The sequence below is a fragment of the Felis catus genome, chromosome X (assembly GCF_018350175.1).
Source record: "Felis catus isolate Fca126 chromosome X, F.catus_Fca126_mat1.0, whole genome shotgun sequence".
Taxonomy (NCBI): domain Eukaryota; kingdom Metazoa; phylum Chordata; class Mammalia; order Carnivora; family Felidae; genus Felis; species Felis catus.
This window is the reverse complement of record NC_058386.1, coordinates 37,570,197-37,642,285: the sequence shown is the minus strand read 5'-3', so window position 1 is coordinate 37,642,285 and position 72,089 is coordinate 37,570,197. Positions and strand designations below refer to the sequence as shown.

At 40.7% G+C, this 72,089-nt stretch overlaps 1 long non-coding RNA gene, 1 other non-coding gene and 1 pseudogene across 2 annotated transcripts in view; 1 reads left to right on the top strand and 2 right to left on the bottom strand.

Moving 5' to 3' along the window:
- Positions 1-28,011: 28,011 nt before the first annotated feature.
- On the bottom strand, positions 28,012-54,223 carry LOC101086291 (annotated as a pseudogene).
- A 6,613-nt stretch (positions 54,224-60,836) lies between these two features.
- On the bottom strand, positions 60,837-60,941 carry LOC111558818. Its single transcript, XR_002739955.1, has one exon. It is a non-coding gene; the product is annotated as a U6 spliceosomal RNA (small nuclear RNA).
- Positions 60,942-68,971: 8,030 nt separating this feature from the next.
- LOC109496500 overlaps positions 68,972-72,089 on the top strand; it is a 19,928-nt gene continuing 16,810 nt past the window's right edge. The window contains exon 1 of the long non-coding RNA XR_002739771.2: positions 68,972-69,658. This is a non-coding gene — a long non-coding RNA (uncharacterized LOC109496500). The remainder of the gene's footprint in view (positions 69,659-72,089) is intronic.

Genomic DNA, 72,089 nt, shown 5'->3' with positions numbered 1-72,089 from the left:
CGGATCCTCTGTACCCCTCTGTCTCTGCCCCCTCCTCTCAAAATAATGAAATAAAAACCTTAAAAACTAAAAAAAAAAAAAAAAAAAGAAGCAAATCCTTCCTCATTTGAGTCTCAGATGAGGCTCCACCCCCAGCTAGTAGTCAGGCCTCGTGAGTGACCCTGATGTATAGGGCCCATCTAAGCTGCAATGGATTTCTGACCTATAGAAACTGAGAGAATAAGTAGAAATGCATTGTTTAAAGCTGCTAAGTTTGTGGTAGTATTGTTACACAGCAATAGATAACTACTATGGCATCCAAGAGGAGGCATGGCTAAGAGGATTGGTTAAGGCACAAGACAAGCCTCTGGTGAGAGTTAGGAAATACTAGCATAAAATAAAAAGGCTCTGCGGAATGGAACAGGCTGGAGATCAGGTGCAGACATGGCGATCCTTTTGGGCAACAGGAAAGGTCTTGGCATCCTACTGCCAAGTTCAAAGATATTTTTAGGAGGTTGCAATTGGAAATGCTCAATGACAAGAACGTTCAGTGCAAATGTGTGATTTGTGTGTCAGAACGAGAGCCCGTTAGACAATGAAGAAGAAACATACTTCCGCAAAGCTTTGTGCATAGTAAGACTTCCTCAGATGGTTTTCAGGGGCCCAAGTCTTTTTGCTTTACATAATTTTATGGTTTTGATAATGGGTAGCTGGGGTGGGGGTTAAGTGAGGCAGACAAAAGATTTCTCAAAGCCCACGTGTTCTATGAAACACTGAGGAAAGGGAAATGCAGTAGTAAAAGTAAACTCTGTGTTTGCTAACTGTCCCAGGGGATGGAAGATTCCCACTGGACACATGCGATCCAACATCACAGCCCAGAAAGAAGACAGTATGATGTTTACAATGATCTTTACCTCCATCGGATGCAGTAGTAAGATAACGCATACATTAAAAGGTGAATCATCGGTCTCAGAAAAATGTGGTCTGGTGGTCAGGATCACGGGGGACTATTGCTTTATTCTGGCTTTCTTTAGACACAGAATCCAGTAGCAGGAGGTATTTTGTGTGTTCAGAAGGAGAAAGAGAGAAAGGGGAGTTTGCCCATCGGTAATCCATACTTCCTACATATAGGCTGAAGCATTGTCTTTTCTCTTTTCTCTGCCATTTTGTGATCACTAGATTTACTGCACGCAGTTCCGAAGCTTAAGCTGCAAATTAGTTGTTGTTTCGTGGCTAAAAGAGGGATTTAAGAATTACTGCATGTATGGGACGCCTGGGTGGCTCAGTCGGTTCAGCGTCCAACTTCGGCTCAGGTCATGATCTCACCATTCATGAGTTGGAGCCCCACGTCAGGCTCTGTGCTGACAGCTGGGAGCCTTGAGTCTGCTTCCGATTCTGTGTCTCCCTCTGTCTCTGCCCTTTCCCCACTCACATTCTGTGTGTGTGTGTCTCGTCTCTCTCTCTCTCTCTCTCAAAAAAAATACACATTAAAAAAATTAAAGAATTACTGCGTGTGGTATCCATGGTTGATGTGGGGCTAGGGAGTGGGCTGAGGTGGAACATTCTAATGTTTGTTTATTTTTGAGAGACAGAGAGAGACGGAACACGAGCAGGTGAGGGGCAGAGAGAGAGAAAGGGAGACACCGAATCCAAAGTAGGCTCTAGGCTCTGAGCTGTCAGCACAGAGCCCAACACGGGGCTCAAACTCAGGAGCCGCGAGATCATGACCTGAGCTGAAGTTGGACGCTTAACCGACTGAGCCATGAGATGGAGCATTCGAAACCCCAGAATATAGTGTTTTATTCCTGCTTCTAAGACTGAAGCTGGAAGAGCCTGTTTATAAAATATTTTCAAAATTATGGAGCTCCTTCTATATTTGAAAATACTGTCCTGGGCCTTCTCGAACAATCAAAGAAATCGCTCAAAAAAAAAAAAAAAAAAAAAAGCTTAGCAAGCATCTGAAACACTGAGCTAACACCATCAAAACACTTTGGGATAGAACAATTGGTGGGGAAATCTTCCCCAGAACAATTGATTTTTCAGTGCATTCAACAACTGCCTAATAGTTACACCCATCAGCTTAAGGGGGAAAATATATACTACCATATAAACCTCTGAATGTGCTTTACAATAGCTACAGTTTCGGAGAAATGAGACCTTATTTTAAAGACGGATTCTTAAAGCTGTTGCAATTTTTGAGTAACACTAATGGGCAAGGCAGGAGCTGGCTTCAGTAACAGTGTTTTATTTTTCCTTGTAAAAACTACTACTTAACAACCCACATCCTATTTCTTGTTCCACGTGATTCTTGCTACCCAAGGCAAGGTGCAAGGGGAGAAGGGGAATATGAAAAATCCAACACAAGGATTGAGTCACAGAATGCCCCAGAAAATAGGATCCCTCCTGACACTCTCATTAGCCAGCTCTCTTCTTATCCAATATTATCTTTTGTGATTTAAAATATTTTTAAACTTTTATTTAGTTTTGAGAGAGACAGAGACAGAATGTGAGTAGAGTAGGGGCAGAGAGAGAGAGAGAGAGACACAGAATCCAAAGCAGGATCCAGGCTCTGTGCTGTCAGCACAGTGCTCCATGTGGGGCTCGAACTCATGAACTGTGAGATCATGACCTGAGCCGAAGTCGGATGTTTAACCGACTGAGCCACCCAGGCGCCCCTCCAATATTATTTTTAAGTGTGAACAGTATAAAAATGTCTAAAAAGGAAAGAAAAACCCCAAAGACTTCAAATGGCAGCTTTACTATTTCTTATTATGTTATTTAAATATGTAGGGACATAATGCTAGGTATAATAAGCCACTCGTGTGTATTGCTATTGTACAAATATAAATCAAAGATAGGCTTACAAATGAAATATGAACAAAACTACAAAGTGACAAAATATAAATTAACAACATTAATGTGATAAATAAGGTGGATGTGACAAAGCCAAGCTGGTATTCAGAGTGTAAATATTCATTCATTTATGCGTTTATTCATTCAGTACACATTAATCGAGTGCTTCTTATTTCCAGTGGCACTCTTCTAGGGGCTGTAGATACGTCAGAGAACAAAACTAAATTCCCTGCCTTCATGGAGCTCACATTCTACTGGGATACGATAGATAATAAACCAGATACATGAGTGAAATATATAGTGTATCAGATGATAATGAGTGCTAAGGAGAAGAATCTAGGGAAAGAGAGGGAAAGAATTTGAGGAAAAGGGAATTGCCACTTGTGATACAGGAAGGCCTCATGGAGAAGGTGACATTTGTTATAAAAACTTGAGTGATTATAGCAGCACTTTCAACAATAGCCAAAGTATGCAAAGAGCCTAATGTCCATCAACTGACGAATGGATAAAGAAGATGTGGTTTATATATACAATGGAATACTACTTGGCATTGAGGAAGAATGAAATCTGGCCATTTGTAGCAACATGGATGCAACTGGAGAGTGTTCTACTCAGTGAAATAAGTCAGGCAGAGAAAGACAGATACCATATGTTTTCCACTCACATGTGGATCCTGAGAAACTTAACAGAAAACCATGGGGGAGGGGAAGCGGGGGGAAAGTTACAGAGAGGGAAGGAGGCAAACCATAAGAGACTCCTAAATACTGAGAACAAGCTGAGGGTTGATGGGGGGTGAGGGGAAAGGGGAAAGTGGGTGATGGGCATTGAGGAGGGCACCTGTTGGGATGAGCACTGGGTGTTGTATGGAAACCAATTTGACAATGAATTATACAAAAAAAAAAAAAAAACTTGAGTGAGTATTTGGGTATTATTGGGGGTGGGGCATGGTGAGTGTTCCAGTCTGAGAGAATAGTGAGTGCAAAGGCTCTGGGGCAGGGGTGAGCCTGTTTGTAAGTGGTTCTGCTATAGGGCAGGTTCTTTTGAGTTCAACAGACTTTTACTACCATGTGCCCTAAGACGACTCGATTTTTCCATCACTTTCCCCTTTTTCAAATTATTGTGAAACTTTTGCTCTTCCTGTCTTGGCTGTTAGGTCATTTGTCTTTTACCGGAGACTAAAGACATCTTTTATATATTATATCTACTTCATTTTGTTTAAGTTACATAATATGATGGTTAATTCCATGTGTCAACCTGACTGGCATAAACGATGCCCAGATAAAACATTATTTTTGGGTGCATCTGTGAGGGTGTCTCTGGAAAAAATTAGCATTTGATTCAAGAGACTGAGACATTCACTGTCTCCAGTGTGGGTGGGCATGATCCAATCCGCTGGGGCCTGAATGGAATAAAAACTCAAAGGAAGGGGAAATTTTCTCTTCTTGAGCTTAAAATACCCATCTTCTCCTGTCCTCAGACATCAAAGTTCCTGGTTCTCTGATCATTGGACTTGGGACTTACACCGGTGGCCCTTAGGGTCTCAGGTTTTTGGAAGCTGACTGAATTATACCACTGGCTTTCCTGATTCTCCAGCTTGTGGATGGCAGATTGTGGGACTTCTCAAACCTCATAATCTCACAGGAACCAATTTCCATAATATCTATCTATCTATCTTCATCATCCTCATCATCTATTTACCTACCTATATCCTATTGTTTCTGGTTTTTTGGAGAACCCTAATACAGGTAATGACAATCAAGTGATATATTATTTAACACCAATGTGATAGCAAACCTAACCACACATGCAGACCCTGAAATACAGTGATGGAACTCAGGGTTAATTGGTCAACAGGATCATATGGATTATGTTTAATTTAATATTTTAAAATTATTATCAAAATCTAAAGACTGAACTAGTAAAGTTTCATAGAACACTCACAGGCTTCTGACAATATGTTCATGGATCTCGTGTGGTCTGAGGAATCCCACTTTAAGAAACCAGGAGGGAATGCTTTGAAGCTGGCCTTCGTCCTGGCTGGCTTATGGCCATATGTTCCGCTAGCAAGATTTCTCCACTTCAGCTCCGGTGATGTGGCTGAATGATTCAACACATGGTTGGGGAATCTGCAGGGTGTCTGGCTAGAAAGTAAATCCAAAACAACAACCTTCAGTCTTTTGTTGTCATACCCACCTGTGAGAAGCTTCTGCGATTGAAACTATGTACCGCCTAGATCTTCTACCCACAATTATCTGGGCAGGAAACGACTTTGTCAGTTTTGCAGTAGAGAGAGGAGATTAGAATCTAGGCAAGAAGCATCTGCACCTTTTCTGTTGTGCCTGAAATCCACAGCCAAGGCAGAAGGAAGGCCTGAGAGCAAATTTTATGATGCTGGCCCATCAGTCATAAGGCAAGACTGGGTCTTAAGGTTGAAGGGAAAATAGCATGTAAGGCAATGAAGCTCAGGCAAAATGGCTTTTTGCCCAGGTCTTAGGAGCCTGCACTGTTCTAGGTGACAGTTCTGAGAAAGTTCTTTTCCAAAAAGCATAACGCAAGAGAGGTAAATAGGGCCCTACCATTAGAAATGGATGTAGAAGGCAATATCTGTTACAATAACTGGTGCGTATCTGTGACATTTAAGATAAAATTGGAAGAACTCCAAGATATTTTGTAAAGGAATTGAGCATAGTAAGAAAAAAAAATTCTTACTGTGGTCTGGAAAAATGGTTATATATTCTTGACCAAAATTTTTTAGTTAATCTCACATGGAAAAATAGATCACTTTGGTAGGATCTTCTAACTAATCTGAACTGGATGCAACTGCTTTAAGTTTCCATCCTTAATTTTTTTTTTTTTTATCAGGAGTAACTTTAGACCACCAGCCTAACTTCTAGTGTAGACCTCCATGAGATTCTAGGACACAATCTTGGCAGAATAATATGATTATTTCCTCTTAGAATAAGAACATAAATTTCATATGTACAAAGATCTTTTCTTTTTTATTCACACTCTCTGCTTTACCCCCTTATCACCTTCGGCAGCACTTTCCTTTCAACACACACGCATGTGCGTGCACACACACATACATACCATAGACACATTTAAGAGGCAGAACTGGGATCGCATGGGACTAATAAATTGTTTAAATAGCTCCAAGACGTGAGAAATGGGTGTTTCACATCTAAGATCTCACATCATCTTTCATGTGGGGTATCAGAAGACACATGGCATCAGCATCTGATATCACAAGGGAGCATAGCATAGCACTGGGACAAGGAACAGCGACTCTAGAAGTTAGACTTTCTGGGTTGGAATCTTGTCTCTACTACTGACTGGCTGTGTGATTTACTTAACCTTTGTGCCTCCATTTGCTCACTTGTAAAATGTGTGTAATAATTTTACCTAACCCGTCGTGTCATTTTGAGGATTAAATGAGTTAATATTTGTGAAGCATGTGGAAGCATGGAAAAAATAGACAAAGAAATAAGTGAGGCTTGTTTTAGAAAAAAAAATAGCAGAGGGATTCTTATGAATTGTGAAGGCATGACAATGAGGTAGTCAGAAAGTGTTAGAATCCTGAAATAATAGCAGATCTTCATTTTCCAATTTGTGTGGGATTTTGGTTATGCAGATGACATTGTTTTTGAGTACAAAGCAACCAATGCCTCAAGAACTATCTGGCACTTTCTCCCCCTAAGGTGAAGCATGGGTTGTAAGAAAAAGTAATACATGTTCACGAAAATGCACTGATAGGTTAAGAAATGAATAACTGCTTGATATTCCTGAAATACCTTTTTCAGTATTATCACGAAGGGGCTCAGGAATGAGTGCCGTTTGTAGAATAAAAACTCAGTAGACGTTAATAACTAGAAAGACGCAAATGTCTTTAATTGTTGCAAGAGTGCTTGCTTTATACAGTATAAATACTGTAGTGGATGCTGTGATGTGCAGCTCAGATGCTACCTGCAGATTGAAGCTCTCATTTCTTCAGGTTATGAGAGTGTTGGTAGCTGCAAGCCTTTATCTGTTAGCCCTCTCTAGAAATTGTCCTCTGCTGAAGAGTGCTGCATCACCCAAGGTCATACCCCCTTCCCACGTTGAACCCATAGCCAATGACGGCTCAATCTGGGTACATAAAGAGCTGCCCCATTTGACCCAATGTGAGACCATTCTTCAGGGCCAGTCCACATGATTGGTTGAGGCTTTTCTAGTAATTGCTTCTCAATTCAACTTCTTCCTCTATCCATCTTGCTTCTTCCGCTCCCCCATAGTTATTAATCCAAAAAACACTTCGCAATAAACCTCCTACATGCAAATCTCTGTGTCAGAGTCTAGTTCTTGGAAACTTAACCTGCAAAAGGTACACAGTGAGTAGAGTGTATGCCAGTTACAGTGATATGAAACCACGGGCATTCTGATATCTCATTCCCTTTTTCACAGGGATATCTTTATGTATTGCAGTCTTCTTTAAGGGCTTCCTTAATTTCTTCAACAAGGTCATCATCTATTGGTCCCTGGATCACATTTCATCAAAGCACCTGGCTACAGTCAGAATCCAAGAATGCACGCTCTCCATAGAATAATGGTCAAGTCCAGGGTGAATAGAATTTTCCAACCAAAAGTCCTATACTCCAACTGATCTTTGATGAATGAGAGTTTAAGTGATTCCAATTATAATTGTTAAATAACAGGTGAAATAATATTGGGTGAGGTCAAATCATGTAATATCTCCCTTCGGAAAGAAAACCAAGGAGCTTATGGAACAGAGTGTAAGTTCTGTTTAAATGCCTTGTTCTTCAAAGTGTTCACGTGATTATATAATCACCGTAAGCAAGAAAGCTTGGACAATCTGTTTTGTTCAAAAATGCCTTGTCTGATTAGATGTGAAAGATCTTCTTTATTTCTCATCTTAAGCTTAGAGGAACAGGTACGTTTTTATCCTTAATGTGAGGTGGGTCAAGATCTGGATCCAGCTTAACTGGATTTGTTTAACTTTGTGAGTTCCTAAATTCTCACACAGTGTCTTGAGAATGCTATTACAAAATTCCTGAAGATACGTAATTCTAATAGTACCACCGGCTTGAATACTGACACCCAGTATGATAAACCAGCCAGGTCCCAAGTTTTCTTGCTGTGCTCTTTGTAACAACACACAGTAGCAAACCGTACGGGGATATTGGATAATACTTACTGAAACATAAAAGAATAGGGATGGTAGCAGTTACTTATGCAAATTCAGTGTAGATTATAGCAGCATGCTACATTCATAGAAAAGTTACCATTGTTATTTTGATGAATACTTGGTAATTCTAACAACACTGGCAAATGGCATTTAAAAAAAAAAAAAAAAGATCGGAAATGTTGTTACCAGTCATGGATTCCACGCAACAGAGACACCTCCATTTTGAATTCAGAGCCATACTGCACATTATTGGAAATGCCATACAGTGCAAAAACATGTTGGTACTGAAGCCAGGTGGTGTGATCTGCTCTCATAGCTCCTGAATGGAGTTTAACAGCCTTTAATTGCCATACTCTTTCAAAGGCAGTCTGACTTCATGCACAGTGTGCATTTAACATCCTTGAGTGAGCACACCTCCACGTACTGGGATGGTTGACGTGTGTCCAGGATGATCAATAGACTTTCCTGAGTTGTGCCAGTCCAGATGACAAAAGGTCTATGTCTGTGGCTTATGTACAATGCTCATTCCACAAAACAAACGGTGTCTCATCTATGACCCCTGCCCTCAATGGATTTTGCATTATATTGGGAGTTATTTCAAATCTAGGTGAAGAATGGGTCTCTCTTGACGGATACTTTTCTTGGGCATCAAAAATTATGAAATTTTATTCCATCAAGAAACACCGTTGGATTGCTTTGTTGTAGGCTTAATGCATAAGACATGCCTTCATATATTATGTAAGGACACTCTCTTAAATTACAGTGCTAAAATAAATGACACAGCGCTGTGAGGTAAACAGCAATTCCTTTACCAGATTGATTCTGTTTGTGACATTTAAGTCTCCAAACCATGACTGATCATGCTGGGAAGGAGGGTGTGGCAGATTATATTTTTCAAAAATGGCCCACCCCACATGCTGTTCTGCAATGTGACCTTGCTACCACCCCAGCGAGAGGTGGAGTCTGTTTCTCTACCTTTTAAATCTGGGTAGGGCCCTGTTGAGTGCTTTGACCTTTAGAATACGGTAAAAGTGATGCAGTGCCTATTCCAAGCATAACCTTCATTCGGCTTGGCAAATACTTATTTCTGCATCTTAGAAGCCAGCTGCCGGGTTAGAAATGTAACCCCCCCGGAACTACCATACTGTGAGAAGCCCAGGCCACACAGAGATGGGATCCCATATGAACAGAGACATAGAGGGAGGGAGGGAGAGACATAGAGACAGAGGGAGAGAGAGAGAAAGAACAAAGCACCAAGCATGCATGTGAATTAGTCATCTTGGAAGTAGCTCACCCCAACCGATGCCATGTGGATCCAAGAAGGGCCCAGCTGAGCCCATCCTGAATTCTGGATCATGAATGAAATAAAGTGATTTCTTCAATCCTCTATGTTTTGTAGTAGTTTGTTATGTAGCAATAGATAACTGAAACAAAGGGATTTGCAAATAACCTGATTCATTAATCAAATATGCTGGCAAGTATGCGAGCTTAGATGCATTTTTGAGACTGTGGTGTCGTACTGCCTGCCTTTAGATTCTGGATCTGCCACTTAAAAGCTCTATGATGTTGAGCAACGCATGCCTCAGCCTCAGTTCTCTCATTTGTAAAATGGAGATAATAGCCACCTCCCAGGGTTGTTCTGGGGACTGAATACTGAAAACTTACAACAGTGCCTGGAAATTTAGGAAGCCCTTATATAGATTTTAGCTATTCTTATTTTTATTTATTTTTATTTTTATTTTATTTTTTTAATTTACATCCAAGTTAGTTAGCATATAGCGCAACAATGATTCCAGAAGTAGATTCCTTAATGCTCCTTACCCATTGAGCCCATCCCCCCCCACAACCACTCTAGTAATCTGTTTATTCTCTGTATTTAAGAGTCTCTTATGTTTTGTCCCCCTCCTTGTTTTTACATTATTTTTGCTTCCCTTCCCTTGTGTTCATCTGTTCTGTGTCTTAAAAGTCCTCATATGAGTGAAGTCTTATTTGTCTTCCTCTGACTGACTAATTTCGCTTAGCATAATATCCTCTAGTTTCATCCACGTAGTTGCAAATGGCAAGATTTCATTCTTTTTGATTGCCGAGTAATACTCCATTGTGTGTATGTGTGTATCTATATAAATATATATATATAGGGGCACCTGGGTGGCACAGTCGGTTAAGCGTCCGACTTCAGCCAGGTCACGATCTCGCGGTCCGTGAGTTCGAGCCCCGCGTCAGGCTCTGGGCTGATGGCTCAGAGCCTGGAGCCTGTTTCTGATTCTGTGTCTCCCTCTCTCTCTGCCCCTCCCCTGTTCGTGCTCTGTCTCTCTCTGTCCCAAAAATAAATAAATGTTGAAAAAAATTTATAAATATATATATATATATATATTTATATATATACCACATCTTCTCTATCCATTCATCCATCTATGGACATTTGGACTCTTTCCATACTTTGGCTATTGTTGATAGTGCATCTATAAACATGGGTGTGCACGTGCCCCTTCAAAACAGCATCCCAGTACCCCTTGGATAAATCCCTAGTAGTGCCATTGCTGGGTCGTAGGGTAGTTCTATTTTTAATTTTTTGAGGAACCTCCATACTGTTTTCCAGAGTGACTGCACCAGTTTGCATTCCCACCAGCAGTGCAAAAGAGATCCTGTTTCTCCACATTCTCGCCCTGAGTTGTTAACGTTAGCCTAGATTTTAGCTGTTATTATTGCGACGTAGAGCTGGGCCTCAACATTGTTGACCAGTACAGCGCCCTCCTGTTCAACACAGTAGGAGTGAGCTTTTAGAATCAGACAGAGCTGAGACTAAATCCTGGATCAACCATCTATGTGTAATTCTGGAGCCCCCGCTGGGCCTCAAGGTTCCCCTCTGTGGTACGGGGATAGTAGTACTTCTCAAGGTTGTGAGTGTTCGGTGAGCTGACCAAATAAAGCTCTGGGCTCAGAGGCTGGCATGCAATTAGTGTACCGTAATCGTTGATCCCCTTGGCACCACAATGTCCCTTTTGATTCCACATAGGGTGAAACTCTCAACACAAGAAGAAACTGACTGGTTTTCAGTTCTTCAGCAACATTAAACAGAGCGGGTACTCAAGTTTTGGGGTGAAGGCCTAGTTCAGTTGTTTTCAAGGAGTACCTGGAACTATACATATTTACAAGAATAACTTGCTGATATCCAGTTGTTTTCTTTTTCTTTCTTAAGAGGATGCTCTCCTTGTCATACAAAACCATATGGTTTGGGTAACGGTAACTGGCTGAGGATGCACGGCATCAATTATCTATTACAACTCAAAGCTATCAATCAAAACACATGTTATTTCCTATGCCCCAGGCAACCAAAGGCATCAAACTAACAAGAACTCAGAGGAGCAGATAAACATGAATGTTGAGCTACAACGTTCCCAGGAACACACAGAACAACAGCAGTCCCTATTCCTATCAGCTCACTCTGGCCGGTACCAGACAGAGCTGGAAACATAAGAGGTGGTGGTGGAGGGGGGATGGGGCCCCCCGAATCCCAAGATTGGGGCTGATATAAACTGGAAAGAGAATGTAAACACTGACTCTGCTGCAGGGAGTAAACAAAGCCTCGTCAAAATAAAGAAGAGGGGGGGCGCCTGGGTGGCGCAGTCGGTTAAGCGTCCGACTTCAGCCAGGTCACGATCTCGCGGTCCGTGAGTTCGAGCCCCGTGTCGGGCTCTGGGCTGATGGCTCAGAGCCTGGAGCCTGTTTCCGATTCTGTGTCTCCCTCTCTCTCTGCCCCTCCCCCGTTCATGCTCTGTCTCTCTCTGTCTCAAAAATAAATAAACGTTGAAAAAAAATTAAATAAAAAAATAAAAAAAAAATAAAGAAGAGGGGTGCCTGGGCAGCTCAGTCAGTTAAGCGCTCGACTTCAGCTCAGGTCATGATTTCACCGGTTCCAGAGTTCGAGCCCTGCACGGGGATCTCTGCTGTCAGTGCAGAGGCCCCTTTGGGTCCTCTGTCTTCCTCTCTCCATGCCCCTCCCCCACCCCTCTCTCTCTCAAAAATAAATAAACATTAAAAAAAATAATAAAGGCAAGAGGGTCAGTGATTTCTGGAGACTTGCCTCCTGGACAAAAAGCAGTAAGAAAACTTAGAGTGATGTCAGCTCATGAGAAAATAATGGCAAAGTCAGGAAAAATAGAGGAGTAGATCAGAATAAATCACCTTTTAAGTGAGCAGAGTCAGGGACCAGGAAGGACAAAATTCCCAATACCTGTTTTATATCAGCGTGGGAAACTAGCTCATTTTAACCTGCCATTGTATATAAATCACTCTTCAAGCTTGGTGAAGGCAGGAATTCTTCTTCTAATACATCATATTTACCTGCAAATGGGTTGCCATAAAATGATAATGGTGGATTTTGCTAAGGAATATGTCAACACTGTAAGGATTGACCCCACCTCCACCCTGCAAAGAAGATGTGTGGGGAGAGTGTGAAATGTATTATTAAAGGACATTAAAGCACGGTCGAATTCTTGGTATAAAGGGGAAAATAAAAGGGCACCCGGGTGGCTCAGTTGGTTAAGCATCTGACTCTTGATTTCAGCTCAGGTCACGATCTCACGGTTTGTGAGTTTGAGCCCCGAGTCAAGCCCAGTGTCAGGCTCTGCACTGACAGTGCAGAGCCTGCTTGGGATTCTGTGTCTCCCCCTCTCTCTCTCTGCTCCTCCATCCTGATCTCTCTCTCTCTCTCTCTCTCTCTCTCTCTCTCTCTCTCAAAATAAATTTAAAAAATAAAAAAAGGGGGGGAATAAAGGCAAATGTACTGGCATAGTGTAGAGTTCTAATTAACAGGTAGAATGAGCCCTGAATTCCAGATTCCTCAATTAGAAGTGACCTAGTAACCTCTACACTACATCAAGATCCCAATAAATCATATAATAGCATGGTATTTATTGAGTACCGACTATGCGCTAGGCTCTGCTCCTTTTTTCAAATGCATGGCTTTACTTAATCCATATAATAACCCTATGGTGCAGGAACTATTTTTAACCCTCATCATGTAGCTAAATAAATTGAGACAGAGGAATTAACTTACTTGGCCCAAGTCACACCACTACTAAGTGCTGGAGTCAATATTTGAATTTAAAACTCCTCGATTACAGGGTCAAAACTCTCAGGCTCTAAGCTATATTACCTCTATTAACTCTAGATAATATTTACATGCTCCTAAATACTTCCCCAACAGGATTACCCAGAACAGATTATCCCATGTCCTCAAGTAATTTTTACTTTCTATATTCTGTAACTATAGAGTCAATAAAACAAAGAAATAAACATGAGCCCCACGTGTTGGAACAGGAGGAGATAGAGCAAATATTTTATGAAAGATTCAAGCCTACTTTGTACTGTTGGAGCACCTAACTGACTAGTTACCTCCTACATAGAGAAGATACACAAGTATTGTTCATTGACTGACAAACCACTAAACTGACCTTGGGAGAAGCGTTTTTTTGGTTTTCTTTTTTTTGTTGTTTTTTTGCTAGGCTTCTAAACTCAGTGAGTTCAATGCCTGTGGTGGACAGCCTCTAAAAGGGTCCCTGGTGGTTCCTGCCTCCTAGTATTCTTGCCCTTCCTATAATCCCCTCCCCTTGAGTGCAGGCTGGACCTAGTGGCTTGATTCTGATTAGTAGGCTATGGCAAAGATCACAGGTGCCCCCTCTGAGGTTAGGTTACAGAAAGCCCTTTCTCTCTTGATCTCAGAGAGTCCTCACTGTGGGGAAGGCAAACTGTCATGTTGTGAACTTCCCTATGGATATGTCCATGTAACAAGGAATCAAAGGAGACCTCTGGCCAGCAGCCAGTGAGAACCTAAGGCCCTCAGTCCAAGAGTCCCCCCCCCCCCAGATCTGAATGCTGCCAGTAACTAGGTGAGTGATCTTGGAGGCTGAGCTTCCCTGAGATAAGACTTCAACCCCAGCTGGCACCTTGACTGCAGCCCTTTGAGAGACCTGGAGTCTGAGGACACAGTCTAGCTGCTCCCAGATTCCTGACCCACAGAAAAGGGGCCATGATAAATGCTCATGGTTTAAGCCACTAAGTTATGAGGGTAATTTGTTACACAGCCATAGATAACTAATACAGTGCCCCTCCATTCTTGTGACACACAAAGGGTGGACTTTCCATTTGAGAAAGTCCAGTCAGGGGAAAAAAAAAAAATTCACGGGAAATCTTGTTGCCATGGCAACAGATTACTGTTTTCTTATGCCCAGTGTAAACACCGGCTACCAATGCTGATGGTTCTGAGCCCACCAATTTCCTCAATTAAAAGAGGGATTAAATGTTGAGGGAGACATAGGTAGTGGGCCTGTCACATGGCCATTGGTCCCAGAATCACACCACAGTGGCCTTTTTGGGCATGCCAGCAGTGGTTTAGGACTGAGTGCAAGGGACAGTCGGGGGAGTAATTATTTAGTCTTTGGCAAGAAAGGTGGTGGTAAAGGCAGGCCAGCTTAGACACCCCACTTCCAGCCAAATGGAAAGGACATTGCTTGGCTTTCAGATACGTTCAGAAGGAGAAATAGTAACAAACCAAACTGAATACTTAACCTTTGTTTAATGCTCTATTCTTTTCAAGCCTCTGCCATGATGTTATCTCGACTGGCACCTCCCAATGGCCAAATCAGATGGGCAGGGAAGGCATTGAATTACATTCGAAAGAGTAAAAGTGTATTTTTGTGGTTCTTGCCTTGTATTAAAAAAACATACTATGTGAGGGACTGTCAGAGAAGCGACTCTTCTGATATCACAAAACCACTGGGCAGCAGAAGCAGGGTGGGAACCAAGTGGTCATTTCCCCAGTGAGGAGCCCTTTCTGTCCCCTGCCCCTCTCTGCTGGTCAGACATTCTCCCTCGCAAACCCCTCTTTTCTGGGAATAGAGCAGCCCTACGTTGGAGGTTGTGCCCCTGAGCCACTGCTGGCACCATGAAGCTTATATGTCTTTCCCCGGAGTCGTGGGAGGCCATCTGTGCCCGCACATTTTAAAAAATTGAGGTCATTTTTGGGACTTGTTCATATAGCACCGTTTTTGCAAACTTGATATGCACAGACCTGTCTAGGAACTGAGTTAATGTCAGATTCACAGGCCCTGCCTCCCAGAGATTCTGATTAATTAGAACTGGAAAGGGGCCCAAGACTGTATTTTTTCCAAGTACCTTCGTGTGATTCTGATGGAGGTGATATGTGCCCAACTTTTTTTAGAAAGATTTTCTTAATGTTTCTTCATTTTTGAGAGAGAGAGAGAGAGAGAGGTGCAGAGAGAGAGGGAGACACAGAATCTGAAGCAGGCACCAGGCTCCGAGCTGTCAGCACAGAGCCCAACATGGGGCTCGAACTCACGGACCCTGAGATCATGAGCCGAAGTCAGACACTCAACCGACTGAGCCACCCAGGCGCCCCTTGGCCAATTTTAATAAATGCTCCTCCTTATCAGTACTGTGTTGTAACAAAGAGCTAAAAGAGCATACACGTGAATACACCCACAGAAGAATATCTTGTGTTATGTAGTAAGTTGTTTTCTAAAAGGTTGTATGTGTCTCACATTTTATATATCACTTCACATGCGAAAGACTTTACACTCGCATAGTATTTTTCTTCAGGGTAAGGGCTGCATCTTAAAGGTTGTTTACTCCTCAGCACCTAAGCACAATGCCCGGTTTTGGTTGAATTGAATCTTGGTTGAACGAATGACTATTGAGCTTGTTCAAAGAGGGGGTAGGTCTTGAACTTTGATGACTAGTCAAAGACTCATTCAACATACAGCAGTACATCTTAACGTCATTCACTCTCATCTCCATCTAATGATTATAAAGCATGATGATTCTGAAGGGTGAAAGACAAATATAAGATGGAAACTGAAATAGCTCTCTGAATGAGAAGCCTCTAGAAAAGTGGTTACCTTAGTCCCAGGGTCTTTCTTTTCGTCTCTAACCTTAAAAGTTATAGCCTCAGCTTTGCCAGGAGACTTTATGATCTATTACATTTGTAACTCCTAGAGAAGGAGAAGGGATATGATTAATGGGGGCCAACACAAAGCATCCAATTCCCCTTTCCCAAATCACAGGGCAGACGAGCTTTGTTCGTGAATCGACAACTTACAACGTATTATTTAGCACAGTGAATTAGAATCTCTTAAATAGGTGTGAAACAGAGGTACGTATAGTCACTAGAACAGGAGCTGATGAGGGTGTGGCTGGCCCAACTTAAGAGACCAAAATACAGCAGGATGCTGGCTCCAGTATGCCTGGGGAGCGGGCATCTACCCTGAGCTGTCAAATGAAGGTTTTTCAGCTGATTTGTTTATGTGACAGCTTGCCTGTTAACAGAAAAATATTGATTCCTCTGGCTTAGCAACGAGGCTCCTAAAACATTTCATCCCTAAACTCATAAATTGGTAATAAAAAAAATTAAGCTTTCCCGAGGAGTTTGCTTGGCCTCAAATGTTTGATTGGACAAGGCACAGATATTTTTCCTGATACTGCAGTTAAGAGCCAGACTTTCTGCTTTCTCTGATTTGACTTATTGGATAAGCCTTTTGAAAAATGGAACTTGTACTTAGTGTGTTTTATTTGAACCTCAATGATGATATACATCTCAGCAGTAAATTTTTAAATAGCTGCGTTATATATGCTGAATAAATGATGAACCCAATTGTGCTTTCAGTCATCCTCATAGAGCATCTGGAAGGTAATCAGGGTCAAGATTGAGAGACAGAAGGATAGGGACGGAGAAAGATTTAATATATGTCATGTTTCTGACAAGTGAGGAACTGTTGATTGATGCCAAACTAGGCTTAAAAAACCCAAAACCATCATATATGGTAAAATCACTGGGGACACACTCCCCACACACCAAGAAGGGTCTTTTGAAATTGGTGTCTAAGTAAACATCATCAACACATAACAAAGTTGATAAGTTATAGGCACAGATCAGAACAGTGGCTCGTGTTGTAGACTGTTTCCAAAGCCCTTGCTTTGCAGTGTCTCAGTTCAGTATCATCAGAGTCCTTTCCTGTAAGAGTTATGATCCTTTTGCTTTTTAGTTTTCAACAGCTTTGTTGAGGCATAATTGACATACAATAGGCTGCACATATTTTGAAGTATATACTTTTCTGTTTTAAAAATTTAAAAAAAATGTTTATTTATTTTTGACAGAGAGACAGAGTGCGAGCAGAGGAGGGGCAGAGAGAGAGGGAGGAGACACAGAATTGGAAGCAGGCTCCAAGCTCTTAGCTGTCAGCACAGAGCCCAATGTGGGGCTCGTACCCATGAACCATGAGATCATGACCTGAGTCGAAGTCAGACGCTTAACCAACTGGGCCACCCAGGTGCCCCGAAGTGTATACTTTTCTAAGTTTTGCCATATGCATACACCCATGAAACCATTACCACAATCAAGATGGTGAACTTATGCATCACCCTCCAAGGTTTCCTGGTTCCCCTTTATCATCTCTTGCCCACCCCTCTCCCAAGGAACCTAGGGGCAGATTAGTATCTGCTTTCTGTCACCATAGATGAGTTTGCACATTCTCAAATTTTCTCTGAATAGAATCACACACTCTGCACTCATTTTTGTTGCTGTTGGGGTTCTTTCAGTCGGCATGATTATTTTGAGTTTCATCCATATGGCTGCATAAATCAAAGTTCATTCCTTTTAATTGTTGAGTAGCATCCTGTTGTATGGATGTATCACCAGGTTACATTCACCTGCTGAGGACCCTGGGGTTGCTTCCAGTTTGGGGTTATTAGAAATAAAGTTGCTGTGAACATTAATGCACAAGTCTTTATATGAATATGTGCTTTCTTTTCTTTTGGGTAAATGCTTCCACATGAATTGCTTGGATCATATAGTAGGTATATGTTTAATTTCTTGAGAAACTACAAAGCTGTTTTTCAACTTGTTCATATCATTTATATTCTCAGCAGCAGCATAAGAAAGTTTCCGTTCCCTCTATTCACACCAAATCTTGGTATGGTCAGTCTTTATCATTTCAATTTAATTTTAATTTAATGTAATGGATGCATAGCGGCATCTTACCGAGGTTTTAATTTGCATTTCCTTACTGACTAATTATGTTGAACATCTTTTCCTGTGCTTATTTGCCATCAGTATACATTTGGTGAAGTGTCTCTTAAAATCTTTTGCTCATTTTTTTATTGGGTGCTTTGTTTTGTTATTACTGAGTTTTGGGAGTTTTTTTTTTTTTAATATATTCTGAACGCAAGTCCTGCATGAGACATGTGCTTTGCAAATATTTTCTCCCAGTCCTTGGTTTGTCTTTTCATTCTCTTAACAGTGTCTTTTGAAGAACAGATGTTTTTGACTTTGTTGAAGTCCAATTTATCAATTTTTTAAATAGATCATGCTTTTGATATGGTATATAAGAAATCTTTGTATTATCCAAGATCACAAAGATTTTCTCCCGTGTTTTCTTATAGAAGTTTTTAGTTTTAGTTTTTAAATTTAAGTCTAGGATCCATACTGAGTTAAATTTTGTATACGGCGTGAGATATGGACTGAAGCACTTTTTTGAGAGCACACAGATTTTCAATTATTCCAGCACTGTTTGTTGAAAAGATTATCTTTCTCCACTGAATTTACCGTTATACCTTTGTTTAAAATCAGTTTTCCATATATGTGTGAGTCCATTTTTGAACTCTCTGTTATGTTTTATTGACCTATTTGTCTATCTTGGTGTAATCGTATATTGTCTTGATTACTATATATTTAATATTGTCTTGATTACTACAGCTTTAAAATAAGTCTTGAAATCAGGTAGTATCTGTCCTCCAAAATTATTGTTCTTCAAAGTTGTTTTGGCCATCCTAGGTCTTTTGCATTTCCATATGAATTTTAGAATTTGATTTTCATTTCCTACAAAAAAAAATCTTGTTGAGAACTTGATTGGGATTACATTAACTCAATACATCAATTAAGGAGGATTCATACCTTAATTATATCAAATCTTCTGACCCATGAACAAGGTGTACCTCTCCCTTTATTTAGGTCTTGTTCCCTCAGCAGTGTTTTCTAATCTTTGGTGTACAAGTCTTTCTTGTCTTTTGTCGGGTTTATCTCTGAGTATTTCATATATTTGATGCTATTTTATTTTTTTAAGTTTATTTTTTAAAATTTATTTTGAGAGAGTGAGAGACGAACAAGGAGGGACACAGAGAGAGGGAAAGAGAGAGAATCCCAAGCAGGCTCCACACTCTCAGTGCAGACCCCAATGCGGGGCTTGAACTCAGGAACCACAAGATCATGACCTGAGCCAAAATCAAGAGTCCAATGCTTAACTGACTGAGCCACCTGGGTGCCCTTCTTTGATGTGATGCTATTTTAAATGTTACTGCTTCGTTCTGTTTCTGATTGTTGCTGGTATTTAGCCATACACTTGATTTTCACGTATTGATTTTGTGTCCTGCGATTTCGCTAAACTTGTGTTTTAGTTCTAGCACGGCTTTTTGTTTTGTTTTGTTTTGTTTTTTGGTAGATATAATCAGATTTTTTACATAGATGATCATGCTGTCTAAGAATAAAGAGAGTTTCACACCTTCCTTTCTGATCTGAATACCTTTTGTTTGTTTTCCTCATTGGATTGTACCGACTAGAACTCCAATCCAGTGTTGAATAGAAGCAGTGAGAGCAAACATCCTTGTCTTGTTGCTAATCTCACTATCAAGTATCATGTTAGTAGATTTTTTGTACATGCTTATATTCATTTTCTGTTGCTCATAATGCATTACCCCAAAACTTAGCAACTGAGAGCAGCAGTTATTATCTCACAATTTCCGTGGGTCAGGAATCCAGACATGGCATAGCTGGATGCGTCTGCCTTCAGGTTTCTCACAAGACTGTGATCAAGGCATTAGCTGTGACTGTCATGTCATCCAAAGTCTGAGTTCAGGGAAGATCCACTTCCAAGCTTACTCATGTGGTTGTTGGCAGGATTCATTTGACTGTGGGTGTCAGTTCCTCTTTAGCTCTTGACCTGGGGACTCCATCAACCCTTTCCCACATGGGGCTTTCCGTAGGCAGCTCAACTTCTCTCAGAACAAGTCAACGAGAGAGCGTGAGAGGGCCAGCAAGAGGAAAGTCACATTCATTTTGTCAACTAATCTCAGAAGGGCCATCTTATCACTTTTGCAGATTTCCGTTTGTAAAAAAGTGAGTCATCATTAGGTCTGGCCCACACTTAGGGGAAGGGCTTATATAGGGGGCAGGCAGCATCAGAAGGCATCTTATAGTCAGCCTACTACAATGCCCTCTGTCAAGTTGAAGAAGTCACCTTCAGTTCTTAGTTTGCTGGGAGTTTTTATCAAAAACGGATGTTGGATTCTGTCAAGTGAATTGTACTTCGTGTGGTTTCTTAGTTTGTCTCATCTGGTGACTTTTTAAGGCTTGTGTACACTGATTGGATCTTCAGATGTTAAACCAAAACTGAATTCCTGAGATAAACATCACTTGCTCATGATGTATTACCCTTTTTACATATTGTTTGATTCTACTTGACAAAACTTTGTTTATAGTTCTTATACCTATGTTAGTGCAATATAAGAAATACCGGTCTGTAGGTTTTTGTTTGTTTGTTTTCTCATAATGTGTTTGCCTGGCTTTGGTGAGAGGGTGGTAGTGTTGGCCTCATAGAACCAGTTGGAAAGTAGTCCCTCCTCTTTGGTTTTTGGGAAGAGTTTGTGTAATACTGGCATTATTTCTTCTTTATGTATTTGGTAGAATTTATCAGTGAAGCTATTTGGGCCTAGCAATGACTTTGTGGGAAAGTTTTTAACTACAAATTCAATTTTCTAGTAGATATAAGTCTACTCATATTATCTATGTCTTTTTAAGTAAGCTTGGTAGTTTGTGTCTTTCAAGGAGTCTGTCCATTTCATATAAATTGTCAAATTTATTAGCATCAAGTTGTCCGTAACATTTCCTTCTTACCCTTCTAATATATGTGGGATTTGTAATGTCACCTCTCTCATTCCCGATATTGCTAATTTGTGCATTGTCTCTCTTTTTCTGGTGAGACGTTTATCAATTTTGTTGTTTTATTTTGCAAATAAAGAATTATTGGTTTCATTGATTTACTTTTTTGTTTGTTTTCTATTTCGTTGATTTCAGCTTTGACTCCTGTTAACTCCTTTCTTCTGCTTACTGTGCTTTTATTTTGTAATTTCTTTGGGTAGATGTTTAGGTCTTTGATTGAGACTATCTTTTCTAATATAAGCTATTAGTGCTATAAATTTCTTCCTGGGCACTGCTGTCTCAGCAGCCCATGCTTTTTGAATTTCATTTTCGTTTAGTACAAAATACTTTGTAATTTCTCTTTTGACTTCTTCTTCGATCCATGGGTTATTTAAAAGTGTCCTATGTTACTTAGTTTCAAAATACTTGGGGATTTTACAAATATCTCTGTTATTGATTTTTAATTTCATTTAGAGAAATCTAATGAATTTAGAGAATCTAATTTGTTAGAGAATCTAATTTGTATAACTTACATACTTTTAAAATTATTGACACTTGTGTTATGGTCCAGAATATGGTGTATCTTGATAAATGTTTCTTGTGTACTTGAAAGGCAAATGGTTTGATGTTCTTATTGAGTGGGTTGTTCTATTAATGTCAATCAGGTAAAGTTATTTGAGTCTTCTACATCCTTGCTTATTTTCCATCTACTTTTATCAATTATTGAGAGGGTAGCATTAAAATCAACTACAATTGTGTATTTGTCTATTTCTCCTTACAGCTCTATCAGATTTTGCTACATGTATTTTAAAACTGTTTTATTAGGTTAATAAATGATTATGATTGTTATGTCCTTCTGATGCAGTAATCCTGTCTTCATTATGAAATAGCCTTTTCTATCCCTGATAATATCCCTTCCTCCAAAATCTATTTTGTTATTAATATAGCTACCAAAGCTTTCTTTTGACGAATGTTAGTGCGATTATCTTTCATTATTCTTTTACTTTTAACCTATTGGTATTATAATATTTAAATTGTATTTCTTTTGGTAGCATATAAGTGGGTCTTGTTTTCTTTGTCAATCTGATAACCTGCATTTTAACTGGATTGTTAGATCATTTACGTTTAATGAGAGTATTGACATTCTTTGGTTTACATCTATCATCTTGCTATTTGTTTTCTATTTGACCCACCTGTTCTTTCTTCCTATTTTCCCTCTTTTTCTGCCTTCTTTGTATTGAGTGTTCTTAAACTTTGTTTTATATCCTTTGTTGACTTATTAGCTATACCTTTGTTTTATTGTACTAGTAGTTGCTTTAGGGTTTATAATGCATCTTTCACCCCTCGTAGTCTACCTTCAGGTGATGCTGTATCACTTCACACTTAGTATAAAAACCTTACAATAGCATAGTTCTATTTCTCCCCTCCCAGCTTGTATGTTATGGTTGTCATACATTTTATTTATGCATATGTTTAAAACTCTATTATACACTGGGGTTTTAAATTTTGTTGTTGTTGTTGTTTTTTAAGCAATTATCTTTTCAAGACTTAAATCATAAATAACATTCTTTTTTAAAAAAATGTTTATTTATTTTAGAGAGGGGGTGGAGAGCACACGTGTGCACATGAGCAGGAGCAGGGCAGAGAGAGAGAGGGATACAGAGAATCCCAAGCGGGCTCCTTGATGCTCTAACCCATGAACTGTGAGGTCATGACCTAAGCCAAAATCAAGAGCTGAACACTTAACCAACTGTTAAGTTGGCGCTCCTCATAAATTAAATTCTTACAGATTTACCCAGGTAGTTACCATTTCCAGTGCTTTTCAGTCCTTTATATAGATCCACATTTCTTTCTGGTATCATTTTCCTTCTGCTTGAAGACTTCCTTTAGTATTTCTTGTACTGATGGTGTGGTGGTGATTAAATCTTTCAATGTTATGTCTTAAAAAGTTGTTATTTTGCCTTCATTTTTGAAATAGTTCTGACTAAACATAGAATTGTAGGTTGGCAATTGTTGGGATGAGCACTGGGCATTGTATGTAAGTGATGAATCACTGAATTCTACTCCTGATACCAATGTTGTACTGTATATTAACAAAAATTTAAATAAAAATGCTAGGTTGACAGGTTCTTTTTAGTGTTTTAAAGATGCTTTCTCGCTGTCTTTGAGTTTATATTTTTTATGACAAGAAATATGATGTCATCCTTACATTTATTCCTCTGTACATAATATGCTGTATTCTCTCTTTATCATTGACTTTGATCAATTTGATTATAATGCAGTTTGGAATAATTTCCTTGTTGTTTTGTGTGTGGTTGGGGTTCACTGAGATTCTTGGATCTCTGGCTTTAAAGTTTTCACCACATTTGGAAGACTTATACCTATTGTTTCTTCAAGATTTTTTTTCTGTCCTCCCCATCTCCTTCATGGATTCCAATTACATATCCCTTGTGTTGCTTGAAGTTGTCCCATGGCCCATTAATGCTTTTCTTTCCTCCCTTCCTTCCTTTCTTTTTTTTTTCTTCTTCCTTTTTTCTGTCATTCTTTCTTTCCCTTTTTTTTGAGTCTTTTTTCTCTATGTTTTTCATTTTGATAATTTCTACTGCTATGTCCTAATATTCACTGGTCTTTACTCCTGCTATTTCTAACCTCTTATTAATACCATTTAGTATTTTTGTTTGTTTGTTTACTTTTTTTTCCTCTCAGACATGATAGTTTTCATGGTACTTTGAGTGTTTGCTCAGACATGGAAGTTTGATCTTCAAAAATTTTTCATGTTTCTACATATAGAATATAGTAATGATAACTATTTTGGAGTTTTTTCCTGATAATTCTAACATCTATGCCAACTCTGGGTTGTATTTGGTTGATTGATTGAGTGATTGATTATTCTTCTCACTATGCGTCTTATTTTCCAGTTTTTGTTTGTTTGTTTTCTTGCCTTGCAATCTTTGATTTGATGCCAGCCATTGTGAATTTTAACTTGTTGGGTTCTGGATATTTTTATATTCCTATAAATATTCTTGAGTTTTTTTTTCAGGGATGTAGTTACATTATTTGAAAACAGTTCAGTCATTTCAGATAGTGTTTTATAATTTCTTACTTAAATCTAGGGCTAATTATTCCCTACTAGTAAGGCAAGAACTTCCTGTGTACTCTACCTAATGCTGCGTGAATAGTGGCTTTTCCCAGCCTGGCTGGTGACAACATATTATCCTGGCTCAGTGTGAGTGTTAGGCACAGTTTTCTCTGATTCTCCCTGATGGTTCATTCCCCATCTTCAGCTGGTTTATTCACACACATGGTTTGATCAATATCCTCCTAAGTAGTTGAGTGGAACTCTTTACAGATCTTTACATAACCCTTTCTTTGTTCACCTCTCTCCTCTCTGGTACTCTGACCAACTATTACTAGTTGCCTTGGTCCCCCAGACTCTCAGATTTCTCTCCCCAACTCAGGGAGACCATGAAACTCTGCCTAGTATTCCCCTTTCTGCACCACAACCTGGAAACACAAACAGTAAGATGGGGTAATCATAAGTTTCATCTCATATCTTTCATTATATCAGGGATCATTGTTCACTGTCTGATTTTCAGTGACTTGAACACTGTTCTTTCAAATATTTTGTCTGTCTTCTGTGGTTGTTTCAGGCAGGAATATAAATATGGTCCCTCTTGCTCTACCCTGGCTAGAAGTGGAAATATGATCATGCAATTAAAAAAAATTTGGGGGGCACCTGGGTGGCTCAGTTGGTTAAGCATCCGACTTCAGCTCAGGTCATGATCTCCCAGTTCGTGGGTTTGAGCCCCGTGTTGGGCTCTGTGTTGACAGCTCAGAACCTGGACCCTGCTTTGGATTCTGTGTCTCCTTCTCTCTCTGTTCCTTCCCTGTTCATGCTCTGTCACTCTCTCTCTCAAAAATAAATAAAGATGAAAAATATTAAAAACTTTTTTTAAGTTTATTTATTTATTTTGAGAGAGACAGAGAGAGAGAGAGAGAGCATGAGTGGGGTTAGGGGCAGAGAGAGAGGGAGAGAGAATTCCAATCAGGCTCCATGCTGACACAGAGCAGAGCCCAAGGCAGGCCTAGAACTCACAAAGTGTGGGATCATAACCTGAACCAAAGTCAAGATTTGGATGCCTAACTGACTGAGCCACCCAGGTGCTCCAATTATTCCATTTTAAAATGAGCTCAAGAGGGCTTAGTGCTGTGGTAAGTGGTAGAGCTAGAATTTATGCCCCATTCTTTTGACTCCTGCTTCAAAAGCATCATCTTAGAAATATCTGTATAGCTGGAGAAACTGCAGGGCTTTCCCCTTCCCCTCCCCAGCTTATGGCTTTTAATAATTGCTCATTTTATGTTGAATCCTTAGTTTTTGTTGGTTTGTTGTCATTTTTGTATGTTTCTTTGTTTGTCTTTAGGAGTACAGGTGAGCAGCTACTGGGGACTGTTGATCTACTCTCCATCTCTCTTTTCAGGGAGAATAATGTCCTCCCTGCTCTGTAGAGCTCTGTAGAGCTCCATTCTCTAAAGCCTGGTGTTTGTTGTGAATCAGCAGAGAACCTTTCTCTCTGTGTTTGAACCTTGTGTAGATGCTCATTCAGCTTCTGTTCTTATTTCTTAGGCTCACTGATACATCATATCCTTGCCTAGTTCAGAACCTTTGTTTGTTTCTTCCTCTGGTAGAACACTCTTCTGTCATTCTTTCCTTCAAATTCTATCTCTCATTTCAACCCCATCCCAAGTTTTGTTTCTACTAGGAAACCTTCCCCACCTATGCAATTTCTACCTCTATGAAATCATGCTAGGTTTGTTTGGATGAGATGCTCCCAAAGCCCCTTCCAGCTCTGAAACGAATTTTGTGGGGGTTAATATTACTCTCCCCCCATTCTAAATTACACCATTTGGCAAAAGTTGACTCTGAATTATATTCTAAATTTGTTCCGTATATCCTCTGCACTCTGTCTGGCAAGGTGCCAATCAATAAGTTCCAAATAAATGTGGTTGAAAGGAGGGATGAATGGCATTTCTTCCCTGGTCATGCAATGTATGGGTTTTCTTTTTCTTTTTTTAACCAGAAAATACATTTCCTGAGGGCAGAGCTAATGTATTTTGCTTATTTGACATTACCTATAAGACCTACCCTATGCTAGAGGTATTGCTGAGTGTTTGCAAGGATTCTGATTCCAAGAAATCACTGGCAACCTGATTGCCCAGAATCATGGTGCCAGGCTCAGGTGATAATATAGTCCTCAAGTAAATATATGTTGAATGAACAATGAGATGGCTCTGGAATAGAGAGTTTAGCAAAGACCTTCATGCTTACACAGAGAAACAAAGGTGCAGATAGTGCAGACACACTCAAATTTTATTGTTTGTTTGATACATCTGCTGCTTTGAGGCTTATACTTAATGTGAGTCTGTTGAATGATTTACAGGTATCCTCATGCACTGAGATGAAGGGCTTTATTATAAATCTCCCTCCTTGTGCTGTAGGATACTGTGCATTTTTCAATGCTGTAAACATAAATAGAAAAGTGTTTTCTCTGTGACAAGGACAAATGTCACTTGGCAAAGCTCTTAAAGATGCAGACTTTTGAATTTGAGTTCTCATTATTACCGTGTCCTGATTCAAGAAGTAAGTATAAAAGATGCTTTATACTTATAAATTTTATTCCACAAACCTTTGTAATAAGGAAAAAAACAATAAACGTTATCATATAAAAGCAATACATGGAGAAAATAGTGTTAAGCAAAAATAAGAAAATGAAATCCATTTCTATCTCCAACATAGATAACCACTGATAACATTTTAGAGCATATTCTCTCAGTCTTTTTATACACATATTTAATTCAAAAATGTAATTGTGCTGAACATATTATTTTTGCATGCTTTTTCATTTAGTGACATGGAGACTATTCAGTATATATTCATAAAAATTCTCCAGATTCTCATTTCTCACTGCTATTTAGCACTTCCATGTATGGATCTACTATAACTTATTTATCCAGACCCCTAATCTGGGTCATGTTTGTCATTTTCAGTATTTTTGCTGTCATGAAATCAGAGGAATAAGAGTCTTTGCAACTAAAGCTTTGTGTACATCCCAGATTCTTTCCTTAAAATAATTCCCTAAAAGTGGAATTCTTGGGTCAAGAAGTATGCGAAATTCAAAGGCTTTTGACACCAAAACTACCTTTGTTCTGGGGCGCCTGGGTGGCTTAGTCGGTTAAGCATCTGACTTCGGCTCAGGTCATGATCTCACGGTTTGTGAGTTCGAGTTGTGAGTTCGAGTTGTGTGTCTGTGCTGTCAGCCCAGAGCCTGGAGCCTGCTTGGGATTCTGTGTCTCCCTCTCTTTCTGCCCCTCTCCCACTCACACTATGCCTCTCTCTCTCTCTCAAAAATAAGTAAACATTAAAAATTTTAAATAATAAAAAAACTACCTTCAATCTAATTTAATCTCCTAACAATGCATGAAGCACTATTTCAATGTGATATCATTTGTACTTACAACCTTTATGTAAGAAAAATTTAAGGCATCCATATGTAATAGAGGAAATAGAGGAAATCAAGGAAATCAAGGTGCCGATTTCTAGAGAATCAAGGGCATAGAGGATTAACACCAGAGCTATGAGCCTGCTTTCTCTATTCCTTACCCTACTGGAACAGTATCCATTGCATCTATACAAGTGGTGTTTGGAAAAGCTGAGTCTGGTAGCTTCCCTTATCAAAATCAAGATTTATTAGTCAAACAGTTATTGAAAACAAAGTTAGACTACAAAGCCTATGATGGTAATAAGATGAGTCATACCTTTAGACCATCAGGAGTCATTTGCCATCAGGAGGCAGCAAAAAGTCACTTTCCATCTCCCCAAGAATGAAGTGTGGTTTTCCTGAGAAGATAGTCTCTCTCTCTCTCTCTCTCTCTCTCTCTCTCTCTCTCCTTGTTAGACAAGAAGTAGGATTTATTGGTGGGCATGAATAAGAAGGGGGCAATGCTGAGGTTCTCATGAATACGGAGCCCACCATTTATCCAGAGGGACCCGATCAGGGATGTATTTGACCCCACAGCCATCTGAGATGAGCCACTTTTCACCACCATGCCTTCAAATTCATCCACATTACAGTTAGTAAAGCCCCACTTCTTGGATATGTGGATCTTCTGGTGGCCAGGGAACTTGATCTTGGACACGTAAGACCTCAATCACATGCTCCTTGTTCTACTGCTTAGTATAGATGGACATGATGATGTGGCCAATGTAGACCCTAGGCACTGTGCCCTGCGGTCTTCCAAAGGCACCCCACAGAGCTGTCCGGAGCCTGTCAGCTCTGTCCAGCACAGGACAACATCTTGGTGATAAGGATGACGTGGAAGGGGTGAAGCTGCACTCAGAAGTGAAAAACCCTCTTTGTCACAGATTTGCACTCCATACTTGTGCACGCAGATACAGGCATCTTCCAGGGCTTCAGAAGAGAGCTGCTCATTCATCTGACACCATGTGGCCGCATCGCGGGAACTCATCCACTTTTGCCTTCTTCCACTCCAGGTCACAGATGTAGATCTTGGCCTCAGAGACACCTCTGCAGAGGCAAGCCTTTGGATACGGGTTGTTCTTAGAATAGCGGTTACACTGGGCAGCCCGTGGCCCATTGCAACACCAGGATGTTCAGTGGTGTGGAGGGAAAAGAGAAGATAGTCTCTTTTCTACTTTGCTACCTGTTGCATAATCACAAGCTACAGAACTTTGCTTTGTATCCAAACTGAAATTTATGAAATTAGGACTTCCAGTTCAAATTAAGATTGAAAATAAGTTCTGTATATTTATTTTTTTAAGTTTATTTATTTTGAGAGAGAGAGCCAGCATGGGTAGAGGAGGGGCAGAGAGAGAGGTAGAGAGAGAATCCCAAGCAGGCTTCATGTTTGGCATGGAGCCAGATTACAACCTGAGCCAAAGTCAAGAGTCAGATGTTCAACCGACTGAGCCACCCAGGCACTTTAAGTTTTGTGTATTTCTTCATAAAACCTCAGCTCTTCTTACAACTTTTTTTTTTTAACTTATAAGGGATTATCTCACTGTATGCTTTGAGCTACACTTAAAGTGGATTTCCTAAGAGATATATTTTTTTTAAGTAGGCTCCATGCCAAATGTGGGGCTGGAACTCACAACCTCGAGATCAAGAGTTGCATGCTCCACGGACTAAACCACCCAGGCACTCTTGGATTTTATTTTTAAAACAAGATTCTTGGAGGAAGGGGTGGGGGAAGAAAAAAAGAGAGAGAGAAGAAAAAAACATAGAAGACTCTTAAAGATAGAAAACAGAGTTGATGGAGGGAGGTGGGTGGGGGATGGGCTAGATGGGTGATGGGTACTAAGGAAGGCACTTGTTATGATGCGCACTGGGTGTTGTATGGAAGTGATGAATCACTGAATTCTACTCCTGAAACCAATATTGCACCATATGTTAACTAACTAGAATTTAAATAAAATTTTGAAAAGAAAACAAGACAAGATTCTAACTCCAATATAACTTGTCACTCTTGATCTAGTTAATTTTGTGATCTTTAATTTTCCAGGATGCTACTGTGAAAGAAAAACAAAGACATAGCCAGATGTAGTTCTTCACTGCCAAACAATACCATAATTCTTTCAAACCTAGGAGACCTATCCTTAGCCTGGGATGTGCTTTTCAACTTGTAGGCCTCCTATTTCAAAGTACATTGATTGTCAAAATGGCACAACTGGACATGCCCCTCTGGATCCATGGCCTTTGCAACCTGACTTTGAAACTTCTCCCATCAAAGGTGAAGTTTCTATCCCCATCCCATGAAACTGGCCTAGCCCTGTGACTTGGTTTGCCAATACAATGCAGTGCTGTTTCAGTTCCAAGCCTAGGTCTTATAAGGTCTTGTGTACTTCTCCTTGCTCTCTTGGACCCTGATGATCTGTGTGAACAATGCCAGACCAGCCTTTGGGGACGTGAGCAATCACAAGGAGGAGAGCCATCTCAAGCAAGGCCCGCACAGACCAGCCAGTGCCTAGCTGATCCGCCAACTAACTACTGACACATGAGTGTTTCCAGATGCGATCATCTTAGCCTGGCCCAGACCAGAAGAACCACCCAGCTGATCCACAGATCCATGACCTCTGGTTTTATTTTCGGGGTGGGGAGAAGAGAGAAAAATTTGTTATGCAGCATTATTTATGACAATAGATAGCTGATACTTTGGGTCTAAAGCAACTGAGCCAATAATGATTATGTACCATTCCCCTGCCTAGGATTCAGAATGAAATAAGTCTGGGAGAGAAAAGATTTTGTTTCTGATTTGGCAGGTTTTGTAGATATAGATCAATGAAGAGGTCTGGCTGTATTTATACACACTGATGATTTACCTCCTGATCGTCTTTCTGATTCCCACTAGTAATGCTTAAGACTCAGTTCAAAAATATTTCACTGGCCTGGTGTCCAGCTACTCCCAATCATATGTTAGGACCACATTAAACCATTCCTTGCTCGCCAAACACACGTCAAACACAGTAACACTGGCATGCCTTCACTTAAACCCGATAATCCTTCCTTCCTTCCCTCTTCATCAAAATATTTTGGGTAGTCTATGAAGCAGTTGATTTCCTTAAAGTTTCTCTCCTGTGTGAAACATTCTTAATCACAGGCCTTCATCCTCCAGTATAATAATTTTTTTTCTTTCTTCTCTGTTTATTTTAATACTTACTTTATAATGCTTGCTTCAGTTTGACTTATGGCGAAAGATCTAAAATTCTGCCAGTATTAGCCAATCTAAAAGGCTAAGAAACAATAAAGTAAGTTTCAGACAGTGTTTTAGGTATCTTCTTATAGAATGTGGTTATGATTTTCTGCCTTAAGGAAAAAAAAAAAGAAGCAAAAGTCATTTTAGCCATGTTTAGAGTTCAGAAAGCAATGGTATTTTGGCTTAAAATATACCGTGGAATCAGAATTAACTTTCTACAGGTCATTATACCGTAGCCAAATCATTGTTCGTATTTTTCCTATTGAATTATTATTTTTTTTTAAGAAGTAAAATGGAGCAGACCTCTACTCCAGAGAGAGGAACAGGAAAGAGAGAGAAAGAAGAAAGACCTGGCCCGGTTCAGATCAGGAGGAGGAATCGGTGGAGAATCTCATCAGTGTTCTGAATGCTACAGCCAGGATTCATCCATCTTGTTAAGGTAAGTAAACTCAAGCCCCGGACTCCCCCTCATGTAAGACGAGCACAGCTAAGCTTTCATCTCACATAACACTCGAATATCTCCTTTCCTATAAACCACTTCCATCCTGAGAGGAAAAAGCTACAGTTTATGAACATTTGTATTGGTCATATTTTACCATATGGCTAACAGGGAAAAGTTAGAGGATGGTTGTTTGATGGTGCTTTGTTTGAAACACACATCTAAATAAGTTTGCTTTTTCCTCATTAAAGAACTTAAAAAAATTTTTTTTAAATATTTATTTTTGAGAGAGACACAGAGTGTGAGTGGAGGAGGGGCAGAGAAAGAGGGAGACACAGAATCTATAGCAGGCTCCAGGCTCCGAGCTGTCAGCACAGGGCCTGACGTGGGGCTCGAACCCAGGAACCGTGAGATCATGACTTGAGCTGAAGTCGGATGCTTAACGGACTGAGCCACCCCGGTGCCCCAAGAACTTTTTATAATAATGCTCCATTTAATTGAAACATGTTAGTGAGCTGAGACGTGAAATAGGTTTATGAATCAACACGTAAAGCTAGAAGCCATTTTGCAGCATGGAGTCCCGGCCATAAGACACTCCGTTCCACTGGCTAGCATAATGTCTTGCCCATAGAATAAACTCAAAAAGGGTTCTGTCTGCAAAACAAAATGGATACAATTGAGTTACCAGAGTTTTAAGTGGTATTGAATAGAACATCAATAGAAGGAATAAAAAGAAAACTGATTTTATTACAAAGTCATTGTGGATCAATAATACATAATAACACAGACACGAGAAGCAGTCAGTGACAGAAGACATTCAATGATTTATGAGCACATTAAGTTCATGAAATAATAAGTCCATGCTGTTACATACTATCTTTTTCTGAATCAATAGCTATGGAATTGAATAAGAAAGTAGAATGTTTTCAAAAGGTGCAATAATAAGGGCGACAAAGCCGTGCGAAGTTGCTTATCTGGAGGATATCTCCAGTATCTAGCTACATAAGAATAAAAAATTAAAAGGTTTAGCATGGAATAAACCCAGATATGTTCCCTATAGCAAACTTTGTAGACACGTTGGTGGACCACGATTAATCATCGTGTCAACGAATGGTTCTCTGGTTAAGAATCTCTTTTCTAAGATGGAAAATCTTAGATGCTGGGTTCGTGTCCCCCTTTCCACGGGGTCATGAAGGAAGCAGTGTGTTAACAGTAATGCAAACACCCAAGCCCCATCCCACTCCAAGATTCTGGCTAGTGTGAGGTGAGGACAAATACATGATGTGGGTATCCAGAGAAATGGCAGCCAATGAAACCTATTTTCTGACCCTCCCGCGAATGATGCCATGTTGTCTCTTTCAGCAACCAAAGTAAGTCTGCAAAGGAATCCATTCAAAATCTCAAAATATTCCCTTCCTAAAACAGTCCTTCCTCGGAACAAAGGTTCTCATCATACCTTTTATGCCAATTCCTTTCGAGAGTCATTTTCTCTCTGTCTCTGTCTCCCTCTCTCACCCACCCACACACACCTCCCCACCCACACACACATACACACACGCACACAGCACAAACATCAGTCTCACAAACTCATACGCCAGAAATGGAGATCTCCGAGGTCAAACATGAAGCATGATTTTAAAACGCTTTGCTAGCTTATTCCAAAACACAAAATGGAGATTCTAAGCCATGGAAACCTTTATCTGGGCCTTTATCTGAGTGTGTCTTTTTCTAGTTATGTTTCTCTGTTTATGTGGGTTTACTGGTGTCCTCCTGTACCTTCTGTTAGTGCATCCAAAGCCTCTCCCAACCCACCTCTCTCTCTTTCTCTCTCTCTAATCCTCTTTTTTACTTATTCCAGTAACTATGGACAAGAGAGAATGGAGGTGCATATATATTTTATTTGTTCTATTTATTGAATTTTTTATGTTCCCTCTTCCTTTTGTATAACTCAGAAAAGTCTGATGCTATACATTTCTCTTTTAAAAACAATAAAAATCCAATTAAATTGCCTTTTCTGTATTGATTACCAATGGTTTCTACCCCCCTTGAGCCGCTGATTCTGAAAAGAGGCAAGCTTCACCTTCGTTCTGAACTTATTTTTATGAAGTCAAAGCTTTCCTTTCCAGAAAAAAAAAAAAGGAGGGAGGGCTTCCAATTTTTTCTTGCAGTCAGAATTTCAGTTGTCACTGCTTCTGGACTTCAATTCTCGACTCTTCTCTGCTAACAATGAGAATTCATGTTTCTACGTCTCTATAATTTTGTTTATACATCATTGTATATACCCAGCCTAAATTCCAGGCCACCCTTGGCACACTTTACCTCACTCTTTTAAATGAAGGATTCTGCTTAGAAGACATCCTTTTCTTTCTCTTTTCACATTCTCATGTAGCCAAACAATTATCTTGCTTTAGAACCTCATTCACTTCCTGATTTAGGCAGAAAACAGCACGTTCTAAAATTACAGCATCTTGGGGATAGAAGGGATTAGTCAATGTATCTAATTTAACTCAGTTGGCTCCCAGCTGTATTCTCATTGGTTTAAAGGATAAGACAAGAAATAGGGCTCATTAGTTGTTAAACTCTCCAAACATTTATAAAGCAAGCCACTGGCAGACACCAGGGATTCAGAAATGAATATGTGGTTCTTGTCTTCAGGAAGCCCATAATCTAGTGGGTGGAAAGAGAAGTAAACAGTTACTAATGATGGAAATCGTTTGCATGAGAGGGAGATACTGTGGGAGCCAAAAACCCAGGTTGGGGGGGGGGCGGGCATTTTTAGGAATGGGATGCCTGACCTGGACCTTGAAGGACAAAGCCTCAGAAATTCTCAAACTCTGGAAAAAGTCTCTGTGTGAGTGCATGATATTCAAAATGCAGTTGCTGTTGAAGAAGTTACTATAGGAATAACTGTAAAAATGTCACCTTTATACTCAAGATAGCACGGCATGGTGTCTGTGTGGTTTATCGGCAATGGCAGGCTTATTACTTTTAATGCTGTAATTTTCGCAGGGTCACCGTTCTACTTTTCCCTGTTATATGTGTTACATAAAACTGTACTTCTTCATCTCTATTGGAAAAAGCAAAAATGCCTGTAGAGGAAGTTGCTTTTTGATAATGGCATATTTTCCATGAAGAAAATGAAACCCTTGCAAATTCACTTCATTATGCTTGGCTCCCTCCTTCGTGGCTGTTGCTTTCATATCAACTCCCTCTTTCCTTCTTTTCCCCATGCCCCTGCTGTTCCCTCCTGTTGCCCTGATATGGTGATCCTGGCCAGACTAGGGGGACCCCTCCCGTGCTCTTGTTAAAGCTAGGACTTGAAGTACAGTTTGATAATTTTCTAATCGTCTTTCGCTACTGGGTATTTCAGCCAAGATAAGTTTGTCTTCATTGAAGACCATTAGAAGGGCCTGGAAAGCTAGGCTGCTTCTGGTGTCATTGTAGGGCAGAGAGCAGGGACTTACTGGGTTGATCAGCGCTGATCAAGACACCTCTGATCCAACCCATTCTATACCTGGAATGTTAAGGAACAGGAGGTCATTCCAGGGGCCAGGAGAAAGAGAAGTATGCCACGGGGCTGGAAGAGGAGTCACAGGAACAGCTGAGTGGAATAGACTAGAAAACTGAGCCTTACTGCTAGAGGGCCATGTTGGCTGCAGTCTGGTTAGGAACAAAGAGACTGATCGAGGTAAGAGAGCAGAAGCGGGCACTAGGGGCGCTTGACAACAGGATGTGCTAACTTGGGCTCTCTGGCACACCTCACATACCCATGCAGGCTGCAAAAGCCAACTCGCTCTAAAGAGTGCCAATTTTGCAGCCTCGCACCCCCCTCACTGCCAGGGCCCTGCCTTGGCCCCCATTCAAGCATAATGAGAAGGTTTCTATAATTATCGCCCCAGCGTTGGCATTTGCACACAGCTGCGTTATCACACACAGATCTGCCCAGTCCCTGAGAAGGAGTTCCAGAACAAGAGGGCTGCTGTGCTTGACGCCACCGCTGCCTTCAGAGCCCTCAGACCTTGCCCTTTCTTTTTTTTTCTTTTCTTTCTTTCTTTCTTCCTCTTCTTCTTCTTCTTCTTCTTTCTGAAGGGTTTAATTTGAAAAGAAAAAAAAAACCAGTGAAACTGTCTAATATCCTAGACTATAGAGCCAACTGTTAGCAGGGCTGAAGGTCGGATGCTGGCAGAGCTATTCTCTCGAACTTGCCATGGCCAGTGCCCCTCTTGAGTCAGCTGCGATGAGAAAAGAACACAAACACTAGAGCCCTGCGTATTCCCAGAGGCTCCGGTATGGACGTGTATCCTGCTTTCTAGGCCCAAGGGGGGAGGCTGGGAAAGAAGAGAATGACTTTTCGTTGCCAGTTTTGGAAGAAAGCAAACAGGTTCTCAAACTTAGGTGCCTTCCATCCCACTGTGAAGCATGGGGTCCAGACCAGAAGAGTCTACAAATTTTCAGAATTAGAAAGGGCCATGGATGTTTTTGAGGCCCATTTCACACTCGGTGCAGCTTCCTCATTGGAAATATCCTGAAGCTGTCATCCAAAAAGAAGAATTCTCTCCTTGGCTGCTTCTGGGAACTGGCTGCTCCTTCCCTGGCAAGGGAGCTGGATTTATATCTGAACAGCTCTGATTCTTGGACATTCTTGCTCTCTTCACTCTATAATGGAAAGAGAAAATCATACTAGGTGTCTCCGTAGCTTTAAACCCATCAAGGGGCTCCCATGGCCCTTGGGATCAAGTCCATGTTCACAACAGCTCTGTGTTTGGCCCTCCCCACTCTCAGCCTCATCCTTGATAACATCTCCCACCCTCCACCCCCACTCTCACCCCCGGAAGAGACAGATGCTCAACGTACGGTTTCTTTCATTTTCTAGAATGAACCTCTTTCACTCTTAGCCCTCCAGCCCTCTCACCTATAAATTCCTCTTCTGGGAACATTCCTCTGTTTTTAAAAAAATATTTTTTTAATTAATTTATTTTGAGAGAGAGGACACGAACAGGTGAAGAGTAGAGAGAAGGAGAGACAGAATCCCAAGTTGGCTCCAGGCCCTCAGTGCCCAGCCTGTTGCGGAGCTCAAGCCCACTTAACTGTGAGATCATGACCTGAGCCAAGATCAGGAATCGGTCGCTCAACAGACTGAACCACCCAGGCGCCCCCCAGGAACACTCCTGCCCAGGTTGGCCTTTCTTTCCCCTGCATCATTTTCTGGGAGGCCTCTCTGACTTCTACCCCTGATGAACTCCCTTTGCCCTGAGCTCTTGAAGCATTTGCTGTGGGGTTAGCACAATGCTTGGCATGTTGTAGAGGCTTACTGAGATCAGTTGAATGAATAAATGAGTACATGAACCCAATCTTCTTGTAACTTCTACTCTCTTGTCTTAATTCTACCCTCTTCCATATGACAGCCCTTGAAATATTCAAAGACCATCATCCTAATCATTCCAGCATCAGCACGAATCTGGTCCCAGCAGGAAACAAATCCCACACTCAGGCAGGGTAATTGAGGACAGTGTGATAAAAGGGTGTTTACAAAGATGGGCACACCCCAGAGCTAGCAAGAGCAAGATCTTAAACCTGAAGAGTCGAGGGGAAGGAAAGCTTACCTGAGGCCAGAGAGAGTAGTTGAAGCTGGAGGAGAGGACCACCCACCAAGCCTGTAGGAAGGTGGCCAAGCGAGGGAATACATACCCATCTCACATTCTTCCCACCCTTTAATCCACCCCCCCACCCCCTGCCCCATGCTTCTCACTGGTAGATAAAGGGCAAGGAGCCTCCTAGGATACAAGGCCCAATGGAAAAAGACAGAGAATAAAAGAATGGGGAGAGACAAATACAAATTATCCACTACAATCATCCAATCCCAACAGCTACCCTAAATCTACTCCTGCCAGACTAAACAGCTTGAGTTGTTTCTGCTATTGCTCAAAGGTCGTGTCTGCTGGACTCCTTATTATCTAAGTCAACGCCATCTGGGCAGGTTCTGGACTGCCATCCATTGCCTGTCCTGAAGCGTGTGGCCAGGAATACCACAATGCTCCTGACACCCTCTGAGTAGCACAGCAGCCAGGGTAATGGATACCAATCTCTGCCACTCTGAATGCTACCTTTGTATTAATGCAGGTTTAACACTGTGGTTCCTTGCTTATTGAATGCATTTCAATTGTTTTTTAATTGGGCTTATGATCAATTAAATCCCCCAGGCCTCCTCACACAAACTACTGTGAAATCAAGCTTCCTCCTAAATTGTACTCATGTCATCGATTTCTGTTGTAACCTAACTGCAAGATTTTACATTTATCCCTGTCAGATTTTATCTTATTTACTTCTGTCCATTGTTCCAGATTATTAAATCCTTATTTTGTTATCTAGTGTAGCACCTTTTCCTCTCCGCTTTGAGTCACTAGCTAATTGCATTAGGCCGTTCTCTTTGTTTTCATCTGTATTGATGATGATTTTAAAAAACTTCTTTGTAATGTTTCATTTATTTTTGAGAGAGAGGGAGAGAGAGAGAACAAGCAGGAGAAAGGGAGAGAGAGAGGGAAACACAGAATCTGAAGCAGGCTCCAGGCTCCAAGCTGTCAACCTAGAGCCCGATGCCGGGCTCAAACTCGCAAACCGTGAGATCATGACCTGAGCCAAAGCCGGGCACTTAACCGACTAGCCACCCAGGCACCCCTGTTGATGACTGAACACAATCCCAGACAGCTGGGCACGGAAGACCTCCTCTGGTGGAGAGACTGAGTAGTATAGTGTGGGAAATAGAACACTATTTCTGCAGTGAGTTGGTGGTATAATGGAAGGCAAAAGATCATGATGAAATAGTTTTGGGGAAAACCCTGGGTTGCACAAATTAAACGAGTTTCTTTCTTAAAGTATCCCTTAGAGCTATTAACATGCTAATGTCTATGGGCTATCTCTGGAATCAGATCTTCAAGACTACCGCATTGATTTGACTATGGAACACTCACACATGTTTGTGTGTATGTGCATATTTGTACATGTGTGTATTGTGTAGTATTGCACAAGATAGGGTTTCACAAAGTTCAATTTGGGAAACGTTGACTATGGAATGGAACAGACCTGAGTTTCACTCCCAGTTCTACCACTTGCCAGTTTAGAGAAAGATACTTAATCTCTCTAATCCTCCGTTTTCTTATCTATGAAGTGGGTGTAAAAGAAGATCTTACCTCATACATTTGTGGTGAGAATGAACTAAGATAATGTATGAATGAATAAGTGCCTCTTACCACGCTAGGATAGTAAATACTCACTAGATGTTAGCCAACATGACACAATATCTTTGTAATTATCATTATCATTAATGTTATTTGGACATCAACCCAGTAGTTAGCTTCCCTACGACAAATACGTCAAAATGTAATAGTCTAAACAAGCTGAAAGATATGCAAGAAGGTAGAAATATGTTTCTAGTTTATGTGACTTATATGACTGATAAATGATGAATATTCTAAATAAATGAGAAAAATTCTCACAACCCAATAAGAAAAAATAACGTCCTAACAGAAAATAAAGGACGCAGGCAGCTAGTTGACAATAGAAGAAATGTAAGTGGTCTTAACTTGGACATTTTTATTCTTAATGAAAAGGGATACTTGTGAAGGCTGCAACTCCCAACCCAGACTTGTAGCACCTGCCTTTTCATTTCACTGGTGCCAGTTGAAAAATGACGACAACCACAATAATAATAGCTAATGAGAATTTGGCATTTAGTGGACATTGACCACTGCCCTAAGCGTACTATAAATATTTACTCATTTACTTCTCACAATGAAAACTGTGAAATTGTTTCTACTTCACAGATGAGAAGACTAAATACAAAAGATTTAAGTATACCATTTCTGGAGCAGTTTGGGGGAAATTGTGAAATTTTTGATGGTATCCACAAGGAGCCTTAAAATATGCACGTGCCGGGGCGCCTGGGTGGCGCAGTCGGTTAAGCGTCCGACTTCAGCCAGGTCACGATCTTGCGGTCCGGGAGTTCGAGCCCCGCGTCAGGCTCTGGGCTGATGGCTCAGAGCCTGGAGCCTGTTTCTGATTCTGTGTCTCCCTCTCTCTCTGCCCCTCCCCCGTTCATGCTCTGTCTCTCTCTGTCCCAAAAATAAATAAACGTTGAAAAAAAATTTAAAAAAATATGCACGTGCTTTGGCTCAATATAGTTCGAGCTGTGGTGCATTGCCCAGGTCTTCTTCACAACTTATTCTTCCAGCTGCCGCCAGCTGATGGTCCTCAGCTCTCAGCCCTCTCTATTGTCCTCAGCTGGAGACGTCTGCCTTGTCACCATATGACTTTGGACTGGCCCAGGTGCAATGACCAGATGACACAAAAATATAAAGGCCTAGCTCCCTCACTGCATATAGGACAACTCTATAGGACCGTCGCTGCTGCAGAGCTTCCCATGGGATCAACTGAACCTTTGCGGTGGTTCTGTCACAACTCGACTTCTCCCTCTGCCCAATCCTGCTTCCCCCTCCCCCCAGAGGTTTTTGATTCTAAGAGTACTTCCTAAAAAACTTGGGCAAGGTGATCACCATCTTAGAATCTGCATCCCGGAGAACACACACAGCAGCACCTGGGAATTTAACATCTAAGAACATATCTGAAGTAAAAGCCTACTGTGAATGTAAAGAATTATATATGAACCCTGGTGGATGGCAAAACCACAAGAGGAAGGAACCTAGGTCCCTGAATCAGTGTGTGAAAAATTTCATCCACCAGTTTCAGCTTGGATCTCCAAGCCATAGACATCTGGAAAAAGCTTTGCTCTCATCTTTTCAACAACAATAACAAAGAAGGTGAACAAGCTTCACAGTAATGGCTTTTATTGAACACATGAAAGAACTGAGGTCATAGGGCAAACAACTAGCCTGAAATCTAGAGAGAGATAGGTGACTGCAGGGAAAAACAGGATGCTAGCATTTACCAACCTGTCACAGGGGCTACCAAAAGCCACAGAAGCCCAGCAGAGGATTTAGCTAGAATTTTTAAAATCAAATTGCTAAAGGCTGAGTGTAGGCTAGTATGAGAGAATAAAGCCCCTTAGCTTCAGGCATAGAAATGTTCACATCTTCTTGTAGTATTTTCCTTTTGGGACCCACAGGTGCTCATGGAAGGTGGGGGGTGGGGGGTGGGTGGCAGATGGGGAGCACTGTTTTTTTTTAAGTTTGTTTATTTATTTATTTATTTATTTATTTATTTATTTATTTTAGAGAGAGAGAGATACAGAGTGCAAGTGGGAGAGGGGCAGAGACAGAGGGAGACACAGAATCCAAAGTGGGCTCTGAGCTGTCAGCACAGATTCCGACCTGAGGATCAAACCCACGAACCGCAAGATCATGACCTGAGCCGAAGTTGGACGCTTAACTGTCTGAGCCACCCAGGCGTGGATGGAGAGAATTCTAAGAAAGCTTCTCCCTTGTGTGTGACGCTGACTGGTGGAGGGCAAAAACTCCACCCAGACTCCACCCCTCTCTCCCACAAGAAACAAAAACAATCTGCAGGGCTAAGGGCAACAAAAACTGTAGCCTTATGGCACTGGTGGAAACCAGAGTTCATCTAAGGGAAAGAAACAGAGAAAAAAACAACAAGTTTCTGTCCCTGGAATAAGACAGGAGTGCACGCTTGGCCCAGCATTATGTCTGGAAGAGGGGCAGAGATATTTGGGAAGGCTACAACTCCCAACCCAGACTGATAGCACCTGTCTAAGACTGAAGATAATGCAGAGCATCAGAGAATTCCCCCCACCACACTGCCACCTCCATGCTAACAAGTGTCAAATGAAAATAATAGTGGAATAGAGCTGGGAGAGCTGCAGAATAAGAATTGTCTTCGAGGAGCATGACAGTAAGAAGACCCAAAGCCAAGTGGAAAGCAAACTTCAAAATCAACCCATCTCCCGATCATGTTACTACAAGCTTTCATACTAAGGGCATAGCAGAAGGAAGAGCCTGCTCATCTCCAAGCATTAAAAAAATGTATCTACTGTCCTACATAACACATCCTGCTTCCACCAAAAAAAAAAAAAAAAAAAAAAAAAAAAAAGAAAAGAAAAAGAAAAAAAGACATACAAAAAGTCCAGGAAAAACAGTCTAAAGAGACAAAGCAATAATCAGAAACAGCTTCAGTTATGACACAGATATTGGAACTAGTAAGGAATTTACTATGATTCATACATTAAAGCCTCTAATTGAAAAGGAACATTAAGGGGTGCCTGGGTGGCTCAATTGGTTAGGCGACCAACTTAGGCTCGGGTCATGATCTCGCAGTTTGTGAGTTTGAGCCCTGCATTGAGCTCTGTGCTGACAGCTCAGAGCCTGGATCCTACTTCAGATTCTGTGTGTCCCCCTCTCTCTACCCCTCCCCTGCTCGTGCTCTGTGTCTCTCTGTTTGTCAATAATAAATAAACGTTAAAAAAAAATTAAAGAAAAGGAAGATTACATGCAAGGATAGTTGATTTCATCAGAGAGATGGCAACAGTAAGAAGAAACAAAATGGAAATGCTAGAAATGAAAAGCAAAGTAACAAAGATGAAGAATGTTTTCAAAGGGCACACCAGTAAACTCAACACAGCCAAGGATATAATCAGTGATTTTGATCAGTAGAGATTATCTTAACTTAAATAAGAAGAGGGAAGAAAAAGAGTGGGAAGAAAAACAGAAGATCCAAGAGACATGGGACAATACCAAATGATATAACACGTTTGTCATGAAATTTCAGAAGAGAGAACAAGGCAGAAGAAATATTTGAAGAAATAATGAAATAATGGCTGAGAATTTCCCAAACTTTGTGACAGACACCAAATTATAGATCCAAGAGGCTCAGAGAGCATTAAGCAAGGACAAAACAAAACCTAGGTGCATTGGTTTCCAGAGGCTGCTGTAAGAAATTACCACAGACTTGGTGGCTTAAAACAACAGTGATTTGGTCAATCACAGTTCTGGAAGCCAGAAGTCTGAAATCAGTATCATGGGCCGGAGTCAAATCAGAATGTACTTTCTTTTGAGGCTATAGGGGCAAATCTAGTCCTTGCCTCTTTCAGTCATGGGTGGCTACTGACGTTCCTTGGCTTGGGGTTGAGTCACTTCAGTCTTGAAGACCAGCATCTTCAAATATCTCTGTTCTGTCTTCACATTGCCTTCTTCTCTGTATGTGTGTCAAAAGCACAAGGAATGGGAGAAGGAAGTAGAAATACACTGACATTACATATGAAGCAATATAACAGTCTTTGAAGGTAGACTCTGATTGTAAACCAATTAAACATGTTTTTAAAGAGGGATAAATAATAATTCAATAAAAGATGAAATGTATTCACAAGAGTGTTAAGTTATACCTACAGAAGGCAGGAACGAAGAAATAAAAAAGAGCAAATAGAGCAAAGAGAAAACAGCTAACAAGATAGTAGATTTTAATCCAATCGCACATAATCCCATTCAGTGTGAATGGTCTAAACATACCAGCTAAAAGACAGAGATATTCATATTGGATTAAAAAAAATTAGGACTCAAACATACTGTCTACAAGAGATCCACTTTAAATATAAAGACACAGGTAGCTTAAAAATAAATGGATAGAGCAATGCATGCCATGCAAACACTACATAAAAGAAAACTGAAGTGGTTATACTGATTACAACAAAAGTAAACTTTAGAACCAGGAAGATTGTCAGGATAAAGAGGAACATCACATAATGACAAAGAAGTCAGTTATTTAAATAATCCTCCGGGGCGCCTGGTGGCTCAGTCTGTTAAGCGTCCGACTTCGGCTCAGGTCATGATCTCGCGGTCCGTGAGTTCGAGCCCCGCATCGGGCCCTGTGCTGACAGCTCAGAGCCTGGAGCCTGTTTCAGATTCTGTGTCTCCCTCTCTCTGACCCTCCCCCGTTCATGCTCTGTCTCTCTCTGTCTCAAAAAAGTCAATAAACGTTAAAAAAAAAATTAAAAAAAAAAATAATCCTCCTTGTGTGTGCCTAACAATAAAGCTTCAAAATATATGAGGAATAGGGGCACCTGGGTGGCTCATTCAGTCTGAGCCTGTGTCTGTCTGACTCTTGGTTTCGGCTCAGGTCATGATCTCATGGTTTGCGAGTTTGAGCCCCTCCTTGGGCTCCATACTGACAGTGCAGAGTCTGCTTGGGATTCTCTCTGGATTCTCTCTCACTCCCTCTCTCTCTGCCTCTCCCCTGCTCATACTCTCTCTCTCTAAATAAACAAATAAATAAACTTTAAAAAATATATGAGGAATAAAAAAGGACCGATTTGAAGGGACAAATAGACAAATCTACAATTCTAGTTGGAATATACTGGTTGATATTTTGCCTACAAAATATCAGGACAGATATAGATGATCTGGACGACACTATTAACCAACTTGACCTCATTGATATTTATAAAATATGCCAAACAACAACAGCAGAATACACATTCTTTCTAAGTGCACATGGCACATGTACCAAGATAGACCCCATTCTGGGTCATAACACAAGCCTGTATGATATTTTAAATATGTTCTTACACCATGCTAGAATTAAACTGGAAGTCAATAACGAAAAGCTATTTATAAAATTGTCAAATATTGGGAAATTAAACAACACATTTCTAAATGAGTTATAGGTCAAAAAAGAAGTCTCAATGGAAGTTAAAAGTATTCTGGCTTAAATGAGAAGGAAAACACGGCCTTTCAAAATTTGGCTGATTCTAAGGCTCAGGCAGAAAATCACCCTGAAGCATCTTGTAGTAACAGAAAGCAAGGACGTTCTAAAACATAAATTAATTAATAAAGAAAATTAAATAGGAAATACATTTTAAGAGTTGGAGGCATGTCAAAAAGATACAGGAGCCAACCTGAAAGAGCTCCCCATGATCAAAGCTGGAACAATTTGAAGAACAAAATAAATAACATTAATTTTGGAGTATAAACCTAGAGAGCAAATAAATACCCATGACTTCACACTGATATAAATAATTGAATAAAAAAACAAGTGGGAAGAAAGGAATAACTTGTTATAATGCAATTCCAAATAATACATGTAGAAGGAACGAGAGAAATAGAAAATCAGACCACTATAGTCATAATTTACATAGCAGACCCCTGATGGATGCAAAAATTAATGGAAAAAACTTTCAGGAGAAACAAAATATTTGCATGGCCTCAAAAGTATCTCCCTCTAAATATTTATTAATTATTATGGTTGTTGAGCATATGCCCATGAAGTCCTAGCTACTCCTTCCTCCAGAAGACTGAGCATAATTCTCCTTCCCTTGAGTATGGGCTGGTCTTTACAGTGGAGAAACTGGCAGTCATTGCCTTAACCAAGAGGATTGAGGTTAACATAATCAGGGATAAGTCATGTGGGTATCACGTACCTCCTAATATGATGCAGTAAGAAAGTATTCTCTAAAATCCGTAACTCCAATCTAATCACAGGAATGCATCAGACAGACCCCATTTGGTGGACATTCTACAAACCACCTGACTTCAAAAGTGTCAAGGTTATGAAAAACCAGTGAAGACTGAGAAACTGTCACCAATTAGAGGAAACTAGGGAGACGTGACAGTCGAATGCATGGTGGCATTCTGGGTTAGATTCTGGGACAGAAAAAGGTTATTAGTGGGAAAACTGGTGGAATCTGATTCAAGTCTGTGGTTTAGTTAATATGGTTGTACCCATGTTAATTCCATAGTTTTAATAAATGCACCATGATTACATAAGATTCTCACTTTAGGAAGAGCTGGGGAAATGGTATCTGAGAACTCCCTGTACTATCTTTGCAATTCTTCCGTAAACCTACAATTACTTCAAAATAAAAGATTTTTAAGTTATCCATATCTAAGTACACCCACACTGGACTTGTATATAAGAAATTAAATTCTCTTGTGTTAAGCCTTTGAAATTTGGAGGGTTTTTCTTAATTGAAATTAGTGTCATCCTAATGTACTGTTGATCATAATTATTAAGCAGAATCCTTTCAAATTAATTCTGTTCCATGAACACATATTTGACCACTCAATCAAGAAGAGATTGCATATTTGTTGTAAGTTGTTGTAAGAGATCCAGAAAAAGTTGACCAGCTGCTCTCTTTTTGTAATTGGTTCTCCAAAATTAAACTCTAAATTAGTCTCCACTTTTTTCTATGTTTGTTATTTTTATCTTCACAGCTATATTATAAGTACAATAAGATCCTTGAGATGAGAGCAACCAGAGGACCCTGAAAGGTAAACTTGAACAGAACCTTGAGTGGCAGGGAAGACCAGGCATCATAAATTCAGATGCCTTTGGGGGCCAGGCAGGTGATATGCATGTCTGAATGAGGCCTACTAGGAACTGGAAAATGCATGTTCACCTAGAGCTATGTCAGTATAGAATTGTTAACATCATGCCGATCAAGTGAAAGAAGTTTGCCATTTAGAATGGTCTAAGTGTAAGAGACTATGCCTAGTGATGGTGATCCTATTGGGAGGAGAAACCAGAATGCCTTTCTAGCAGAGGAATCTCAGGGTGAAAAGTCCACTTATACTTAAGCAAAGCACGTTCAGAGGGTCATGGCACTCTAGCCTGGTGTTTAAGGAGAGAAGGTAGCATGCCTAGGGCATTAGACCCAGAAGAGATTTTGGTGATCTTGTAGCTAAGTAGTATGCAGTGTGACTCTGCAGGGCCTAGGGGCTCATAGAACCCTCCCGAAGCCTGGGGAGAAGGGCTTCTGAAATTTACCTCCCAGATCTGTTGAATTTGATCTACACATGGTAGGTATTTCTCTGTGACAATTTATTGAAATCAATAGTTCCATGTCAAAAATACGTTTGAAAAGCATTGATCTAAGAGCCCTAAGTCTTTTCATATTATAAAGAGGCCCAAGATGTTGAAGTGACTTGTTCCAAATTTATCTGGATTTCCTTAGATTTGACCTGCAAATCTGGCCCCAGAGTCAGTACTCTTTCTACTATATGCCTGTGGAGGTCTGGACAGGACTGGAACAAATTTGCTCCTTGGGAGAACCCCACTTTTATTTTATTTTTCTATTCTATTCTATTCTATTCTATTCTATTCTATTCATCTTTTGCCCTCTGAGTTTCATGTTAGGTGCTGATCTGGAATCAAGAATTTAGGAAGGAAGGTAAGACTTTGAATTATTTTCATCCATTCCCTAGGTGAATAAAACATCTGAGAGCAGGTTTTAGTACAGAGTAAAGAGCAATGGATATTTGAGCGATGGGCAGTAACAACACAAACAACAATAACAATACCTTATGTTTATTGAATAGTTGCTATGTGTTCAGCACTGCCCCAAGCACCTTACAAATATTTTCTCACTTAACCCTCACAACAACCCTATTTGGTAACTATTATTATCCCCATTTAATAGGAATGAAAGTAACACCTAATTAGAGAGGTTAAGTAATTATCCCAAAGTCTAATTATATAGTTATTAATCTATTATTGGAACCTCTTAGGTAGCAGCTAAGCATGAATAAATCTATGTATTCCCCTTTGCTGTTTTCTCCAGAGCTGTATTTGCTGCCGTGAGAACCCTAGCCTTCTGTTGATGGGATGGTTGCTCCCAGCAACCCTCACTCCACCCTCCTCCAGATAGGCTTTAAAAAATGGGCCCTTCCTGATCCCCATTAAAAGGGGTTAGCAGATGTAGGTAAAAATGTTCCTGTGGAGCTAGCGTCTCAATGTCAAGGCAGGAGAGCTACAATAACACTAAGAATGAGGGAGCCCAGTTGTAGTCTGCCTCCATCAAATGACTCAGATAGTTTTCAGATGTGGTAGGTGGGATGAAACTCAAAGCTTGTTGGACTTCAAACATTTCCTCCTCTGTTTAATACATCCTGTGTGTTCTCCAGGGGAAATGCAATCCCTTATGCTTCTGTGATTCAACACAGTTGTTGCTTTTAAGTATGTTTGAAATCCCAGAGGTCCCTTGGGCAAATCCTTTTAAGCGAGAGAGCTACATTTTACTGAATCAGATAACTCAATTTTGAGTTCCAAGAAACTTGGGTTGTGATTTGAAACTTCCAACCATTAAAGTATGAGCTGGCGCAAAAGGTGGAAAAGCGCATCTCGTCTTTGCTTGTCTGACAACAGAAGGGTGAGAATGTTCCCTCAGCCACCATTTCAATGTATAGGAGGGTAGGGAGGGGGAAATATACAGCAGGAAAAGTGAGTTCCCACACAGCCAGGGTAGAAGACTTAGTTCCTGCTTCTTCTCTCTCATCCACTGGAGAAGGAAGTCCCAAGATTAAAACTCCTTGGTTGTAGCCTGATAGTGTTTGGACCACAACTTTCCATGGTACACTGGCAGTGATTACTGTTTGAGTTTGAATCTAGTCTCTGCCACTTTCAAACTGTGTGACTTCTGGATCCACTTAATCTCTCTGTGCTTTAGTTTTCTTACATGGAAAATGAAAATAATAATAGTTCCAACCTGGGGCGCCTGGGTGGCTCAGTCACTTAAGTGTCTGACTTCAGCTCAAGTCATGAACTCACAGTTTGTGAGTTCAAGTCCCGCATTGGGCTCTGTGCTGACGGCTTGGAGCCTGGAGCCTGCTTCAGATTCTGTGTCTCCCTCTCTGCCTTCTCTGTCTCCCACTCACCCTCTGTCTCTCTCTCCTTCAAAAAATTAATAAATGTTAAAAAAAATTAAATAATAGTTCCAACCTCATTAGGTTGTTGAGAGTATTTGATGAGTTAATCGTGGGAAGTGCATAAACCATGCCTGTCACGTTGTAAGAACTCAGTAAAGGTTAATGGTAGTAAAGCTTTAGTAATCTGTTCCTAAGAGGTTCTGGGGACCCCAAAGAATCCTAAAGCTCTAGAACTCTAGACATGATTTTGTCTCTCAGGCAGTCTCCAAATCACGGGGGGCTAGTTCACAAATACACTGGCTGTTTAGAGGACATTCAAGAATGGTCTGACCTATTATGACTATGGGTGTGGTCTCCACCCTATTCCTCCAGGATTATTGTAGAGTCTTCTGATACTACTTCAGAGTCTAAATATGGATACTAAAAAAAGAAATGCTGTAACATGACATGTCACTGTAATTCAAACCACATGGTAATGTGGGTAGAATGTTAGCTGATTGTTAAGCAGGATGGTGATACAACCCAGGTAATGCTAATGGAAGTTGCACTTGAGGAAGATATAGATGTTGAATGTGTGGTCACGGTGCTAACTAAGATACTGGGGGCCGAAGAGGTCCTGCATTGTATTTCTGGTCATTAAAGAGAAGTCACACAGTATTTGATAAACACTTTCTAAACACCTATTATGCACTGAGTATGTTGTGAGACAGTTATTTCCACAAATATTTATTGAGCACCTACTATGCACCAGCATACTTCTAGGTCTTAGGTATACAACAGTGGGTAAAAGAGGCCAAAACCCCTGCCCAAATGCAAGTTCTATTTTAGTGGAAGAGACAGACTACCAATAAGGTAAATAACTAAACTAGTATGATGGATGGCAATAAGTGCTGAGGTTAAAAAAAAAATGAGGGAGGGAATGGAGATAGAGAGGGTCAGACATGGAGTAGTGATTGCTTTCTAGATAGAACTGAAAGAGGTGAGGGAGTATGCCATGTGGATACTTACAGAAGAAATATTCTAGGCAGAGAAAAGAGCGATACAAAGGCCCCAAGGAAGAATTGTGCCTCGGATGGTCAGAGAATGGCGAGAAAGCTTTGGGGTCTTGAGTGGTAGGGGATGAGGTTAGAGATGTGGTGCCTGACCAAATCACAAAGGGTCTTGCACATTATTGTAAGGACTTTGGCTTTTACAGTATGAGCTAGGAAGCTATTGTAGGGTTGTAAGTGAAGGAATGATATGTTCTGCTGATGTTTGATGAGATTATTTGGGTGCTGTGTTTAGAATCAAAATGAAGAAGGCAAGGACAGAGGAAGACAGACCAGTTAGGAGGTTACTGCAACAATCTGAGCAAGACATAACCATTGCTTGGGTCGGAGTGGTAGCAGGAAAGCTGGTAAGAACTGGTCAGATTCCAGATCTATTTTGAAAGTAGATCCATCAGGATTTTCTGATAAATTTAATGTACAGTGTGAGGATGAGAGGAGTCAAGGATGCCTTCAAGGTTTCTGGCCTGAACGACTGGAAGATTAGAATTATCATTTACTCTTCTAGTGGTGCTAGGGGGACTTCAAGAGGAAGAGGTTTGGAGAAGAAGACCAGGAGTTTGTTCAATTTGCACATGAAATGCCTATTAACATCCAGATGGAGATGTCAGGCAGGCCCTTGGGTGTATGCATGTGAAGTGCAGGAGAAGGTCTGAGATGGAGATAAAATTTAGGGGGTCATGAACCTATAGGGAGTATAGAAATCTAGGAGATTGAATGAGATCATCAAGATAGTGAGTGTATCCAGAAAAAAGACATTCAAAGATGAAGTCCTGTGGCTTCATTTAAAGCTCAGTGGGATGAGAAGGAAGTAGCAAGGGATGGAAAAGAAGCAACCAATAGGTAGGACGCAAGCAGGAGAGTATGGTGTCCTGGAAGCCAAGTGAAGGAAGTCTCTCAACAGGAAGAGTCGTCAATTCAGTAAAATGCTGCTGATCTAGCAAGTAAAATGCAAATGTAGAATGCACTACTGGATTTAGCAATATGGAGGTCATCCAAACTGTGTAGTTTTAGGGAGGAGTGATGGATGATCTGGAAGAGATAATAAGGAGGAAGGAAGACACTACCTCACATCTAGACCCAGTGAAGATGAAGGGTCTGGGAGACGGAACGGCTACTGTTTGAGGAGGCATCTGAGGAAAGGTAAGTTTCACTTAGAGTAAAAAGGTGAAGGGAATAGTCAAGGAAGTGCAAGGGGATATGAGGCATTTGGCTGATGATTGATAGATGCTTGGCAGAAAGTTCCAGTTCTTTCAGGAGATGGGTCCGTGGGAGGGGAGATGGTTACAGAAAAGGCAGTGTTTAGAACCATAAGGAGACTAGAGGCCAGGTGATAGGGGATGGCTGGGAACCCTAGATGTCTTCCGGTGACTGACACAGAACATGTTGTTCTGAAGCAGCCTGTGCTAGTAAGTGTCAGGCAGCTTGAGAGGAGTGATGGGGATATATAGAATTGGGGAGCCACTGCTTGACTTCTATGGGTGGAGGATGAAGCCTGCATAAAAGAAACCTTGCCCCTAGCATGTGGGCTTCCTCTTTCTGGTGGAGGACTAGAGACTCAAGGAGGGGTGACCTTACATTGAACTCACAGGAACTCTCTTGACCCCTGGTGATGGTCGTTTGCCCAGCCAATACAAGAGACATTCTTGCAGGGATGAGTGCAGCCATGGCAGCCTCTGACATATACCTCCCCACTTTAGCTGGTGAGGGGTTGTCATTACCCATTGGCATACTGGGCAGCCACTTTTGCCCAATCCCCACTCCCAGGCTTCTGTGGCCGAAAGTCAACACAGAAGCATTCTCTCAATCGCCGGATCATCTCTATTTTATAGGAACATTTCCCGCGGTTGTTCTCTGCCAGCTTTGTTCCAAACGTGTCCAAATGTATTTTCATGTGGCTGGAAGTGTTTAAACATTCTGACATTTCAATCACGTAATACGGCTGAATGAACTTCCATGGTATTTGGCACAGCAGTGTTGCTTAATTCTTTTCTGACTGTGATCACCAAGCAGGAACCTAAGAAGTGGCAGGTACTCCCTAGGGAGATACAGAAGGCGTATGTCTGCTCGTGATTGCAGAGCACTGTTGATGCAAAGCTGTTCTCTTGAGTCCGGTGGCGAATGGTGGGTATTACATTGCCCGAAAATCACAAGAGACTAGGAACTTTGAGAAGTCTGAAGTCTTGAGGGCACTCATACAACTTTTTAAAAATTTTTTCTCAAGATGTTCCAAAGTGCTTTGCACCTGATTCACCTTCTTCGAGCTTCAACCCTAACATTGACATATTGCCAACTTACCAACACACAAAGTAACTTATCCAAATTATACAGAGAGCTTACATGTGTCTAGCACTTACCAATTTAGCAATTAAAGGCCTGGAAGTATATTTTCTGATTTGATAATAAGGGTAAGATATTATAGTCTTCATTTTCCAGATGAGCAAATTTCTACAACTCCTCAGGTGGGACTTATTTTCACCAAACGATACCATTTATTCATTAATTCACTCATTTACTCAATATACCCTTATTTGGCCCTAGTAAGAGCTCTTCAATATTTTCACAGCCAATACATCTGTTTAAGATTTGAACATTTGCACATTTTAAACAAATAACGACTCAATTCTTACTCTATGTGATATTCCTTCAAGAACTATTTTTTAAGGAGGACACAAAGATAGCTAGAATATGGACTCTGCTATAAAGGAGCTCAAAGTCACATTTACAATATTTATTCTGAACTTCTCAGCTGAAACCCAAGCTGACATGTGTATTAATCCAACAGTGTTTCTTGGTGTCTGTACTGCTTAAGGTAACCTTAGATGCTGCAACATTCAAATCCAAATGTATATAATGCTTCGGACACAACAGAAATTTCTTTCTTTCTCATGTGAAGTCCAAAGTGGGTGGTCCAACTGGTGGGCAGCAATCTTCCAAGTAGCAATTCGGGGAGCCAGGCTTCTTCCATCTTCAGTGTGTAGCTTCCGAGCTTGTTGGGCTCATTTGCATCAAGTCAGTAGCATCAGAAACAACATGGAGGGTGGCATGTGGGAGGGTTTTATGGGCCAGATATGAAAGTGGAACACAAGAGTTCCCGGTTCATTCTGGTGGCTAAGCCTTAGTCACGTGACCACAACTAACCTCAAGAGAGGCTGAAAAATGTGATCTAGCTGTGTACTCAGGGAGATAAGAAAAAAGCTTTGATAAGCAGCTACCATTCTTTGCCATTGTGTGTGTGTGTGTGTGTGTGTGTGTGTGTGGCTTTCGGCATAGGAGGGTTTATCTGGAGCAAGATGGATACAAGTAAGGGAGCAGAAAGCTAGACCAGTGCCCTCCCCAGTAGACTTCTGAGCTGTGCTGAGAGAGATGAGTTATGGTCATTTCCAAGGTATATCTCTTCTTCATGAGGGTGATTCATGTTTGAGCTAGGAGTGTGAAAGAATCCCCCAAGGTGGGGGAACTTAGCTTCAACTTCAAGTTCTTCTTGTCTCTAGTGCATTTATTCTTCTGAAGTTCTGTCTGCCCATATGATTAATCCGATGATCTCCTGCCCTCCAGCTTTGGTACTACTTCTGGCTCCTGAAGGCTTTTACAGAAAAGACTTTCCTTGACTCTTCTGATCTTGGATCACATGCAGTCTTATCCTTCAGATCAATCTAAGCCTATGGGACAGAAAGAAATTATTAAATTGAATTCTGTCATATGTTTGTTAACAGGCTTAGTCAGTTGGTTGATCACACAATAATAGAGTTCTTTCTGAAGTTCTAACAACTCATTACTGCCCCCAGGAAAACCACTTCATGTTTCTATATCTCTAGTTCTCCTTCTAGGGTGTGTGTGGGGGGGGGGGGGCGGGGAGAGAAATGACATTTTACACATCATAGCTATCTTGAGGACCCACAGTGGTTTCCCAGTAAATGCAGTCGACATACTAGCTTTCCATTAAAAGTAATTCTGAGGTCTTCTGCAAATCCAAAAGTACCAGCCAAGGGTTCCTTACTGCTGAGTTTGTGAGCACTTCCAAGTTTTGGCTGAGGGCAAAAAAAAAAATAGCCTCCTCACACTTTTTACTTTATAATTGGATGTTAAAATAGAAATTTCTGCTGAGACACTAATAGATACCAGATACCAAAATGACATGTGAGATAAACTTTCCTACAGGATTTGCAGAAAGAAATGGCGAAAACCCAAAATTATGAGTTTTGTGACTCACTCACAACATGGGGAGAAAGGGTCGAGGGTTAGAGTTGAGAGGGAGATTTTCTTAGACATGATTTATTTGAGAAAGTTCTGTTGAGAAGGCCAGGAAATACTTTCTTCTTTACCTCAGATCACGAGAGAGGGGCTTTCCAGAAACCATTTGGCAGGGTAATATGTGTTGCCCGTCGTTCAAGGGGAGACACAGTAGATTAACATCTACTTCGTACCTGGAATGGATAGACTAACTGCTCTAGTCTAGTAGCTGCATTGGGTGGACCAAGGGCCAGCAGTTCTGGAATCTATTGGAGAAAAGGATGCATAAGTGTTTACCGTGAAACAGATTTGGACGTGTGTGTGTGTGTGTGTGTGTGTGTGTGTGTGTGTATGTGTGTTTGAGAAAAGGGAGAGAGGGAGAGAGAGAGAGGGAGAGAGAGAGAAGCAAAGAGATGAGACAGGAGAGAGTCCATCACCTGGGGCAAGAGAACCTCCAAGCATTTGGTGGGGGGAGACATCGCAGTTGCAAAAGGCCTATGTACCTCCACCCCCAGCTATATACTTCCCCCTTTTCACACACCCGTGCAGGGGGCGTGAAGGACCGGGAGAACAGCCGGGGAAAGAAAATGAAGAAGCACTATTTCTTCTCCAGATAAAAAGCTGATCATGTCTCTCCCCCACCTTACCCCCTGCTCCAGGCTTCCTACCAGCATCTGGTCATGTTCAAAATTTTCATCACCACACGGACCTGGAAATTTTGGTTACTGCTCATTACTAAAAAGAGAATGTGTTTTGGACCTAACGTAACCATAAGAATTTGTATTACCTAAGCACTCCAGAAAAGAAGTGGGGCTCCCCAGTATTTTGTCTAGGGGCTGGGAAGGAATTATCCTTCTGAATAAATGTAAGGGAGCAGGAGGAGACAAAAAATAAAGTTACCGTCTATTTATGTGACTACGTGGTTACAGCCCCTTCAGAATACATTGGGAATGTTCGTGATCCCTCTCCATGATACATAGCCTGGAAAGAGGCAGATTGTTTTCTTTTACGGACACGTGAATACCACCCAATGTGTATCGTATCCCTTTTCCTCACCCTGATCTCAGAGGAAATGGAGACGTCCTCATTTCCATTACCTGCACTTACAACTTTGCCCACAATGCTTAAAGGCATTATTTTGGAGTCAATTTCTAAATGTTGAGATGCTTAATTAAATAAATGCATGCAAATTTTAGGTTCTTTTTTTTTTTCCTGCTTAAACAAACGACCACAAATCTATTGCTTCCAAATTGTGCTTTGCTCCGGCATTTAGCCATAGTTGTGAGCACATTAATACCGCACTCTGAAATGACACGATTGTTTCGGCATCAGGCTCCATTTCAAAAGATACTTCATATGCCGGTAGGTCTCCAAGGGATTTATTTCCTCTCTCTCCTTATTTACTTATTTTCTTTCTTTGTATTGCAGTAAAATTCAAGGCTGAGGAAGAGCTAGCTCTCTGAATCCCAGCCTGGGAGTAAATAATTCAGCACAGTGTGGCACAGAAAATGCTTCCCTCTGCCTCATTTTTTCAAAACTTGTGTCTGTGTGGATTCAAGATCATGCTGAGTGCTCTGATATAGAGCAGGGCAGATGTCCTGGCTGAATCGAGAGATACAAACTCAGTGAAGTGTAAGTCATGGGACAATTGGCTGTTCTCAAAACTTGATGGAAAATGACACCGCTTTGAAGCTTTTGTTTTTCGGTGAAGTAAGAGCTATTAGGTGTCTTTTGCAGCCAGGTCAGAGCAATAAACAGACATACTATGCAAAACAGGGTGAGGGCTTTCTGGCTACTTTCCTTGCAGATCGTGTTCCTTTTTTGCTTTTGGATTGACGGCTCAGAGTCCTGGGTACAAATCATTGGTTAACTTCCAACTGATATGTTAGTTGTGCTGATTCCCCCAGCAATTTGGCAATATATCTTTCCCACTCCCTTCCCCAGAACCTTAAAAAATTATCAAAATTTACCTCCTGCATTTAACTACACATTCCACTGCCCGGTATGGTATTTGTTCAACAGTGCTATAACCTTCAAAACCACCATGCTGGCTTGATTTTGTACGCGATCGAGTAGAATTGTTTGGAAATAACAGCTTAGGGCACTGTATTAAGTGGGTTGAGACCACAGAGCTGATGAGCACCATCCTGCAAATGACAATGTAGCAGGTGTTGTCGATGCCCCGCCCACACCCAGTTCACTGCACTCAAAATGACTTCCAACTGCCAACATCCACATCTCCGGGTCAGGAGGCCATGTCCCAAGCCACGGATGGTCACTCTGCCTGTGCACGTGGCTGGCTGGATGTGTCAGGAATTAACACTCCCCAAGAGCAACTCTCAATCAATGATACTCAGGAGTCGGTATACAAATGTTCCAGGTCCTTTGCCTCTCGAACGGGATGCTCCTGAGATGTGTGGTGGTAGTAGGTGATAATACCTACTAAGACTCAAATCCTTCTCTCCCTGAGTTTGCTTTTCAGGAACCCAAACAAAAACCAAAAGGCCAGTCATACCCCACTTAAAGCCTGTGAAGGACTTCAAACTCCAAGTATATGAGGATAATTCTTTTATTTTCATTTCCTTAAGTTCATTTGAGAGAGACAGAGAGAGTGAGCTGGGGAGGGACAGAGAGAGAAGGGGACAGAGGATCTGAAGCGGGCTCCGACAGCACAGAGCCCGACAGGGGGCTTGAACTCGCAGACTGCGAGATCGTGACCTGATCCGAAGTCGGACCCTTAACCGACTGAGCCACCAGGCACCCTGAGGATAATTCTTTTAAACAAACATGTCCTGGGGATGGAGGAGTGCCCCTCCTCCCTCCGTACAACTCTCTTGTGTCTTTCCTTCCCTGTTCTGTTCAGGGCCACTGCAGTGTGGCCAGAAATGGAAGCTGCTCTAAGTTCTGAACCATCCTTTTAACTCATCTCTGTCCCTCCAGCATCTCCTCCCTCCCATCTGCCCTGTATCCCACTGTCAGGCCAGTTCTCTTAATACCCCATTTTCAGGTATTGCTCCCTGTTCAGAAATCTGCAACGGCCTCCTAATGGGACAGCAACAACGCAAAATGTCTCTGCCTCATCCTAAGCCTCCCTCGTATGCTGGGAAGAGAAGTTGGTTGTTTATTGTCCCAGCCCCCTTCCTGCTGATCCGTGGTTTGACCTGATCTGCATTGATCTGCATTCCTCCCCGAAGGCCACAGCTCCTGTTAGATACCCGCTGGTACTATAGCTGTCCCTTAAGGTTATTTAACCACTCTGTCCCCTTGACCCTCCAGGCTACGTTCTCATCCTGGGGTACCTCACCATCGCTTGTTAGTTCTCTCTGGTAAGCTGTCTCTAGTTATCCTTTTGACCATACTCTGGTTTCTGCCAGGTCCCTCGGCAATCCCAGGGCTAATGGAGAAATCAGGAGTTCTGGATTCCAGACTTGCCTCTGTCACTTTCTGTCTGGCGTGACAGACAGAAGTCACAATCTAACTAACAATCTTAGTTACCTGAGGGTTTTTGAGCCTTCTATTCATTATCTGTTAATGGGAATAATAAGGCCTACACAGCATGTCTCAGAGGGTTGCGATGTTGATACAATTTAGTTTTGTGCTGCAAAAGATATTGTCTTATAAATGTGGAGACTGCATACATCTAACGTTTTGTTATTACCACATATAGAGAAGAATCTTGAGCGAAACTCAAAAAACACATTACCAGAAAAGGGAAGGAACCAGGAATGAGGTCACAGAAGGAAATGGACGACTCGAGAGAAACATCCATGCCACTTATAAGTCACTTATGCCAGTGATTCATCTGGTGCCGTCCTCACTCAGGGCCCCAAGCACAGGGCAACCCTGTGTGTGTTGCCATAGCAACTGCCAGCCAGAATCTGGAAATTCCAGCAGCTTACGATATCAATCATCATGAGAAAAGGGGTCAGAGCAAACTGCAAAAAATGTATATCATGGAGGCCATAGAAAGAGGAACTGTAGTAGAGACAGTCTGTAGAAGTTCTCAAAATATTGGTCCTGGTCCAGCAGCCAGGGAACTTATTAGACATGCAGAGTCTTGAGCCCCACGCAAGATGCACTGAATTAGAAACTCCAGGGGTGGGGCCCAATACTGTGTTTTTGTAAGCTTTCTGAGTGATTTAGATGCGTGCTAAAATTTGAGAACCACTGCTCTAAGGGTCAGGAAATGTAGCTTCAACTCCCAATGTCCAAACAGGCAAGGGTGTGCATGATAAAGAGACTACAAGCAAAGTTCGAAAATAGAAGGCAAATATCATCTCATAATTTCCCTGTGGTTTACCTGAGTAGGAATGGTGACTAAAATACAGCAGTGGAAAGTCTGACCGTATTCGTTTTCCATTTCTGCATGACAAATGACCACAAATTTACTAACTTAAAACAACACACATTCATTATCTCACAGTTTCTGTGGGTCACAGGTCTGGGCATGATTTAACAGGGTCCTCTGCTTTAGTCTCTCACAAACTTGCAATTAAGGTATTGGCCAGGACTGGGTTCCCATCAGAGGCTTGACTGGAGAAGGATTTTCTACCAAGTTCCCTCGCATTGTTGCCAGACTTCATTTCCTTGTGGCTATAGGGTTCATGGAAGCTTGCTTCTTCAAAGTCAGTAGTGGAGAGAGAAACTTCTGGCTAAATGGAGTTTAATATAACATCACACAATCATGGGAGTGACAACCTATCACCTTGACACATTCTATTGGTTTAGAAATAAGTCAGAGGTTTCACCCACACACAAACAGAGGATAGAGAATTATACAAGGGTGTGAACAGAGGGAGGTGAGGATCTTAAGAGCCATGTTAAAGTCTTCTATGGTCTTCCCTCTGGCCCCCAGTGATTATTCATGTCTCTCTCACATGGAAAATACATTTACCCATGTCCAAAGTTTCCCAAAAATCTCATGGCATTAAAGCATCAGCCCAAAGTCCAAAATCTCCTAATTTAAATCAGGTCCAAGTATAGAGGAGGCTCCTGGGTGTCATGACTTAAGCACAGCCCTGGAGCTACAATTGCTTTCCATCTGCAGATCTGTGAAACTAAAGAGACACATTACCTGCTCTCAGCATATCCAACGTACAATGGTGAGAAGGCACAGCACAACAGCTGTAGACATTGAAGTTCAAAAAGGGACAAAATGGGGGCACCTGGGTGGCTCAGTCAGTTGAGCATCCGACTCTTGATTTGGGCTCAGGTCATGATCCCAGAGTTGTGGGATCGAACCCTGTGTCAGGCTCCATGCTCAGTGTGGATTCTCTCTCTCCCTCCCTCTACCCCTCTCCCTACCCTCTAAAAAAAAAAAAAAAAAAAAAAGACAAAATGGAAAGTAAAAAGGAGTCAGTCAATGGTCCACAGCCATATTGAAATCCAGCCAGGCAAATAATGCAAGTTACTTGATTAGATTTCAGTCTGGGAATCATTCTTCATGGCTCTCAGCTCCACCCTCTGGGCTCTTGGTTCTGTGGTCGTTGTCCTTCCTTTTTCATGAAAGCTAGCATGTGTTTTCAGCTTATTAGTTTTATCAGCCTGCGCTCTGCCAGTGTGATTTTGGGGATCCAACAACCTCTCCATTTTGTACTCTCTTTTTCCTTTTCAGTTCAAGCTGGCAGTGTTTATTATGAGACAATTTTCTCAGGAACTTTGTGGGTGTTCCATGGATTTCAAAGGGGTTTACTCCAGTAGACAAAAGCCACACCCACAGATTTTTTCCAAACAATCCCTTCTCTATTTGGACCTCTTGTTGAGAGGGCATAGAAGCTTTTGAGAAAGACTCCAGTTTGATTGAGAGGATCTATGATCCTCCCTCCATCTCTTGAAACAATCCTTTGTATGACTGAACACTCTGACTTTTTTACCTTTCTGATGTTCTAGCAAGAGCTTGTAGGGTTCCACTCTTCAACATTTTCTCTAGATGAAGCTGTCTTAAATTAGCATCTTTTTTGCCATCTGAAAAGACTGGGTTTCCAAGATCATCAAGTCCTCTTTCTTTTTTGTTCTTCCCTCAATTTACTTCTCTCCTCTCACATTTTACTCCAAGCACCAAGAAGAAACTAGGCAATACCTTTAACACTTCACTGGTGAATCTCCTTAGTTAGATAATCCAGTTCACCACTTATAAGTTGTGCTTTGCATATAACAATAGGAAATCATTCTTCTGAGCCTTCAGCCCCTACATAACAAAGATTCTCCTTTTCGTTTCCTAAAACATATTCCTTACTTCATCTGAGCCCTCACCAACAGCATCCTCCAATTCCAGATTTCTACTGGCAAAATCTACTAACAGTCCAGAAGTCTGCTCAAGGCAATTTAGGCTTTCTCTATAATGTTCCTCCAGATTCTTCCAGAGTCTATCTACTGCTAAGTTGCAAAGCCTACTTTTTGTACCAAAATATGTATTGGTTTTCTATCACTGAGTAACAAATTACCATGAAATTAGCAACTTAAAACAAGATTCAGTTGTAATCTCAGTTTCTGTAGGTCAGAAGTTAGGATATTGCTTACTTTGGTCCTCTGTTTAGGGTATCACAAGGCTGAAATCAAAGGATCAGCCAGGAATCAGAGGTTTGAGTGGGGAATAATTTGATTCCTAGCTCCCTCAGGCTACCAGAAGAATTCATTTTCTTGGGGCTGTAGGATTAATAGAATCTTGCTTCTTCAAAGCCAGCAGTGAAGAGAGAGAGAGAGACAGAAAAAGAAAGAGACCACTAGCAAGATGGAGTCTTATATAACGTAACATAAACATTGGGATGACATCCATCACATTTGTCATATTTTATTGATCAGAAGCAAGTCATAGGTTTTACACACATTCCAAAGGAGAGGATTATATAAGGACATGAACACAAGAAGATAGAGATTATTAAAGTCACCTTAAAATCTGTTTGCCACACTGAACTTTTTCAAAATAGAACAAACATAATTTTCAGGGGAAGAACCCCTTCACGTTAAGAACATGTGTAAATTAAAACCCAGGAGCTCAAGGGTGGGTGGAAAGAGAAAAGCAATTAAGTACGGAAAGAAAAATTTTTTTTTACGTTTATTTATTTACTTTGAGAGAGAGAGAGACAGAGAGAGCGAGCTGGGGAGGGGCAGAGAGAGGGAGAGAAGAGAGAATCCCAAGCAGGCACTGCACTGTCAGCATAGAGCCTGATGCTGGGCTCAAACCCACAAACTGTGAGATCATGACCTGAGCCGAAATCTAGAGTTGGACGCTTAACTGCCTGAGCCACCCAGGTGCCCCTGGAAAGAAATTTTTTAAAAAGTTTCACTATAGATTACTAAGGGAGGTGTGGAGGATGCCTTGCTAATAAAGATGATGTAGAAAGAAGGAAAATATCCTGAAGGATAAACTGGCTAGGGAAAGATATGTAGGTGAGGCAGGACTTAAAATGTACTTTGGATGATGGATAGTATTTAGAGATGAAGGTAGCATTTCATCACGTAGTGAAGGCATGAAGACCACTTGGAGCTGGGAACCAACATGGAACATTGAAGGGACAGCTAGGAGACTGAAGTCATTCGATGGTTCTCTAACGTGGCTACACATTGGAATCATCTGGAAACATAAGAAAATACTGATTCCAGGCCCATCAATTTGGTCTCTATAGTTGTCTTGGTTTTCCTCTTCCCCCCACCCATGTTCATTTGTTCCATTTCATAAATTCCACATATGAGTGAAATCATATGGTATGTGTCTTTCCCTGATGTATTTCACTTAGCGTAATACTCTAAAAATATAGAAGGATTCACGAATTTGTGTGCCATCCTTGCCCAGGGGACCATGCATATCTCTGTATCGTTCCAATATTAGTATATGTGCTGCCGAAGTGAGCATTCTTTCTAGTTTCTTAAGGTTGAAACTGATGCCATTGATTTGAGGCTTTTCTCCTTTTCTAATATAGGTGTTTAGTGCCATAAATTTTCTCTAAATATTATTTAGTGACATCCCACAAAAAGTTGTGCTTTCGTTTTTATTTGGTTCAAGATACTTTTTAATTTCTCTTTTTATTTCTTTTTTGACCCATGAGTATTTTAGAAGTGGACTAGTTTCCTAATATTTAGGGATTTTCTGGAGATTTTCCTATTATTAACTTCTAATTTAATTCCATTGTAGTCAGAGAATGTACTTTGTAGGTATGAACACTTTAAATTTATTGAGACAACTATTTTAGGGCCCAACATATGCTCACCTTGGTAAATGTTCCATGTGTCCTTGACAAAAACTATTGTCTTTGGGTGGCATGTTCTGTATAAACATCAATTTGGTCATTTTGGTTAGCATTACTGTTAGGCTTTTTTTTCTATCCTTAGTGATTTTCTGTATACTTGGTCTATCAATTATTGAGAGGGGATATTGAAATTGTTTACTGTATTGGTGGATTTATCTAGTTCTTCTTGACATTCTATCAGTTTTGTTTCATGTATTTTGAGACTCTGTTATTAGGTGCATACATATTTTTGATTTTTTACATACTCTTGATAAAGTGATCCTTTATCATTGTGAAATGATGTTCTTTGTCCATGGCAGTATTCTATGTTCTGAAATCGACTTTGTCTGGTATTAATATTGACACTGAAGTTTTCTTCTTATCAGTGTTAGGATGGTATATGTTTTTTCCATACTTTTACTTTGGAACTGTTTGTGTATTTGTATTTGAAATGTTTTCTTGTAGGCAGCATATAATCAAATCTTACTTTTAAAATCACATCTGACATCTCCACTTTTTAATTGAGACACTGAGACTACTTACACTTAATATGATTATTGATACTGTTAGGTTTAAACTTATCTTCCTGCTATTCGATTTCTATTTGTTCCATTTGGTCTGTGTTCTCCTTTTCCTTTTTTTCTGCCTTCTTTTAGATTAATTGAATATTTTTTATGATTCCACTTTCTCTCCTGAGTTGGCTTCACTCTGCTCTTTTTTAAATTTTAGTGGTTGCTTTGGTGTTTATAGTATACAACTTGAACTCATCACAGTTTACCTTAAAATGGTATTATACCACTTCACATATAGTATAAGAACTTAACAAAAGTATATTTCTTGCCTCCTAACTTCTGTATTGTTGTTGGCATACATTTTACTTTTACATATGTTATAAACACTGAACTACATTGTTATTATGTTAAATAGTCCGTTTTGACTTAAAAATCCTTAAAGACAAGACAAACATCTTATAAATTTACCCATGTAGTTACAATTTCCAGGTCTTGTCGTTTCCTTATATAGATTTTTTTAAAGAATTCTCTCCTCTCAGTTTTTTTAAGCTTTATTTATTTGAGTAATCTTGAACTTGAACTTGAACTCACAACTCCAAGATCAAGAGTCAAATGCTCCTCCAACTGAGCCACCCAGATGCCCCTCTTTGTATAGATTTCTATTGCTATCTGGTATCATTTACCTTCTGTCAGAATGACTTCCTTTAACACTGCTTATAGTGCATGTGTACTGGTGATAAATTCTCTCAGCTTTTGTATCTGAAAGATTTTATTTTGCCTTCCTTTTTGAGAGATATTTTCACTGGCTGTAGAATTCTAAATTGACCTTTTTTACTTCCAATAAAATATTGCTTCGTCTTCTCACTTGGTTTTCCCCCCACAAGAAATTTGCTGTCATCTTGATTTTTGCTTCTCTGTATATATGCTTTTTCCTCACTGTTCTTAAGATTTTCTCTTTATCACTGATTTTGCAAATTTATTGTCATATGCTTTGCACTATTTGCTTTCATCTTTCTTGTGTTTGGGGTATGGTAAGTTTCTTGAATCTCTGGGTCAATATTTTTCATAAAACTTGGATTTGGAGGCCATTATTTTTTCAAATTATCTTTATTCTCCTACTTTCTTTTCAGAAATTTCAATTGCACATGGGTTAATACACTTGCTGTTGCTCACAACTAATGGGTGCTCTTTTTAATTTTTTAATGTTTATTACTATTTTATTATTATTATTATTATTGAGAGAAAGAGAGAGAGAGGGAGGGAAGGAGGGAGGGGCAGAGAGAGGATGAAACAGAAGATCTGAAGCAGGCTCTGCACTGACAGTAGACAGCCCAATGTGGGGCCCGAACTCATGAACTATGTATGAAATCATGACCTGAGCTGAAGTTGGACGCTTAACCGACCAAGCCACCCAGGCACCCCTTACTTTTTAAAATTATTTTTTTCTATGTGTGCTTTATTTTGCTATGTCTTTGAATTCTGCAAATAGTTTCTCTTCCAATGACTAATCTGCCATTAATCCTGTTTTGCATCTCTGACATTGCTGTTTTTATTTCCAGAATTTTGATTTGGATTTCTGTTATATCTTCCATATCTCTACTTAAGTTTTGAACATATGAAAGACAGTTATAATAACAGTTTTAACATCATTGTTTACATATTCTAATCAGTTTACCTGTTCTGGGTCAGTTTTGATTATGTGATTGTTTTTGTCATTATAGGTCATGTTTCCCTGTTTTGTTTTTGTTTTTGTTTTTGTTTTTGCAAGCCTGGCAATTTTTGATTAAATGCCAGATATTCTGAGTTATGTTTTTAAAATGTATCAGGGGTGGGACTGGAACTATGTTGTCTAACACTAATTATCCCTTCTTTTTGAAGTAAAGCCCTTCTGTGTACTCTGGCTGATGCTTCATGAATCATGAGGTTTTCCAGTATAGCTATGGGGATTACTCTCAACTCACTGTGAGCATTATGCACTGTTACTTATAATCTTTTTCGGTGGTTCTTTCCCCAGCCTTAGAATTTTTCACACTTGCATGCACTGATCAATATTCTGCTAACTACTCAAGAGTGATGTTCCCCCAAATCACCAAAGTTCTCTCTGTGTGAAGCTATCTCTTCTCTGATACCCTGTCTTGCAAATTCTAGCCATATTCTTTCTAGACTCTCATGCACATCTCCTTAACTCAGGGAGCCCTTCTGGCTCTGCCTCAGTTCCCCTTCTCTGCACTTCAACCTGGAAATTCTTCCAAATCAGTAAACTGGGCTAGTCATTGGGCTTACTGCATTTGTTTTTCATTTCTCAGGAATCACTGTATTTTGCCACATGATAGTCAATGTCTTAAAAACCATTGTTTCATAGGTTTTGTCCAATTTTTGGTTGTTTCTGTTGGGTGAATAAATCTGGTGCTTATTACTCCATTTGGGCTGGAATTGGAAGTCTAACTAGTTGTTGCTAACCACATGGATTGTTTGCATGTCAGAAAGTGATAGTTTGAGCATTTTACATATCAACACAATTTATTGTAACTTACATGTTGCCATTTGACTGTGTTTTAGTTATGTTCTAGAAATTGGTGAGCTGCTTTTGGTTGACATTTAACCCATTTTTTTTTCTCATTTAAAATAATGGGAAATAGGTTCCCGGTTAGCATTTTTATGTAGTATGTCTTATTTCCTGTAATGGATTATTGATGCTAATTGGGAAATGCCTATATTTGGCTTAGACTTTTCTTCTTTCACATGAAAATTCTCCTAGAAGTAGCCTGTCTGGGAGACATGAAGTTTTCGAAGACAAGTGTCTTCTGTCTTTCTTCTCCTTTGTGTATGAATTTTATCTTCCTCAGAATTACCAGATGGAGCATTAGTCATCAAGTCCACAATCCAACAGCTCTTAGCTAAGTCATCCCACTTTTAATAGATTTCTCTAGGAGCCTATCCCATGCTTTTCTCTTACTGTGGTGGATAGGCCAACCATATCTTCAAGAAATGGCATAAAACTGTAGTCTTTTCATCAGGCATCTTATTGCCCTGAATAAAACTAGAGTTCTGTTGTTAAGCCATAAGGAGAAAAGGGACATGGATAAGCCATTAGGAGTGCCTGCGAAATTTGACAATGGACATGAATGACAGGCTAGGTATTATGAATGCATTTTGAACATGGATATGTCATAAGGTTTAAAGAAGATTTTTCTGGAAGTGTAGAGCCATGGGTTGTAGAATGGCAGAGGCTGGTGACAGTCTCTTATTTGGTGTCTCCATGACAATAATCCAGGAATGCAGCATTGAAGGCCAACAATGGAACAGATAAAGGAAATTCTTCAAAATACTTATCCAAGGAAGAAACTTTAGGAAGTACTAGGTGGCAGATGGGATATAAAGGGCAAGTAGGGCAAAAAAGAGTGTGTAGCAAAGAAAGACTAGATTATGAAAACTCATGGAGTGTCAGAAAACTCATGGAAGTCACTACTCCACATCTGGTAAGTTGAGTCCTGCCCAGGACTTGAGACAATGACGTCTGCAAAAATGTACTGAAGACTCTCTATTAGCAATAGGACTGTTGAAATAGACTGGCACTAACACATCTGGAGTCTGTGGTGACCCAAGATGGGCAGAGTACAGCTTGATATGTACAGTAATCCCCATCAAAGATGGCCAGCTCATTGAGACCATGAATGTCCAAGCCTTTGTTTCCATGTCCCCACAGGAGTTCCTTCTAGGATAAGGAGCTAATCCTAACCCCCAGCCCTGACGTCCTTAGAGCCTGCCAGCTTCTGTATCCAAAGCCAGTTCTATCTTTTGCCATATCAAAGATATAATAGGAAAATAATAAACATGTTGTAGTAAAAGAGTAAATATCTGGGGTCAGACCGGTCAGGACAGAATTATTGGTCAATATTTTGTCAGTTGGATGACATTGGGTAGGTTACTCTTTTTCTCTGAGCCACATTTACTGATCTGAAAAAGGAGAATAATTATAATACCTGCCCAAATACTTTTTTTTGTGAGACTTAATCATGTTTGTCAAAGAACATGGCAATTGAAGAGCTCAGACTTTGGCCTTGGCTCAGTCCATTTACTTGATGTATCAACTCTCAAGTTGCTTCACTCCTTTGGGTCTTAATTTCCTTATCTGTCCTTTTACAGAGCTTAAAAACCAGTTTTTGGCATATAATGTCTGCTGAATAAATATTTGTTAAATAAAATTCTGTTGGATCTATAAAACAAAACGTTTCATTTAGATTAGCATTTTCCAAAGTATGTGTTGTGAAACGCTGATGAATTGATAATGCATATTACAAAAACCCAGGAAGATATTGTCATTGGTGATACCCACAAAGCCACCATACCTATTTTTTCCTGTCTTTAAATATCCAAACTATTAATATTTACTTAATAGTATTTTATAGAAGAAGCCACTGTTCATTCGCCTCTTTTGATTTTCAATCAATTCTTGCCACTGCAATCTATTTGGATATAGGGGGACATTGACTTAGCTAAATCATAATTAGATATTAGTTGATGGCCCTAAATTGGACAGCAATTTTCCTGAAGGCAGGGACTCATCAACCTGTGGGCTTGTCCTTGCCCCTGATGTGGAGTATAATGGGAGCGGGAGACATGCTTGCTCCACAGATGGTTTAATTTGTACACCTGGTAGTCCAGTTGCTCAACCAATTGGCTTCCTTATTGAAATGACAGCTAATTTAAAAGAATAAATGGCTATTTAATAGAATGGGAAACCATTAAACCCAGAACCTTCTAATAAAGACTGATTCTTATGTAAGTCTTATGAAGTGTTAATTACTGGCTCCTGAGAAAAGGGAAGAATGAAATATTGCCCATGGAGTGCTTGTTGCCTCACTGTGAACTCAGACTCTACCTTGAATAATACTGACAATGCTAATAATAATAAAAATGCTGCTGCTGCTCCTTTATTTTTCAGTTGTACTTTGTGGTTTCAAAACCATGTAAATGTGGAGGAGTAATTGAATACAAAGGAAAGGGAACAGGCTGTGGATTCTGTTAGATCTGGGTTCAAATCCAACCTCTACTGTCTGTGTTCTCAATGCTACCATCTGAAAAATGAGAATAACAATACATATTATAAATCTTAGGGACTTATTAGAGCCCCCCCCCCCAAAAAAAAAGAATTGAAAATAAGGAAAATAAAAATTGTGTTTGAGAATGAACCTTAAACATCAACACCGTGACTCATTGCCCGATAGTCCTAAAAATACAAAATGGCTGTGAGACCTGGTAACAAATGCAATCAGAATAGCAGCTGCAGTTAGCTATGGAAACATAGCAGAACATTACAAACACAATTGTCCAAATATCAGAAAAGGGAGACAGATTATGAGCCAACAAATTTCGGATGTTTCCTGCCCAACAGGATAGACTATGCCTAACATAGAAATAAAGATGCAGTAGATTAAAAGCTCCTCACATCAGAAGGTAGAGTGTATTCCTCCACCCTTGAATACAGGTTTTTCCATGTGACTTGCTTTGGCCAATGGGACACTGGCAAATATGGCACAAGCAAAGGTTTGAACAGTGCTTACAGAGTGAGGCTTGCCTTCTCTTGCTGCTGCTACCTTTTCTCATCATGTGAATAAGACTGGAGGATGAGAGTCTACCTGTAGGGAGGCCTCAACTGTTCAGCCATCTGAACCATCACATTTGAGGCCCTGTACGTACGAGTGAGGCTGTCCTAGACCATCTAGCCCCAAACAAGTCTCCCCAAACAAGTCTGTCCTAGACCATCTCCCCAAACAAGGAGAACCACAGAACCACAGCTAACCCACAGCATTATGAAAAATGGTTGTTTGTTGTTTTAAGTCATTGAGTTTTGGGGTAGTTTGTTATACCACATCAGACACCAGAAGACTTTTTAGCTTTCGGTATTCCAGTCCCAGGGGTGAGGTCATCCACTCTGTATATATGTATATGAATGTATCAGGCAATTTTACGTTGACATCATCAAAGACTCCATTCTCCTCACTTCTCTTACCCTGAGCCCATGCTCGCCAACAAATGTCTAATCATGATCTGGCCTGTCACATAGTTTACCTAGGTGGACAATGGACTGACCACATGAACCCCAAGGATTCCTAGCCCCTGGTAAGGCAATTATTTATGACAAATTAATGACGTGTCTTCTGACCAAGGTTTGGCTTCAGGAGCGTATATCTTATGTCTCTAAACATTTGCTCTCCATTCTTCTCTATCCTGCTCTTTAGTCCAGAAAGTTCATCTGTATAGATTCCCTCAAGGAACAATCTTGCCTTGTGGCTTCTTATTGGGCTTCCCCAGTGGGAAGCTTTACCTGGAACCTGGAGAGAAGGAGAGTGATTTCAGAGGATTGATCCTTATAGTACCTCCCTCTAAGATTGATTTGGGTAAGCTGAGTTCCTGGACTGAAGATTGCTGCTCCTGTTAAGATAATCCCTTCTCTAAAACTTTCTCTTTGAAACCAATCCTTTCCCTCATCTTTTCAGGCTTAGAGGTAAAAATGGAGCAATTTTTACTCCAGTTCTGCACTATCCTATCTGGTTTCCCTACTCCTGCCCACACTTTTGTAAATAACTCTTTTATTAAGCCTTTTCCCAATTATCTTGATCTCAGCATGCCATCTGTCTCCTGTTGAGCCCTGACTGATACATATGCTAAGCATGTGGGTTTGAGTATCTGGTTTGTCTGATGGTGGTTTCTCTTTGGCTTATGATTTACCCTTGAGAGATGGTTCCACATTCACTGAGCCAATGTAGTCGAGTTTTTAGGCCCACGAGGCTGAGAGTCAGACTGAAATTCACAAAGGTAACAAATTCCTCTAGGAACCAGCCAGCTGGCCTTTTCCCTTCTGGAGTGGAGAACAAGAATTGTACTTGTCTGTATTTCTACAATACCCACTCTTCAAGGTTGCTGTTAGGATTAGATAAACTGCATGCAAATTGCTTTGTGCCTTTGTATCTGCCATCTTGTAAATTCTCAACATGTTAAGAACTGCTGTTATTGTGGTTTTTTTTTTTTATTTTTTTTAACATTTATTTATTTTTGAGACAGAGAGAGACAGAGCATGAACGGGGGACGGTCAGAGAGAGGGAGACACAGAATCCGAAACAGGCTCCAGGCTCTGAGCTGTCAGCACAGAACCCGATGCGGGGCTCGAACTCATGGACCCCGGGATCATGACCTGAGCTGAAGTCGGCCGCTTAACCGACTGAGCCACCCAGGCGCCCTGCTGTTATTGTGTTTAATGTTCCTTTGCATAATATGGTCTTTACCAAATGATGTGTAATGTTTTTCTTGGGCTCCTTTTTGGGATGCTTGTATTAGGGTGCATAACATTGAGATTGCGGGGCTTGGGATAAAAAAAGAGAATGTAGGTGAAGCATGATTTACATGTGGTGCACCAGCTTCTAAAGCCTTGTGACAAGGCACCAAACGGAAAAGATTCTGATTTAGCAGTTGTCACATAAGCATATTCCATGAGTCAAACATGGAGGAAAAAATGGAGCACTTGAAGTAAAACAAATAGTTTTGCCAGTTCATTGTAATTAAGCAGTCATGGAGCACTTGATTTGCTTGTGCCTAGAAAGGTTGGTATAAGAGTCAGGGGGGTGACAGGTGGATCCCTTCTGGGACATGGCATGGTGGCAAGATGTGTAAGTTTCCTTGTTATGTACTAAGGAGTATGGACAGTCAAGTAAAAAGATTCCCTAGCATTCTCTCCTTTTCAGAGCAAGCCAGTATCCAAGGCGCCAAGTAAGGAGGCAAAGTAAAGAGGGCCCTGGTAATGTCACTCACATCTCTTCCCATGATGGATTCAGGTTAGCCTCTACATTTTTTTTTTTAAGTTCATTTTGATTTATTTTGAGAGAGAGATAAGAGTGGGGGGAGGGGCAGAGAGAGAGGGAGACAGAATCCCAAGCAGGCTCTGCATTGTCAGCACAGAGCCCAATGTGGGGCTTGAACTCACGAATCATGAGATCATGACCTGAACCAAAGTCAAGAGTTGGATGCTTAACCGACTGAGCCACCAGGAGCCCCAGGTTAGCCTCTACATTGTAAGGTCCTGCCTCTATTTCTCTTCATACAGCAAATATTCTCCTACTCACCTACACACAAGCACACACAACCCCCAACCATGTGTGGAGAGCCATTCAAAATCGATCTTAATAACCTTTATTCTCTACAAATGTATTCTCTGATGGAGGCTTTTGTTTCGAATTGCTTGTTTACTTTAAATGATTTGTTTGGGGGCCTCAATTTCATGTCCTTACCATTCAAAGCAGGATGTGGCCTCAGAGGAGCTCTAAGCAGCTCAGGACAAGGCAGACCAGGAGCCATCATGAATGGGTGCATAGTGAGCAGAAATTGTCATGAAAATGGGAGTATAGTTAGCATAGGGTCACAAGACAGACATTGATCGGAAGTGTTCCTGTGGAACGGCCCGTGGACAGAACATGGAAACAGACAGTCAATTGTAAGATGGAGTGTGAGCCTGGGGTAAGTAAAGGAATGTCATATCGAGGTCATAAGAACCTTAACACTCAGGGAGATGTAGAACAGAACATTGATTCATAAGTTTTGAGACAAAACATAACTACCTGAACTTGAAATCAGGTGGGGCACCAGGTCAAAAATAAAGAGGAATCTAAAAAAATAAAAAAAATAAAGAGGAATCTAATTTAGATATGCAGTTAAAAATTGCCCATGCTAAGGGGGCAAGAGATTTTAGCAATAATGGTAATTAAAAAAAAAAAATCACCAGATTACCTCCTAGTTGAAAATGTCTAAAAATCATGTGAAGCATTGACTAGAGACTATTTTTTTTCATTTTTCTAATGTTTGTTTATTTTTGAGAAAGGGAGAGAAACACAGTGTGAGTGGAGGAAGGACAGAGAGAGGGAGACACAGAATCTGAAGTAGGCTCCGGGCTCTGTGCTGAGTAGGCTCCAGGCTCTGAGCTGTCAGCACAGAGCCCGACGTGGGGCTCGACGTGGGGCTTGAACTCATGAACCATGAGATCATGACCTGAGCCAAAGTCGGACACTTAACCAACTGAGCCACCCAGGTGCCCCTACTAGAGACTGTTTGAACTGGCGCTGAAGAAAATATGAAAAAAAAAAAAAAAGCTATCAGAATTCATATAGACTTATTCAGCTTGTATCACGTAATCAGCAACCAACCAGATGAATGTTCCTTTGGGGAACGAGAAAATAAGGGGAATCGGCCCTGGGTAGGTAAAATAACCTTAGCTGGGTATCTTGGGTGTCTCTTTAGCCTGAAAAGCATGATCTCACCTTAGAGTTGAGTGTCATAATGAAGTTAAGTGAATCCCCCAGTCTCTCTTCTGAACCGTATTAACAACACAATTGTTCAGTCATTGACAGAGCAGGGTTACTTTTCAAATTTAAAATATAGGCTGTGGGTCTCTCCCTGTGCTTATTCTTTCTTCTAACTCTAAGCAGTCTTCCCAAAGCTTTGGATGAACCAAATGCTGACTCGGGAAAAGGAAAGGAGAACACGTGGCCAGTTCTCTCCAGAGCGGAAAGCAGGAAAGCCTTTGTCATCTCTGTCCTGTGTAATTTGACTAAACCTACTTGAAGAAGAAAGAACGGATGGCCTCAGAGAAACTTTGTACTCTTAAGTGAACAATAATCATAGTGCAGAAAGGGAAAAGGGAAAAAAGGAAGAGGAAAGAAAATGAGGCTGGTTTTTTTTCCCCCCTCAGCTGAGAATGTCTAAGGTTTCATTAATGCAACTTGGACCCTTTCTCTCTAAATGAGGTTCCAACTTGCTGGAAAAAGGCCCGTGCAGAAATATCATGCAATTAATAATGCCTTGAAGGGAAATATACTTCAGGTGTTTTGCTATTTTTTTAACCACTGGATGTGGTTTTAAAATTATTATTTATTTATGCCCATGTTGATGCGGACTGATTTTGGGGTGACTTACATAAATACATTTATTTTTTTTAATGTTTATTTATATTGAAGGGGGGCAGGGACAGAGAGAGAGAGAGAATCCCAAGCAAGCTCCCTACTGTCAGCACAGAACCCAATGTGGGGCTTGAACCCACCAACCTGACCTGAGCTGAAATCAAGAGTGGGAGGCTTAACTGACTGAACCACCCAGGTGCCCCCATAAATATATTTAATATCGTAAGATTAAAATAACAATGAGAAGCAAATAGGAAAATCGGGGAAAGGGGAAAATTCAAGCAGTTAATATAAGATAATATTCGTACCCGAAATG